Genomic DNA, 72,089 nt, shown 5'->3' on the forward strand with positions numbered 1-72,089 from the left:
CCTGTGTGATACCATCTGCTGAGCAGTGTATCTAAACCTATCCTGTGTGATACCAGCTGCTGAGCTGTGTATCTAATCCTATCCTTTGTGATACTGTCTGCTGAGCTGTGTATCTAATCCTTTCCTGTGTGATACCATCTGCTGAGCTGTGTATCTAATCCTCTCCTGTGTGATAATGTCTGCTGAGCCGTGTATCTAATCCTCTCCTGTGTGATACTGTCTGCTGAGCTGTGTATCTAATCCTGTCCTGTGTGATACAGTCCGCTGAGCTATGAATCTAATCCTCTCCTGTGCGATATTCTCTGCTGAGCTGTGTATCTAATCCTCTCCTGTGTGATACTGTCTGCTGAGCTGTGCATCTAATCCTATCCTGTGTGATACTATCTGCTGAGCAGTGTATCTAATCCTATCCTGTGTGATACTGTCTGCTGAGCCGTGTATCTAATCCCGCCCTGTGCGATACTGTCTGCTGAGCCGTGGATCTAATCCACTCCTGTGTGATACTGTCTGCTGAGCTGTGTATCTAATCCCGCCCTGTGCGATAATGTCTGCTGAGCCGTGTATCTAATCCACTCCTGTGTGATACTGTCTGATGAACTGTGTATCTAATCCTCTCCTGTGTGATACTGTCTGCTGAGCTGTGTATCTAATCCTCTCCTGTGTGATACTGTCTGCTGAGCCGTGTATCTAATCCTACCCTGTGTGATACCGTCTGCTGAGCAGTGTATCTAATCCTCTCCTGTGTGATACCGGCTGCTGAGCCGTGTATCTAATCCTACCCTGTGTGATACCGTCTGCTGAGCAGTGTATCTAATCCTCTCCTGTGCGATACTGTCTGCTGAGCTGTGTATCTAATCCTCTCCTGTGTGATACTGTCAGCTGAGCCGTGTATCTAATCCTGTGCTGTGTGATACTGTCTGCTGAGCTGTGTATCTAATCCTCTCCTGTGTGATACTGTCTGCTGAGCTGTGTATCTAATCCTGTCCTGTGTGATACTGTCTGATGAGCTATGTATCTAATCCTCTCCTGTGCGATACTGTCTGCTGAGCTGTGTATCTAATCCTCTCCTGTGTGATACTGTCAGCTGAGCTGTGTATCTAATCCTCTCCTGTGTGATACTGTCTGCTGAGCCGTGTATCTAATCCTGTCCTGTGTGATACTGTCTGATGAGCTATGTATCTAATCCTCTCCTGTGTGATACTGTCTGCTGAGCTGTGTATCTAATCCTGTCCTGTGTGATACTGTCTGATGAGCTATGTATCTAATCCTCTCCTGTGCGATACTATCTGCTGAGCCGTGTATCTAATCCTCTCCTGTGTGATACTGTCTGCTGAGCCGTGTATCTAATCCTCTGCTGTGTGATACTGTCTGCTGAGCCGTGTATCTAATCCTACCCTGTGTGATACTGTCTGCTGAACCGTGCATCTAATCCTGCCCTGTGTGATACTGTCTGCTGAGCAGTGTATCTAATTCTATCCTGTGTGATACCATCTGCTGAGCTGTGTATCTAATCCTCTCCTGTGTGATACTGTCTGCTGAGCTGTGTATCAAATCCTCTCCTGTGTGATACTGTCTGCTGAGCCGTGTATCTAATCCTACCCTGTGTGATACTGTCTGCTGAACCGTGTATCTAATCCTGCCCTGTGTGATACTGTCTGCTGAGCTGTGTATCTAATCCTATCCTGTGTGATACCATCTGCTGAGCCGTGTAACTAATCCTCTCCTGTGTGATACTGTCTGCTGAGCCCTGTATCTAATCATATCCTGTGTGATACCATCTGCTGAGCAGTGTATCTAAACCTGTCCTGTGTGATACCAGCTGCTGAGCTGTGTATCTAATCCTATCCTTTGTGATACTATCTGCTGAGCAGTGTATCTAATCCTCTCCTGTGTGATACTGTCTGCTGAGCCGTGTATCTAATCCTCTCCTGTGTGATACTGTCTGCTGAGCTGTGTATCTAATCCTGTCTTGTGTGATACAGTCCGCTGAGCTATGTATCTAATCCTCTCCTGAGCGATATTGTCTGCTGAGCTGTGTATCTAATCCTCTCCTGTGTGATACTGTCTGCTGAGCTGTGCATCTAATCCTATCCTGTGTGATACTATCTGCTGAGCAGTGTATCTAATCCTATCCTGTGTGATACTGTCTGCTGAGCCGTGTATCTAATCCCGCCCTGTGCGATACTGTCTGCTGAGCCGTGGATCTAATCCACTCCTGTGTGATACTGTCTGCTGAGCTGTGTATCTAATCCCGCCCTGTGCGATACTGTCTGCTGAGCCGTGTGTCTAATCCACTCCTGTGTGATACTGTCTGATGAACTGTGTATCTAATCCTATCCTGTGTGATACTGTCTGCTGAGCCGTGTATCTAATCCCGCCCTGTGCGATACTGTCTGCTGAGCCGTGTATCTAATCCACTCCTGTGTGATACTATCTGCTGAGCTTTGTATCTAATCCTGTGCTGTGTGATACTGTCAGCTGAGTTGTGTATCTAATCCTATCCTGTGTGATACCATCTGCTGAGCTGTGTATCTAATCCTTTCCTGTGTGATACTGTCTGCTGAGCTGTGTATCTAATCCTCTCCTGTGTGATACCGTCTGCTGAGCCGTGTATCTAATCCTCTCCTGTGTGATACTGTCTGCTGAGCTATGTATCTAATCCTCTCCTGTCTGATACTGTTTGCTGAGCTGTGTATCTAATCCTTTCCTGTGTGATACTGTCTGCTGAGCTGTGTATCAAATCCTCTCCTGTGTGATACTGACTGCTGTGCTGTGTATCTAATCCTATGCTGTGTGATACTGTCTGCTGAGCTGTGTATCTAATCCTATGCTGTGTGATACTGTCTGCTGAGCTGTATCTCTAATCCTACCCTGTGTGATACTGTCTGCTCAACCGTGTATCTAATCCTCTCCTGTGTGATACCGTCTGCTGAGCAGTGTATCTAATCCTCTCCTGTGTGATACCGGCTGCTGAGCTGTGTATCTAATCCTCTCCTGTGCGATACTCTCTGCTGAGCTGTGTATCTAATCCTTTCCTGTGTGATACTGTGTGCTGAGCTGTGTATGTAATCCTCTGTGTGATACTGTCTGATGAGCTGTGTATCTAATCCTCTCCTGTGTGATACTGTCTGCTGAGCTGTGTATCTAATCCTCTCCTGTGTGATACTGTCTGATGAACTGTGTATCTAATCCTATCCTGTGTGATACTGTCTGCTGAGCTGTGTATCTAATCCACCCGTGTGATACAGTCCGCTGAGCTGTGTATCTAATCCTATGCTGTGTGATACTGTCTGCTGAGCTGTGTATCTAATCCTCCTGTGTGATACTGTCTGCTGAGCTGTGTATCTAATCCTCTCCTGTGTAATACTGTCTGCTGAGCTGTGTATCTAATCCTCTCCTGTGTGATACTGTCTGCTGAGCTATGTCTCTAATCCCCTCCTGTGTGATACTGTCTGCTGAGCTGTGTATCTAATCCTCTCCTGTGTGATACTGTCTGATGAACTGTGTATCTAATCCTCTCCTGTGTGATACTGTCTGCTGAGCTGTGTATCTAATCCTCTCCTGTGTGATACTGTCTGCTGAGCTGTGTATCTAATCCTCTCCTGTGTGATACTGTCTGATGAGCTGTGTATCTAATCCTCTCCTGTGTGACTCTGTCTGCTGAGCCGTGTATCTAATCCTCTCCTGTGTGATACTGTGTGCTGAGATGTGTATCTTATCCTATCCTGTGTGATACTGTCTGATGAACTGTGTATCTAATCCTCTCCTGTGTGATACTGTCTGCTGAGTCGTGTATCTAATCCCGCCCTGTGCGATACTGTCTGCTGAGCCGTGTATCTAATCCACTCCTGTGTGATAATGTCTGATGAACTGTGTATCTAATCCTCTCCTGTGTGATACTGTCTGCTGAGCTGTTTATCTAATCCTCTCCTTTGTGATACTGTCTGCTGAGCTGTGTATCTAATCTTGTCCTTTGTGATACCGTCTGCTGAGCTATGCATCTAATCCTGTCCTGTGTGATACCGTCTGCTGAGCAGTGTATCTAATCTTATCCTGTGATACTGTCTGCTGAGCTGTGTATCTAATCCCCTCCTGTGTGATTCTGTCTGCTGAGAAGTGTATCTAATCCTATGCTGTGTGATACTGTCTGCTGAGCTGTGTATCTAATCCTATGCTGTGTATCTAATCATCTCCTGTGTGATAATGTCTGCTGAGCCATGTATCTAATCCTATCCTGTGTGATACTGTCAGCTGAGCTGTGTATCTAATCCTATCCTGTGTGATACTGTCTGCAGAGCTGTGTATCTAATCCTCTCCTGTGTGATACTGTCTGCTGAGCCGTGTATCTAATCCTCTCCTGTGTGATACTGTCTGCTGAGCAGTGAATCTAATACTATCCTGTGTGATACTGTCTGCTCAGCCGTGTATCTAATCCACTCCTGTGTGATACTGTCTGCTGAGCTGTGTATCTAATCCTACGCTGTATGATACTGTCTGCTGAGCTGTGTATCTAATCCTCTCCTGTGTGATACTGTCTGCTGAGCTGTGTATCTAATCCTGTCCTGTGTGATACTGTATGCTGAGCCGTGTATCTAATCCTATGCTGTGTGATACTGTCTGCTGAGCTGTGTATCTAATCCTCTCCTGTGTGATACTGTCTGCTGAGCTGTGTATCTAATCCTGTCCTGTGTGATACTGTCTGCTGAGCCGTGTATCTAATCCTATGCTGTGCGATACTGTCTGCTGAGCTGTGTATCTAATCCTATGCTGTGTGATACTGTCTGCTGAGCTGTGTATCTAATCCTATGCTGTGTGATACTGCCTGCTGAGCTGTGTATCTAATCCTATGCTGTGTGATACTGTCTCCTCAGCTGTGTATCTAATCCCCTCCTGTGTGATACTGTCTGCTGAGCCGTGTATCTAATCCTATGCTGTGTGATACTGTCTGCTGAGCCATGTATCTAATCCTCTCCTGTGAGATACTGTCTGCTGAGCTGCGTATCTAATCCTCTCCTGTGTGATACTGTCTGATGAACTGTGTATCTAATCCCCTCCTGTGTGATACTCTCTGCTGAGCTGTGTATCTAATCCCCTCCTGTGTGATACTGTCTGTTGAGCCGTGTATCTAATCCTATGCTGTGTGATACTGCCTGCTGAGCTGTGTATCTAAACCTATGCTGTGTATCTCATCCTCTCCTGTGTGATACTGTCTGCTGAGCTGTGTATCTAATCCTCTCCTGTGTGATACTGTCTGCTGAGCTATGTATCTAATCCTGTGTGATACTGTCTGCTGAGCTGTGTATCTAATCCTCTCCTGTGTGATACCGGCTGCTGAGCTGTGTATCTAATACTCTCCTGTGTGATACTGTCTGCTGAGCAGTGTATCTAATACTCTCCTGTGTGATACTGTCTGATGAACTGTGTATCTAATCCTATCCTGTGTGATACTGTCTGCTGAGCCGTGTATCTAATCCCGCCCTGTGCGATACTGTCTGCTGAGCCGTGTATCTAATCCACTCCTGTGTGATACTGTCTGCTGAGCTGTGTATCTAATCCTATGCTGTGTGATACTGTCAGCTGATCTGTGTATCTAATCCTCTCCTGTGTGATACTGTCTGCTGAGCCGTGTATCTAATCCTCTGTGTAATACTGTGTGTTGAGCCGTGTATCTAATCCTCTCCTGTGTGATACTGTCTGCTGAGCAGTGTATCTAATCTTATCCTGTGTGATACTGTCTGCTGAGCTGTGTATCTAATCCCCTCCTGTGTGATACTGTCTGCTGAGCTGTGTATCTAATCCTATGATGTGTATCTAATCCTCTCCTGTGTGATACTGTCTACTGAGCTGTGTATCTAATCCCCTCCTGTGATACTGTCTGCTGAGCCGTGTATCTAATCCTCTCCTGTGTGATACCGTCTGCTGAGCTGTGTATCTAATTCTCTCCTGTGTGATACTGTCTGCTGAGCAGTGTATCTAATACTATCCTGTGTGATACTGTCTGCTCAGCCGTGTATCTAATCCACTCCTGTGTGATACTGTCTGCTGAGCTGTGTATCTAATCCTACGCTGTATGATACTGTCTGCTGAGCTGTGTATCTAATCCTCTCCTGTGTGATACTGTCTGCTGAGCTGTGTATCTAATCCTGTCCTATGTGATACTGTATGCTGAGCCGTGTATCTAATCCTATGCTGTGTGATACTGTCTGCTGAGCTGTGTATCTAATCCTCTCCTGTGTGATACTGTCTGCTGAGCTGTGTATCTAATCCTGTCCTGTGTGATACTGTCTGCTGAGCCGTGTATCTAATCCTATGCTGTGCGATACTGTCTGCTGAGCTGTGTATCTAATCCTATGCTGTGTGATACTGTCTGCTGAGCTGTGTATCTAATCCTATGCTGTGTGATACTGCCTGCTGAGCTGTGTATCTAATCCTATGCTGTGTGATACTGTCTCCTCAGCTGTGTATCTAATCCCCTCCTGTGTGATACTGTCTGCTGAGCCGTGTATCTAATCCTCTCCTGTGAGATACTGTCTGCTGAGCTGCGTATCTAATCCTCTCCTGTGTGATACTGTCTGATGAGCTGTGTATCTAATCCCCTCCTGTGTGATACTCTCTGCTGAGCTGTGTATCTAATCCCCTCCTGTGTGATACTGTCTGTTGAGCCGTGTATCTAATCCTATGCTGTGTGATACTGCCTGCTGAGCTGTGTATCAAAACCTATGCTGTGTATCTCATCCTCTCCTGTGTGATACTGTCTGCTGAGCTGTGTATCTAATCCTCTCCTGTGTGATACTGTCTGCTGAGCTATGTATCTAATCCTGTGTGATACTGTCTGCTGAGCTGTGTATCTAATTCTCCCTGTGTGATACCGTCTGCTGAGCTGTGTATCTAATACTCTCCTGTGTGATACTGTCTGCTGAGCAGTGTATCTAATACTCTCCTGTGTGATACTGTCTGATGAACCGTGTATCTAATCCCGCCCTGTGCGATACTGTCTGCTGAGCCGTGTATCTAATCCACTCCTCTGTGATACTGTCTGCTGAGCTGTGTATCTAATCCTATGCTGTGTGATACTGTCTGCTGATCTGTGTATCTAATCCTCTCCTGTGTGATACTGTCTGCTGAGCTGTGTATCTAATCCTACGCTGTGTGATACTGTCTGCTGAGCTGTGTATCTAATCCTCTCCTGTGTGATACTGTCTGCTGAGCTGTGTATCTAATCCCGTCCTGTGTGATACTGTCTGCTGAGCCGTGTATCTAATCCTATGCTGTGTGATACTGTCTGCTGAGCTGTGTATCTAATCTTATACTGTGTGATACTGCCTGCTGAGCTGTGTATCTAATCCTATGCTGTGTGATACTGTATGCTGAGCAGTGTATCTAATCCTCTCCTGTGTGATACTGTCTCCTCAGCTGTGTATCTAATCCCCTCCTGTGTGATACTGTCTGCTGAGCCATGTATCTAATCCTCTCCTGTGAGATACTGTCTGCTGAGCTGCGTATCTAATCCCGCCCTGTGTGATACTGTCTGCTGAGCCGTGGATCTAATCCACTCCTGTGTGATACTGTCTGCTGAGCTGTGTATCTAATCCCGCCCTGTGCGATACTGTCTGCTGAGCCGTGTATCTAATCCACTCCTGTGTGATACTGTCTGATGAACTGTGTATCTAATCCTATCCTGTGTGATACTGTCTGATGAACTGTGTATCTAATCCTCTCCTGTGTGATACTGTCTGCTGAGCTGTGTATCTAATCCTCTCCTGTGTGATACTGTCTGCTGAGCTGTGTATCTAATCCTCTCCTGTGTGATACTGTCTGCTGAGCTGTTTATCTAATCCTCTCCTTTGTGATACTGTCTGCTGAGCTGTGTATCTAATCTTGTCCTTTGTGATACCGTCTGCTGAGCTATGCATCTAATCCTGTCCTGTGTGATACCGTCTGCTGAGCAGTGTATCTAATCTTATCCTGTGATACTGTCTGCTGAGCTGTGTATCTAATCCCCTCCTGTGTGATTCTGTCTGCTGAGAAGTGTATCTAATCCTATGCTGTGTGATACTGTCTGCTGAGCTGTGTATCTAATCCTATGCTGTGTATCTAATCATCTCCTGTGTGATAATGTCTGCTGAGCCGTGTATCTAATCCTATCCTGTGTGATACTGTCAGCTGAGCTGTGTATCTAATCCTATCCTGTGTGATACTGTCTGCTGAGCTGTGTATCTAATCCTCTCCTGTGTGATACTGTCTGCTGAGCCGTGTATCTAATCCTCTCCTGTGTGATACTGTGTGCTGAGCTGTGTATCTAATCCTCTCCTGTGCGTTACTGTCTGCTGAGCTGTGTATCTAATCCTCTCCTGTGTGATACTGTCTGATGAACTGTGTATCTAATCCTGTCCTATGTGATACTGTCAGCTGAGCTGTGTATCTAATCCTCTCCTGTGTGATACTGTCAGCTGAGCTGTGTATCTAATCCTCTCCTGTGCGTTACTGTCTGCTGAGCTGTGTATCTAATCCTATCCTGTGTGATACCATCTGCTGAGCTGTGTATCTAATCCTCTCCTGTGTGATACTGTCTGCTGAGCCGTGTATCTAATCCTCTCCTGTGTGATACTGTCTGCTGAGCTGTGTATCTAATCCTCTCCTGTGTGATACTGTCTGCTGAGCCGTGTATCTAATCCTACCCTGTGTGATACTGTCTGCTGAACCGTGTATCTAATCCTGCCCTGTGTGATACTGTCTGCTGAGCAGTGTATCTAATTCTATCCTGTGTGATACCATCTGCTGAGCTGTGTATCAAATCCTCTCCTGTGTGATACTGTCTGCTGAGCTGTGTATCAAATCCCCTCCTATGTGATACTGTCTGCTGAGCCGTGTATCTAATCCTACCCTGTGTGATACTGTCTGCTGAACCGTGTATCTAATCCTGCCCTGTGTGATACTGTCTGCTGAGCAGTGTATCTAATCCTATCCTGTGTGATACCATCTGCTGAGCTGTGTATCAAATCCTCTCCTGTGTGATACTGTCTGCTGAGCCGTGTATCTAATCCTACCCTGTGTGATACTGTCTGCTGAACCGTGTATCTAATCCTGCCCTGTGTGATACTGTCTGCTGAGCTGTGTATCTAATCCTTTCCTGTGTGATACCATCTGCTGAGCCGTGTAACTAATCCTCTCCTGTGTGATACTGTCTGCTGAGCCCTGTATCTAATCATATCCTGTGTGATACCATCTGCTGAGCAGTGTATCTAAACCTATCCTGTGTGATACCAGCTGCTGAGCTGTGTATCTAATCCTATCCTTTGTGATACTGTCTGCTGAGCTGTGTATCTAATCCTTTCCTGTGTGATACCATCTGCTGAGCTGTGTATCTAATCCTCTCCTGTGTGATAATGTCTGCTGAGCCGTGTATCTAATCCTCTCCTGTGTGATACTGTCTGCTGAGCTGTGTATCTAATCCTGTCCTGTGTGATACAGTCCGCTGAGCTATGAATCTAATCCTCTCCTGTGCGATATTCTCTGCTGAGCTGTGTATCTAATCCTCTCCTGTGTGATACTGTCTGCTGAGCTGTGCATCTAATCCTATCCTGTGTGATACTATCTGCTGAGCAGTGTATCTAATCCTATCCTGTGTGATACTGTCTGCTGAGCCGTGTATCTAATCCCGCCCTGTGCGATACTGTCTGCTGAGCCGTGTATCTAATCCACTCCTCTGTGATACTGTCTGCTGAGCTGTGTATCTAATCCTATGCTGTGTGATACTGTCTGCTGATCTGTGTATCTAATCCTCTCCTGTGTGATACTGTCTGCTGAGCTGTGTATCTAATCCTACGCTGTGTGATACTGTCTGCTGAGCTGTGTATCTAATCCTCTCCTGTGTGATACTGTCTGCTGAGCTGTGTATCTAATCCTGTCCTGTGTGATACTGTCTGCTGAGCCGTGTATCTAATCCTATGCTGTGTGATACTGTCTGCTGAGCTGTGTATCTAATCTTATACTGTGTGATACTGCCTGCTGAGCTGTGTATCTAATCCTATGCTGTGTGATACTGTATGCTGAGCAGTGTATCTAATCCTCTCCTGTGTGATACTGTCTCCTCAGCTGTGTTTCTAATCCCCTCCTGTGTGATACTGTCTGCTGAGCCATGTATCTAATCCTCTCCTGTGAGATACTGTCTGCTGAGCTGCGTATCTAATCCCGCCCTGTGTGATACTGTCTGCTGAGCCGTGGATCTAATCCACTCCTGTGTGATACTGTCTGCTGAGCTGTGTATCTAATCCCGCCCTGTGCGATACTGTCTGCTGAGCCGTGTATCTAATCCACTCCTGTGTGATACTGTCTGATGAACTGTGTATCTAATCCTATCCTGTGTGATACTGTCTGATGAACTGTGTATCTAATCCTCTCCTGTGTGATACTGTCTGCTGAGCTGTGTATCTAATCCTCTCCTGTGTGATACTGTCTGCTGAGCTGTGTATCTAATCCTCTCCTGTGTGATACTGTCTGCTGAGCTGTTTATCTAATCCTCTCCTTTGTGATACTGTCTGCTGAGCTGTGTATCTAATCTTGTCCTTTGTGATACCGTCTGCTGAGCTATGCATCTAATCCTGTCCTGTGTGATACCGTCTGCTGAGCAGTGTATCTAATCTTATCCTGTGATACTGTCTGCTGAGCTGTGTATCTAATCCCCTCCTGTGTGATTCTGTCTGCTGAGAAGTGTATCTAATCCTATGCTGTGTGATACTGTCTGCTGAGCTGTGTATCTAATCCTATGCTGTGTATCTAATCATCTCCTGTGTGATAATGTCTGCTGAGCCGTGTATCTAATCCTATCCTGTGTGATACTGTCAGCTGAGCTGTGTATCTAATCCTATCCTGTGTGATACTGTCTGCTGAGCTGTGTATCTAATCCTCTCCTGTGTGATACTGTCTGCTGAGCCGTGTATCTAATCCTCTCCTGTGTGATACTGTGTGCTGAGCTGTGTATCTAATCCTCTCCTGTGCGTTACTGTCTGCTGAGCTGTGTATCTAATCCTCTCCTGTGTGATACTGTCTGATGAACTGTGTATCTAATCCTGTCCTATGTGATACTGTCAGCTGAGCTGTGTATCTAATCCTCTCCTGTGTGATACTGTCAGCTGAGCTGTGTATCTAATCCTCTCCTGTGCGTTACTGTCTGCTGAGCTGTGTATCTAATCCTATCCTGTGTGATACCATCTGCTGAGCTGTGTATCTAATCCTCTCCTGTGTGATACTGTCTGCTGAGCCGTGTATCTAATCCTCTCCTGTGTGATACTGTCTGCTGAGCTGTGTATCTAATCCTCTCCTGTGTGATACTGTCTGCTGAGCCGTGTATCTAATCCTACCCTGTGTGATACTGTCTGCTGAACCGTGTATCTAATCCTGCCCTGTGTGATACTGTCTGCTGAGCAGTGTATCTAATTCTATCCTGTGTGATACCATCTGCTGAGCTGTGTATCAAATCCTCTCCTGTGTGATACTGTCTGCTGAGCTGTGTATCAAATCCCCTCCTATGTGATACTGTCTGCTGAGCCGTGTATCTAATCCTACCCTGTGTGATACTGTCTGCTGAACCGTGTATCTAATCCTGCCCTGTGTGATACTGTCTGCTGAGCAGTGTATCTAATCCTGCCCTGTGTGATACTGTCTGCTGAGCTGTGTATCTAATCCTATCCTGTGTGATACCATCTGCTGAGCTGTGTATCAAATCCTCTCCTGTGTGATACTGTCTGCTGAGCCGTGTATCTAATCCTACCCTGTGTGATACTGTCTGCTGAACCGTGTATCTAATCCTGCCCTGTGTGATACTGTCTGCTGAGCTGTGTATCTAATCCTTTCCTGTGTGATACCATCTGCTGAGCCGTGTAACTAACCCTCTCCTGTGTGATACTGTCTGCTGAGCCCTGTATCTAATCATATCCTGTGTGATACCATCTGCTGAGCAGTGTATCTAAACCTATCCTGTGTGATACCAGCTGCTGAGCTGTGTATCTAATCCTATCCTTTGTGATACTGTCTGCTGAGCTGTGTATCTAATCCTTTCCTGTGTGATACCATCTGCTGAGCTGTGTATCTAATCCTCTCCTGTGTGATAATGTCTGCTGAGCCGTGTATCTAATCCTCTCCTGTGTGATACTGTCTGCTGAGCTGTGTATCTAATCCTGTCCTGTGTGATACAGTCCGCTGAGCTATGAATCTAATCCTCTCCTGTGCGATATTCTCTGCTGAGCTGTGTATCTAATCCTCTCCTGTGTGATACTGTCTGCTGAGCTGTGCATCTAATCCTATCCTGTGTGATACTATCTGCTGAGCAGTGTATCTAATCCTATCCTGTGTGATACTGTCTGCTGAGCCGTGTATCTAATCCCGCCCTGTGCGATACTGTCTGCTGAGCCGTGGATCTAATCCACTCCTGTGTGATACTGTCTGCTGAGCTGTGTATCTAATCCCGCCCTGTGCGATACTGTCTGCTGAGCCGTGTATCTAATCCACTCCTGTGTGATACTGTCTGATGAACTGTGTATCTAATCCTCTCCTGTGTGATACTGTCTGCTGAGCTGTGTATCTAATCCTCTCCTGTGTGATACTGTCTGCTGAGCCGTGTATCTAATCCTACCCTGTGTGATACCGTCTGCTGAGCAGTGTATCTAATCCTCTCCTGTGTGATACCGGCTGCTGAGCTGTGTATCTAATCCTCTCCTGTGCGATACTGTCTGCTGAGCTGTGTATCTAATCCTCTCCTGTGTGATACTGTCAGCTGAGCTGTGTATCTAATCCTCTCCTGTGTGATACTGTCTGCTGAGCTGTGTATCTAATCCTCTCCTGTGTGATACTGTCGGCTGAGCTGTGTATCTAATCCTCTCCTGTGTGATACTGTCTGCTGAGCCGTGTATCTAATCCTGTCCTGTGTGATACTGTCTGATGAGCTATGTATCTAATCCTCTCCTGTGTGATACTGTCTGCTGAGCTGTGTATCAAATCCTGTCCTGTGTGATACTGTCTGATGAGCTATGTATCTAATCCTCTCCTGTGCGATACTATCTGCTGAGCCGTGTATCTAATCCTCTCCTGTGTGATACTGTCTGCTGAGCCGTGTATCTAATCCTCTCCTGTGTGATACTGTCTGCTGAGCTGTGTATCTAATCCTCTCCTGTGTGATACTGTCTGCTGAGCCGTGTATCTAATCCTACCCTGTGTGATACTGTCTGCTGAACCGTGCATCTAATCCTGCCCTGTGTGATACTGTCTGCTGAGCAGTGTATCTAATTCTATCCTGTGTGATACCATCTGCTGAGCTGTGTATCTAATCCTCTCCTGTGTGATACTGTCTGCTGAGCTGTGTATCAAATCCTCTCCTGTGTGATACTGTCTGCTGAGCCGTGTATCTAATCCTACCCTGTGTGATACTGTCTGCTGAACCGTGTATCTAATCCTGCCCTGTGTGATACTGTCTGCTGAGCTGTGTATCTAATCCTATCCTGTGTGATACCATCTGCTGAGCCGTGTAACTAATCCTCTCCTGTGTGATACTGTCTGCTGAGCCCTGTATCTAATCATATCCTGTGTGATACCATCTGCTGAGCAGTGTATCTAAACCTGTCCTGTGTGATACCAGCTGCTGAGCTGTGTATCTAATCCTATCCTTTGTGATACTGTCTGCTGAGCTGTGTATCTAATCCTCTCCTGTGTGATACTATCTGCTGAGCAGTGTATCTAATCCTCTCCTGTGTGATACTGTCTGCTGAGCCGTGTATCTAATCCTCTACTGTGTGATACTATCTGCTGAGCAGTGTATCTAATCCTATCTTGTGTGATACCATCTGCTGAGCTGTGTATCTAATCCTCTCCTGTGTGATAATGTCTGCTGAGCCGTGTATCTAATCCTCTCCTGTGTGATACTGTCTGCTGAGCTGTGTATCTAATCCTGTCCTGTGTGATACAGTCCGCTGAGCTATGTATCTAATCCTCTCCTGAGCGATATTGTCTGCTGAGCTGTGTATCTAATCCTCTCCTGTGTGATACTGTCTGCTGAGCCGTGTATCTAATCCTATCCTGTGTGATACTGTCTGCTGAGCCGTGTATCTAATCCCGCCCTGTGCGATACTGTCTGCTGAGCCGTGGATCTAATCCACTCCTGTGTGATACTGTCTGCTGAGCTGTGTATCTAATCCCGCCCTGTGCGATACTGTCTGCTGAGCCGTGTATCTAATCCACTCCTGTGTGATACTGTCTGCTCAACCGTGTATCTAATCCTCTCCTGTATGATACCGGCTGCTGAGCTGTGTATCTAATCCTCTCCTGTGCGATACTCTCTGCTGAGCTGTGTATCTAATCCTTTCCTGTGTGATACTGTGTGCTGAGCTGTGTATCTAATCCTCTCCTGTGTGATACTGTCTGATGAACTGTGTATCTAATCCTATCCTGTGTGATACTGTCTGATGAACTGTGTATCTAATCCTCTCCTGTGTGATACTGTCTGCTGAGCTGTGTATCTAATCCTCTCCTGTGTGATACTGTCTGATGAACTGTGTATCTAATCCTATCCTGTGTGATACTGTCTGCTGAGCTGTGTATCTAATCCACCCGTGTGATACAGTCCGCTGAGCTGTGTATCTAATCCTATGCTGTGTGATACTGTCTGCTGAGCTGTGTATCTAATCCTCCTGTGTGATACTGTCTGCTGAGCTGTGTATCTAATCCTCTCTTGTGTAATACTGTCTGCTGAGCTGTGTATCTAATCCTCTCCTGTGTGAAACTGTCTGCTGAGCTATGTCTCTAATCCCCTCCTGTGTGATACTGTCTGCTGAGCTGTGTATCTAATCCTCTCCTGTGTGATACTATCTGATGAACTGTGTATCTAATCCTCTCCTGTGTGATACTGTCTGCTGAGCTGTGTATCTAATCCTCTCCTGTGTGATACTGTCTGCTGAGCTGTGTATCTAATCCTCTCCTGTGTGATACTGTCTGATGAGCTGTGTATCTAATTCTCTCCTGTGTGACTCTGTCTGCTGAGCCGTGTATCTAATCCTCTCCTGTGTGATACTGTGTGCTGAGATGTGTATCTTATCCTATCCTGTGTGATACTGTCTGATGAACTGTGTATCTAATCCTATCTTGTGTGATACCATCTGCTGAGTCGTGTATCTAATCCCGCCCTGTGCGATACTGTCTGCTGAGCCGTGTATCTAATCCACTCCTGTGTGATAATGTCTGATGAACTGTGTATCTAATCCTCTCCTGTGTGATACTGTCTGCTGAGCTGTTTATCTAATCCTCTCCTTTGTGATACTGTCTGCTGAGCTGTGTATCTAATCTTGTCCTTTGTGATACCGTCTGCTGAGCTATGCATCTAATCCTGTCCTGTGTGATACCGTCTGCTGAGCAGTGTATCTAATCTTATCCTGTGATACTGTCTGCTGAGCTGTGTATCTAATCCCCTCCTGTGTGATTCTGTCTACTGAGCCGTGTATCTAATCCTATGCTGTGTGATACTGTCTGCTGAGCTGTGTATCTAATCCTATGCTGTGTATCTAATCATCTCCTGTGTGATAATGTCTGCTGAGCCATGTATCTAATCCTATCCTGTGTGATACTGTCAGCTGAGCTGTGTATCTAATCCTATCCTGTGTGATACTGTCTGCAGAGCTGTGTATCTAATCCTCTCCTGTGTGATACTGTCTGCTGAGCCGTGTATCTAATCCTCTCCTGTGTGATACTGTGTGCTGAGCTGTGTATCTAATCCTCTCCTGTGCGTTACTGTCTGCTGAGCTGTGTATCTAATCCTCTCCTGTGTGATACTGTCTGATGAACTGTGTATCTAATCCTGTCCTATGTGATACTGTCAGCTGAGCTGTGTATCTAATCCTCTCCTGTGTGATACTGTCTGCTGTGTCATATATCTAATCCCGCCCTGTGCGATACTGTCTGCTGAGCTGTGTATCTAATCCACTCCTGTGTGATACTGTCTGATGAACTGTGTATCTAATCCTGTCCTATGTGATACTGTCAGCTGAGCTGTGTATCTAATCCTCTCCTGTGTGATACTGTCTGCTGAGCTGTGCATCTAATCCTGTCCTGTGTGATACCGTCTGCTGAGCTATGTATCTAATCCTTTCCTGTGTGATACTGTCTGCTGAGCTGTGTATCTAATCCTCTCTTGTGTGATACTGTCTGCTGAGCTATGTATCTAATCCTCTCCTGTGTGATACTGTCTGTGGAGCCGTGTATCTAATCCTCTCCTGTGCGATACCGTCTGCTGAGCTGTGTATCTAATCCTCTCCTGTGCGATACTGTCTGCTGAGCTGTGTATCTAATCCTCTCCTGTGTGATACTGTCTGCTGAGCAGTGTATCTAATCTTATACTGTGTGATACTGTCTGCTGAGCTGTGTATCTAATCCTCTCCTGTGTGATACTGTCTGTTGAGCAGTGTATCTAATCTTATACTGTGTGGTACTGTCTGCTGAGCTGTGTATCTAATCCCCTCCTGTGTGATACTGTCTGCTGAGCCGTGTATCTAATCCTCTCCTGTGTGATACTGTCTGCTGAGCTATGTATCTAATCCTGTCCTGTGTGATACTGTCTGCTGAGCTGTGTATGTATCTAATCCCCTCCTGTGTGATAATGTCTGCTGAGCTGTGTATCTAATCCTCTCCTGTGTGATAATGTCTGCTGAGCTGTGTATCTAATCCTGTCCTGTGTGATACCGTCTGCTGAGCTGTGTATCTAATCCTATCCTGTGTGATACTATCTGCTGAGCCGTGTATCTAATCCTCTCCTGTGTGATACTGTCTGCTGAGCTGTGTATCTAATCCTACCCTGTATGATACTGTCTGCTGAGCCGTGTATCTAATCCTCTCCTGTGTGATACTGTCTGCTGAGCCGTGTATCTAATCCTCTCCTGTGTGATACTGTCTGCTGAGCCGTGTATCTAATCCTCTCCTGTGTCATACTGTCTGCTGAGCCGTGTATCTAATCCTCTCCTGTGTGATACTGTCTGCTGAGCTGTATCTCTAATCCTCTCCTGTGTGATACCATCTGCTGAGCCGTGTATCTAATCCTCTCCTGTGTGATACTGTCTGCTGAGCCGTGTATCTAATCCTCTCCTGTGTGATACTGTCTGCTGAGCCGTGTATCTAATCCTCTCCTGTGTGATACTGTCTGCTGAGCTATGTCTCTAATCCCCTCCTGTGTGATACTGTCTGCTGAGCTGTGTATCTAATCCTCTCCTGTGTGATACTGTCTGATGAACTGTGTATCTAATCCTCTCCTGTGTGATACTGTCTGCTGAGCTGTGTATCTAATCCTCTCCTGTGTGATACTGTCTGCTGAGCTGTGTATCTAATCCTCTCCTGTGTGATACTGTCTGATGAGCTGTGTATCTAATCCTCTCCTGTGTGACTCTGTCTGCTGAGCCGTGTATCAAATCCTCTCCTGTGTGATACTGTCTGCTGAGATGTGTATCTTATCCTATCCTGTGTGATACTGTCTGATGAACTGTGTATCTAATCCTATCTTGTGTGATACCATCTGCTGAGTCGTGTATCTAATCCCGCCCTGTGCGATACTGTCTGCTGAGCCGTGTATCTAATCCACTCCTGTGTGATACTGTCTGATGAACTGTGTATCTAATCCTCTCCTGTGTGATACTGTCTGCTGAGCTGTGTATCTAATCCTTTCCTGTGTGATACTGTCTGCTGAGCTGTTTATCTAATCCTCTCCTTTGTGATACTGTCTGCTGAGCTGTGTATCTAATCTTATCCTGTGATACTGTCTGCTGAGCTGTGTATCTAATCCCCTCCTGTGTGATTCTGTCTGCTGAGAAGTGTATCTAATCCTATGCTGTGTGATACTGTCTGCTGAGCTGTGTATCTAATCCTATGCTGTGTATCTAATCATCTACTGTGTGATAATGTCTGCTGAGCCGTGTATCTAATCCTATCCTGTGTGATACTGTCAGCTGAGCTGTGTATCTAATCCTATCCTGTGTGATACTGTCTGCTGAGCTGTGTATCTAATCCTCTCCTGTGTGATACTGTCTGCTGAGCCGTGTATCTAATCCTCTCCTGTGCGTTACTGTCTGCTGAGCTGTGTATCTAATCCTCTCCTGTGTGATACTGTCTGATGAACTGTGTATCTAATCCTCTCCTGTGTGATACTGTCTGATGAACTGTGTATCTAATCCTGTCCTATGTGATACTGTCAGCTGAGCTGTGTATCTAATCCTCTCCTGTGTGATACTGTCTGCTGTGTCATATATCTAATCCCGCCCTGTGCGATACTGTCTGCTGAGCTGTGTATCTAATCCACTCCTGTGTGATACTGTCTGATGAACTGTGTATCTAATCCTGTCCTATGTGATACTGTCAGCTGAGCTGTGTATCTAATCCTCTCCTGTGCGATACTGTCTGCTGAGCCGTGTATCTAATCCTCTCCTGTGCGATACCGTCTGCTGAGCAGTGTGTCTAATCCTTTCCTGTGCGATACTGTCTGCTGAGCTGTGTATCTAATCCTCTCTTGTGTGATACTGTCTGCTGAGCAGTGTATCTAATCTTATACTGTGTGATACTGTCTCCTGAGCTGTGTATCTAATCCCCTCCTGTGTGATACTGTCTGCTGAGCTGTGTATCTAATCCTCTCCTGTGTGATACTGTCTGCTGAGCCGTGTATCTAATCCTATGCTGTGTGATAGTCTGCTGAGCAGTGTATCTAATCTTATACTGTGTGATACTGTCTGCTGAGCCGTGTATCTAATCCTCTCCTGTGTGATACTGTCTGCTGAGCAGTGTATCTAATCTTATACTGTGTGGTACTGTCTGCTGAGCTGTGTATCTAATCCCCTCCTGTGTGATACTGTCTGCTGAGCAGTGTATCTAATCCTCTCCTGTGTGATACTGTCTGCTGAGCAGTGTATCTAATCTTATACTCTGTGGTACTGTCTGCTGAGCTGTGTATCTAATCCCATCCTGTGTGATACTGTCTGCTGAGCTGTGTATCTAATCGTCTCCTGTGTGATACTGTCTGATGAACTGGGTATCTAATCCTATCTTTCGTGATACTGTCTGCTGAGCCGTGTATCTAATCCACTCCTGTGTGATACTGTCTGATGAACTGTGTATCTAATCCTGTCCTATGTGATACTGTCAGCTGAGCTGTGTATCTAATCCTCTCCTGTGTGATACTGTCTGCTGAGCTGTGCATCTAATCCTGTCCTGTGTGATACCGTCTGCTGAGCTATGTATCTAATCCTTTCCTGTGTGATACCATCTGCTGAGCTGTGTATCTAATCCTCTCCTGTGTGATACTGTCTGTGGAGCCGTGTATCTAATCCTCTTCTGTGCGATACCGTCTGCTGAGCTGTGTATCTAATCCTCTCCTGTGCGATACTGTCTGCTGAGCTGTGTATCTAATCCTCTCCTGTGTGATACTGTCTGCTGAGCAGTGTATCTAATCTTATACTGTGTGATACTGTCTGCTGAGCTGTGTATCTAATCCTCTCCTGTGTGATACTGTCTGCTGAGCAGTGTATCTAATCTTATACTGTGTGGTACTGTCTGCTGAGCTGTGTATCTAATCCCCTCCTGTGTGATACTGTCTGCTGAGCCGTGTATCTAATCCTCTCCTGTGTGATACTGTCTGCTGAGCTATGTATCTAATCCTGTCCTGTGTGATACTGTCTGCTGAGCTGTGTATGTATCTAATCCCCTCCTGTGTGATAATGTCTGCTGAGCTGTGTATCTAATCCTCTCCTGTGTGATAATGTCTGCTGAGCTGTGTATCTAATCCTGTCCTGTGTGATACTGTCTGCCGAGCTGTGTATCTAATCCTATCCTGTGTGATACTATCTGCTGAGCCGTGTATCTAATCCTCTCCTGTGTGATACTGTCTGCTGAGCTGTGTATCTAATCCTACCCTGTATGATACTGTCTGCTGAGCCGTGTATCTAATCCTCTCCTGTGTGATACTGTCTGCTGAGCCGTGTATCTAATCCTCTCCTGTGTGATACTGTCTGCTGAGCCGTGTATCTAATCCTCTCCTGTGTCATACTGTCTGCTGAGCCGTGTATCTAATCCTCTCCTGTGTGATACTGTCTGCTGAGCTGTATCTCTAATCCTCTCCTGTGTGATACCATCTGCTGAGCCGTGTATCTAATCCTCTCCTGTGTGATACTGTCTGCTGAGCCGTGTATCTAATCCTCTCCTGTGTGATACTGTCTGCTGAGCCGTGTATCTAATCCTATCCTGTGTGATACTGTTACTGAGCATTGTATCTAATCCTCTCCTGTGTGATACTGTCTGCTGAGCAGTGTTTCTAATCCTCTCCTGTGTGATACTGTGTGCTGAGCCGTGTATCTAATCCTCTCCTGTGTGATACTGTCTGCTGAGCTGTGTATCTAATCTTCTCCTGTGTGATACTGTCTGCTGAGCTGTGTATCTAATCTTCTCCTGTGTGATACTGTCTGCTGAGCTGTGTATCTAATCCTATTCGGTGTGATACTGTCTGCTGAGCTGTGTATCTAATCCTATTCGGTGTGATACTGTCTGCTGAGCTGTGTATCTAATCCTATCCGGTGTGATACTGTCTGCTGAGCTGTGTATCTAATCCTATCCGGTGTGATACTGTCTGCTGAGCTGTGTATCTAATCCTACCCTGTATGATACTGTCTGCTGAGCCGTGTATCTAATCCTCTCCTGTGTCATACTGTCTGCTGAGCCGTGTATCTAATCCTCTCCTGTGTGATACTGTCTGCTGAGCCGTGTATCTAATCTTCTCCTGTGTGATACTGTCTGCTGAGCTGTGTATCTAATCCTATTCGGTGTGATACTGTCTGCTGAGCTGTGTATCTAATCCTATTCGGTGTGATACTGTCTGCTGAGCTGTGTATCTAATCCTATCCGGTGTGATACTGTCTGCTGAGCTGTGTATCTAATCCTATCCAGTGTGATACTGTCTGCTGAGCTGTGTATCTAATCCTACCCTGTATGATACTGTCTGCTGAGCTGTGTATCTAATCCTCTCCTGTGTGATACTGTCTGCTGAGCCGTGTATCTAATCCTCCCCTGTGCGATACTGTCTGCTGAGCCGTTTATCTAATCCTCTCCTGTGTCATACTGTCTGCTGAGCCGTGTATCTAATCCTCTCCTGTGTGATACTGTCTGCTGAGCTGTGTATCTAATCCTCTCCTGTGTGATACTGTCTGCTGAGCCGTGTATCTAATCCTGTCCTGTGTGATACTGTCTGCTGAGCTGTGTATCTAATCCTCTCCTGTGCGACACTGTCTGCTGAGCCGTGTATCTAATCCTCCCCTGTGCGATACTGTCTGCTGAGCCGTGTATCTAATCCTCCCCTGTGTGATACTGTCTGCTGAGCCGTGTATCTAATCCTCTCCTGTGTGATACTGTCTGCTGAGCTGTGTATCTAATCCTCTCCTGTGTGATACTGTCTGCTGAGCCGTGTATCTAATCCTCTCCTGTGTCATACTGTCTGCTGAGCTGTATCTCTAATCCTCTCCTGTGTGATACCATCTGCTGAGCCGTGTATCTAATCCTCTCCTGTGTGATACTGTCTGCTGAGCTGTGTATCTAATCCTCTCCTGTGTGATACTGTCTGCTGAGCTATGTATCTAATCCTCTCCTTTGTGATACTGTCTGCTGAGCTGTGTATCTAATCCTCTCCTGTGTGATACTGTCTGCTGAGCTGTGTATCTAATCCTCTCCTGTGTGATACTGTCTGCTGAGCTGTGTATCTAATCCTCTCCTGTGTGATACTGTCTGCTGAGCTATGTATCTAATCCTCTCCTGTGTGATACTGTCTGCTGAGCTGTGTATCTAATCCTCTCCTGTGTGATACTGTCTGCTGAGCATTGTATCTAATCCTCTCCTGTGTGATACTGTCTGCTGAGCAGTGTTTCTAATCCTCTCCTGTGTGATACTATCTGCTGAGCCGTGTATCTAATCCTATCCTTTGTGATACTGTCTGCTGAGCTGTGTATCTAATCCTCTCCTGTGTGATACTGTCTGCTGAGCTGTGTATCTAATCCTCTCCTGTGTGATACTGTCTGCTGAGCTATGTATCTAATCCTCTCCTGTGTGATACTGTCTGCTGAGCTGTGTATCTAATCCTCTCCTGTGTGATACTGTCTGCTGAGCATTGTATCTACTCCTCTCCTGTGTGATACTGTCTGCTGAGCAGTGTTTCTAATCCTCTCCTGTGTGATACTGTCTGCTGAGCTGTGTATCTAATCCTCTCCTGTGTGATACTGTCTGCTGAGCTGTGTATCTAATCCTATTCGGTGTGATACTGTCTGCTGAGCTGTGTATCTAATCCTATTTGGTGTGATACTGTCTGCTGAGCTGTGTATCTAATCCTATCCGGTGTGATACTGTCTGCTGAGCTGTGTATCTAATCCTATCCGGTGTGATACTGTCTGCTGAGCTGTGTATCTAATCCTATCCGGTGTGATACTGTCTGCTGAGCTGTGTATCTAATCCTATCCGGTGTGATACTGTCTGCTGAGCTGTGTATCTAATCCTATCCTGTGTGATACTGTCTGCTGAGCTGTGTATCTAATCCTGTCCTATGTGATACTGTCAGCTGAGCTGTGTATCTAATCCTCTCCTGTGTGATACTGTCTGCTGAGCTGTGCATCTAATCCTGTCCTGTGTGATACCGTCTGCTGAGCTATGTATCTAATCCTTTCCTGTGTGATACTGTCTGCTGAGCTGTGTATCTAATCCTCTCCTGTGCGATACTGTCTGCTGAGCCGTGTATCTAATCCTCTCCTGTGCGATACCGTCTGCTGAGCAGTGTGTCTAATCCTTTCCTGTGCGATACTGTCTGCTGAGCTGTGTATCTAATCCTCTCTTGTGTGATACTGTCTGCTGAGCAGTGTATCTAATCTTATACTGTGTGATACTGTCTCCTGAGCTGTGTATCTAATCCCCTCCTGTGTGATACTGTCTGCTGAGCTGTGTATCTAATCCTCTACTGTGTGATACTGTCTGCTGAGCCGTGTATCTAATCCTATGCTGTGTGATAGTCTGCTGAGCAGTGTATCTAATCTTATACTGTGTGATACTGTCTGCTGAGCTGTGTATCTAATCCCCTCCTGTGTGATACTGTCTGCTGAGCAGTGTATCTAATCCTCTCCTGTGTGATACTGTCTGCTGAGCAGTGTATCTAATCTTATACTGTGTGGTACTGTCTGCTGAGCTGTGTATCTAATCCCATCCTGTGTGATACTGTCTGCTGAGCTGTGTATCTAATCGTCTCCTGTGTGATACTGTCTGATGAACTGTGTATCTAATCCTATCTTTCGTGATACTGTCTGCTGAGCCGTGTATCTAATCCACTCCTGTGTGATACTGTCTGATGAACTGTGTATCTAATCCTGTCCTATGTGATACTGTCAGCTGAGCTGTGTATCTAATCCTCTCCTGTGTGATACTGTCTGCTGAGCTGTGCATCTAATCCTGTCCTGTGTGATACCGTCTGCTGAGCTATGTATCTAATCCTTTCCTGTGTGATACCATCTGCTGAGCTGTGTATCTAATCCTCTCCTGTGTGATACTGTCTGTGGAGCCGTGTATCTAATCCTCTCCTGTGCGATACTGTCTGCTGAGCTGTGTATCTAATCCTCTCCTGTGTGATACTGTCTGCTGAGCAGTGTATCTAATCTTATACTGTGTGATACTGTCTGCTGAGCTGTGTATCTAATCCTCTCCTGTGTGATACTGTCTGCTGAGCAGTGTATCTAATCTTATACTGTGTGGTACTGTCTGCTGAGCTGTGTATCTAATCCCCTCATGTGTGATACTGTCTGCTGAGCCGTGTATCTAATCCTCTCCTGTGTGATACTGTCTGCTGAGCTATGTATCTAATCCTGTCCTGTGTGATACTGTCTGCTGAGCTGTGTATGTATCTAATCCCCTCCTGTGTGATAATGTCTGCTGAGCTGTGTATCTAATCCTCTCCTGTGTGATAATGTCTGCTGAGCTGTGTATCTAATCCTGTCCTGTGTGATACTGTCTGCCGAGCTGTGTATCTAATCCTATCCTGTGTGATACTATCTGCTGAGCCGTGTATCTAATCCTCTCCTGTGTGATACTGTCTGCTGAGCTGTGTATCTAATCCTACCCTGTATGATACTGTCTGCTGAGCCGTGTATCTAATCCTCTCCTGTGTGATACTGTCTGCTGAGCCGTGTATCTAATCCTCTCCTGTGTGATACTGTCTGCTGAGCCGTGTATCTAATCCTCTCCTGTGTCATACTGTCTGCTGAGCCGTGTATCTAATCCTCTCCTGTGTGATACTGTCTGCTGAGCTGTATCTCTAATCCTCTCCTGTGTGATACCATCTGCTGAGCCGTGTATCTAATCCTCTCCTGTGTGATACTGTCTGCTGAGCCGTGTATCTAATCCTCTCCTGTGTGATACTGTCTGCTGAGCCGTGTATCTAATCCTATCCTGTGTGATACTGTCTACTGAGCATTGTATCTAATCCTCTCCTGTGTGATACTGTCTGCTGAGCAGTGTTTCTAATCCTCTCCTGTGTGATACTGTGTGCTGAGCCGTGTATCTAATCCTCTCCTGTGTGATACTGTCTGCTGAGCTGTGTATCTAATCTTCTCCTGTGTGATACTGTCTGCTGAGCTGTGTATCTAATCTTCTCCTGTGTGATACTGTCTGCTGAGCTGTGTATCTAATCCTATTCGGTGTGATACTGTCTGCTGAGCTGTGTATCTAATCCTATTCGGTGTGATACTGTCTGCTGAGCTGTGTATCTAATCCTATCCGGTGTGATACTGTCTGCTGAGCTGTGTATCTAATCCTATCCGGTGTGATACTGTCTGCTGAGCTGTGTATCTAATCCTACCCTGTATGATACTGTCTGCTGAGCCGTGTATCTAATCCTCTCCTGTGTGATACTGTCTGCTGAGCCGTGTATCTAATCCTCTCCTGTGTGATACTGTCTGCTGAGCTGTGTATCTAATCCTCTCCTGTGTGATACTGTCTGCTGAGCCGTGTATCTAATCTTCTCCTGTGTGATACTGTCTGCTGAGCTGTGTATCTAATCCTATTCGGTGTGATACTGTCTGCTGAGCTGTGTATCTAATCCTATTCGGTGTGATACTGTCTGCTGAGCTGTGTATCTAATCCTATCCGGTGTGATACTGTCTGCTGAGCTGTGTATCTAATCCTACCCTGTATGATACTGTCTGCTGAGCTGTGTATCTAATCCTCTCCTGTGTGATACTGTCTGCTGAGCCGTGTATCTAATCCTCCCCTGTGCGATACTGTCTGCTGAGCCGTTTATCTAATCCTCTCCTGTGTCATACTGTCTGCTGAGCCGTGTATCTAATCCTCTCCTGTGTGATACTGTCTGCTGAGCTGTGTATCTAATCCTCTCCTGTGTGATACTGTCTGCTGAGCCGTGTATCTAATCCTGTCCTGTGTGATACTGTCTGCTGAGCTGTGTATCTAATCCTCTCCTGTGCGATACTGTCTGCTGAGCCGTGTATCTAATCCTCCCCTGTGCGATACTGTCTGCTGAGCCGTGTATCTAATCCTCCCCTGTGTGATACTGTCTGCTGAGCCGTGTATCTAATCCTCTCCTGTGTGATACTGTCTGCTGAGCTGTGTATCTAATCCTCTCCTGTGTGATACTGTCTGCTGAGCCGTGTATCTAATCCTCTCCTGTGTGATACTGTCTGCTGAGCTGTATCTCTAATCCTCTCCTGTGTGATACCATCTGCTGAGCCGTGTATCTAATCCTCTCCTGTGTGATACTGTCTGCTGAGCTGTGTATCTAATCCTCTCCTGTGTGATACTGTCTGCTGAGCATTGTATCTAATCCTCTCCTGTGTGATACTGTCTGCTGAGCAGTGTTTCTAATCCTCTCCTGTGTGATACTGTCTGCTGAGCTGTGTATCTAATCCTCTCCTGTGTGATACTGTCTGCTGAGCTGTGTATCTAATCCTATTCGGTGTGATACTGTCTGCTGAGCTGTGTATCTAATCCTATTCGGTGTGATACTGTCTGCTGAGCTGTGTATCTAATCCTATCCGGTGTGATACTGTCTGCTGAGCTGTGTATCTAATCCTATCCGGTGTGATACTGTCTGCTGAGCTGTGTATCTAATCCTATCCGGTGTGATACTGTCTGCTGAGCTGTGTATCTAATCCTATCCGGTGTGATACTGTCTGCTGAGCTGTGTATCTAATCCTATCCGGTGTGATACTGTCTGCTGAGCTGTGTATCTAATCCTATCCTGTGTGATACTGTCTGCTGAGCTGTGTATCTAATCCTATCCGGTGTGATACTGTCTGCTGAGCTGTGTATCTAATCCTATCCGGTGTGATACTGTCTGCTGAGCTGTGTATCTAATCCTATCCGGTGTGATACTGTCTGCTGAGCCGTGTATCTAATCTTCTCCTGTGTGATACTGTCTGCTGAGCTGTGTATCTAATCTTCTCCTGTGTGATACTGTCTGCTGAGCTGTGTATCTAATCTTCTCCTGTGTGATACTGTCTGCTGAGCTGTGTATCTAATCTTCTGTGTGATACTGTCTGCTGAGCTGTGTATCTAATCTTCTCCTGTGTGATACTGTCTGCTGAGCTGTGTATCTAATCCTATCCGGTGTGATACTGTCTGCTGAGCTGTGTATCTAATCCTATCCTGTGTGATACTGTCTGCTGAGCTGTGTATCTAATCCTATCCGGTGTGATACTGTCTGCTGAGCTGTGTATCTAATCCTATCCGGTGTGATACTGTCTGCTGAGCAGTGTATCTAATCCTCTCCTGTGTGATACTGTTTGCTGAGCTGTGTATCTAATCCTATCCGGTGTGATACTGTCTGCTGAGCCGTGTATCTAATCCTCTCCTGTGTGATACTGTCTGCTGAGCAGTGTATCTAATCCTTTCCTGTGTGATACTGTCTGCTGAGCTGTGTATCTAATCCTATCCGGTGTGATACTGTCTGCTGAGCTGTGTATCTAATCCTATCCGGTGTGATACTGTCTGCTGAGCTGTGTATCTAATCCTCTCCTGTGTGATACTGTCTGCTGAGCCCTGTATCTAATCATATCCTGTGTGATACTGTCTGCTGAGCTGTGTATCTAATCCTCTCTCATGTTATGTCTTCATCTTTTAATATTTCTAACGGCACCAGGCAGGGATGCCCGCTTTCATCTCTCCTTTTTATTCTTACACTAGAACCTTTACTACAAAAGCTCAGAGAGGAGGGGAGGATCGTTGGCATCAAATCAGCTGGTTCTGAACATAAAATCGCAGCATACGCAGACGATCTACTGATCATGACCTCTAACCCGAGAATATCTGTCCCAGTTATCCTGACATTACTCAAGGAATACGGTGCACTATCAAATTTTAAGGTGAATCTTAGCAAATCTCAAGTCTTAAATATAAATATCCCAGAACCACAAAAAACACAAATGGCAATCGGGTCCCCCTTTACCTGGTCCCCCCCATCAATACGTTTCTTGGGAGTTGAGATTTCTCCAAACCTACAAGAACTTTATAAGTTAAACTTCCCACCGCTATTGCAGAAAATCCAGAAACTTACCCCCAACTGGAATATCTCATACATCTCCTGGTTGGGTAGGAAAAATCTCCTTAAATGTATGATATGGCCAAAAATAACTTATCTAGTGCAAGCCCTTCCAATCCACCTACCTAATTCTTTTTTCATTGACATACGAAAACTCCTCAGCCGTTTTCTGTGGCACAACCAAAAACCCAGACTTCCCTTACAAATATTATCCCTCCCACACTCTGAAGGAGGTATAGATCTGCCAGATCTAAAGATACTTCAACAAGCCACTCATCTCCAAAGAGTCGTGGATTGGATCAGGCTCCCACCACAGAAGCAATGGATTAAAGTAGAAGAAACAATCCTTAAATTCCCCCTTAGACAGCTCATCCTCACGCCCTCAAGTAGTACTAGGTATACATCAATTAAAAACCCTTTCACCGCCACTACTTTTAAAATCTGGTCCAATCCCCATATAAGACAAATATGCTCCCCGTTTCCCTCCCCTCTCCTACAAGTTAGAGACCTAGTTCTCTCCTTTCTCCAGCCCATAATGCCACAATACACAACTCAATTCGCAACTTGATAACACCACTCCAAAAAATTACAGATAATGGGGTCATGCCCTGCTTGGCAGAACTCAATCAAATGCTAGATACTATCTCTTTTCACCCCTTTATGTACCAGAAATTTATGTCTAACTTAAAACTAGTCTTTAAAACTCCAAATTATATTAGGGAAATGACTGATTTTGAAAAACTTATAGCTGCAAAAAACCCCTAAAAAAGAACGTTATCAGCTCTACAAAAACAATTATGCCTAGCCAGAACCCCTAAGAAACTGCCATATGTAATGAAGTGGGAACAGGATCTGAATAGGCCTTTCACCCCATCTGAAATTAAAAGATTACTACTAGCACCTAAAGTCTCCTCTAGATGTGTTAGAGTACAAGAGAATGGCTATAAAGTTCTCTCCAGGTGGTATATGACTCCATCAAAACTTCAGAAATGTTACAAAGGACTTGATCCTAACTGCTGGAGATGCTCTTCTGATGTGGGCACTATGCTCCACATGTGGTGGAACTGTACATTGATTAAGCCCTTCTGGACAAAAATAATTCAAACTATTAATACAATTTTAAACTTGCAACTCTTGACCTCGCCGGAGATCTGCCTTCTGTTTCTGTTCCTAGATAACTTCCCTAAAATAAAATTAACCCTTCTTAGACAGCTCCTGGCCTCGGCTAAGTTACTTGTGACATCCTTATGGAAATCTGCGAAGACCCCAAATATCTCACTCTGGGAAATGAAGGTTGAACAAGTATACAGGCTAGAAGAATTGGCTAGTTGGGATGAAAAAAGGCATAAACAATTCTCGTTGATATGGCGTCCCTGGCACAAATATATTACAGACCGCACAATACTAACCTAAAATACTCAGATCGCTAGCCCATTCTAATCCCAACTCCCCCCCCCCTCCCATCATCTATATCTTTGTAGTCCCCCCCCCCTCCCATCATCTATATCTTTGTAGTCCCCCCCCTCCCATCATCTATATCTTTGTAGTCCCCCCCCCCTCCCATCATCTATATCTTTGTAGTCCCCCCCCCTCCCATCATCTATATCTTTGTAGTCCCCCCCCCCCCCCCATCATCTATATCTTTGTAGTCCCCCCCCCCTCCATCTCATCTCCCCGTTCATCCCACTTCCCTTTCAACCTTCCCCCCTTCTCCAGGTTTTTTTTTTTTCTTTTTCTCTTCTGAAGTTTTTATTTCCAGGATATCACAATAAACCTTCTTGAATATGATAACATGTTATGTGACCACAATTTTGTACTACGACATGTTCAAAAGAATTGAACCTCTCTCTTATATTTTTTCTCTCTTCCGAAACGTGTCAATGTTTGGCTGAAATTTATGCAGTCTGGTCAATTTCTGCTCTTATAATCTATGTGATATCGTTATCTTTGATTTGTTTCATTAACAATGTGACTTTTCTTTGTTCAATTGTTAACCTTCTTTAAAAAAAACCTTAATAAAAAGATGTTTAAAAGAAAAGAATAAGCAGGACAAATAAAGGGTTTATCCAACATGTAAAACTAATTTGGAAGCTACAGTTAGGCTTTTAATAGGACTCTTTCAGCATGACTGTGCAAACCAAGCACAGGAGCTGACTGCCAATCATTTAACTACTGTTTTTCCACTATATGATTAGATATTAAGTGCAAATTGCTTGTTTCTTGGTAATGGCCGCATGCTTTTGCAAAAACTGTGCAGCCATTAACAATAAGTGAACCATTTGTAATTAATTTCTACCAGTACAGCTGAAAAAAGCTGTGATCTTTATGAAATGGGTTGTTAGCAGATGTACCTTGGTCGCACACATGCTATACTCATCAGGTGCTACATGAAACTCAAGCCTAAAGATGGCCGCGACACTCATGGGCCGCTGCATTGTGCTTGCCCCCCAGGCTAAAATTTGCCAGCCAATAATATGTGACTGGTATATCAAATACTGTGATACAGACATCAGATGTTTTACAGTAGATACACTGTCATATATATGACTACCAACATAAGGAGCATGAGTAATCCAAGACTTTATCACTACAGGCAACACCAAAACTATAGATACCACCAAAATGAAACAATAGGCGCTTATTGCCGCTAAAATAAATCTCTATTAAATATTGCAAAAATTAAAAGACAATCGTACAGAGTATAGCAATGGAGGATCACAAACACATGAGTATCACATTTATAGAGACATAGTAGTCACATATATATATACAGTACAGACCAAAAGTTTGGACACACCTTCTCATTTAAAGATTTTTCTGTATTTTCAATGACAATGAAAATTGTACATTCACACTGAAGGCATCAAAACTATGAATTAACACATGTGGAATTATATACTTAACAAAAAAGTGTGAAACAACTGAAAATATGTCTTATATTCTAGGTTCTTCAAAGTAGCCACCTTTTGCTTTGATGACTGCTTTGCACACTCTTGGCATTCTCTTGATGAGCTTCAAGAGGTAGTCACCGGAAATGGTTTTCACTTCACAGGTGTTTCCTGTCAGGTTTAATAAGTGGGATTTCTTGCCTTATAAATGGGGTTGGGACCATCAGTTGTGTTGTGCAGAAATCAGCTGGATACACAGCTGATAGTCCTACTGAATAGACTGTTAGCTGCTTTATTCTTACCATAATACAAATTCTAAGTAAAGAAAAACGAGTGGCCATCATTACTTTAAGAAATGAAGGTCTGTCAGTCCGAAAAATTGGGAAAACTTTGAATGTATCCCCAAGTGCAGTTGCAAAACCCATCAAGAAAACAAAGAAACTGGCTCACATGAGGACCGCCCCATGAAAGGAAGACCAAGAGTCACCTCTGCTTCTGAGGATAAGTTTATCTGAGTCACCAGCCTCAGAAATCGCAGGTTAACAGCAGCTCAGATTAGAGACCAGGTCAATGCCACACAGAGTTCTAGCAGCAGACACATCTCTACAACAACTGTTAAGAGGAGACTTTGTGCAGCAGGCCTTCATGGTAAAATAGCTGCTAGGAAACCACTGCTAAGGACAGGCAACAAGCAGAAGAGACTTGTTTGGGATAAGGAACACAAGGAATGGACATTAGACCAGTGGAAATCTGTGCTTTGGTCTGATAAGTCCAAATTTGAGATCTTTGGTTCCAACCACTGTGTCTTTGTGCGACGCAGAAAAGGTGAACGGATGGACTCTACATGCCTGGTTCCCACCGTGAAGCATGGAGGAGGAGGTGTGATGGTGTGGGGGTGCTTTGCTGGTGACACTGTTGGGGATTTATTCTAAATTTAAGGCATACTGAACCAGCATGGATACCACAGCATCTTGCAGCGGCATGCTATTCCATCCGGTTTGCGTTTAGTTGGACCATCATTTATTTTTCAACAGGACAATGACCCCAAACACACCTCCAGGCTGTGTAAGGGCTATTTGACCAAGGAGGAGAGTGATGGGGTGCTACGCCAGATGACCTGGCCTCCACAGTCACCAGACCTGAACCCAATCGAGATGGTTTGGGGTGAGCTGGACCGCAGAGTGAAGGCAAAAAGGCCAACAAGTGCTAAGCATCTCTGGGAACTCCTTCAAGATTGTTGGAAGACCATTTCCGGTGACTCCCTCTTGAAGCTCATCAAGAGAATGCCAAGAGTGTGCAAAGCAGTCATCAAAGCAAAAGGTGGCTACTTTGAAGAACCTAGAATATAAGACATATTTTCAGTTGTTTCACACTTTTTTGTTAAGTATATAATTCCACATGTGTTAATTCATAGTTTTGATGCCTTCAGTGTGAATGTACAATATTCAGAGTCATGAAAATACAGAAAAATCTTTAAATAAACTTTTGGTCTGTACTGTATATATAATATAACACTACAAGCCTCCCTCTGTCTGAAGCCTTTAAAGACTTAGCAAGTGCTACATGCCTGCGCAGTCTGGCTCTAGACAGAAGAACCCATTACGTTACAGGTAAGAGTAGTGTGTATGGCGCCGGAGATTGCGGTATGCGTAGACACTGAACACATACCGCGATCTCCGGCGCCATACTTACCTGACCGGGAGGAGTGTTGCAGCGGTGCTTCTCTTCTCGCCGGAGACCAGGGCAGGAGTGAAGGCGTTGGAATCGGCACATATGCATAGCTCTATCCGGCGCCATTTTACTGAAGACATATTTGCAGTGTGTCTTCAGCAAAATGGCGTTGAACAGCACGGTATGGGCACACGCGTACTCTGGCGCAGCACTGCTCCCCGGCAGAACAGGATACAGAAGCGCTGGAGCACAGGGAAGAAAGGTGAGTATGTGTTTATTTTTTTGTATCTGTACACCGTGAAAGGGATGAGGGGTGCCATACATACCAGCAATGGGGTGTGAAGGGTACCATACATACCAGGAAAGGGGTGTGAGGGGTACAATGCATACCAGGATTTGGGGGCTGACTGAACCATGAAAACCAGGATTGGGGGGTGAGGGGTGCCATACATACCAGGATTGGGGGGTGAGGGGTGCCATACATACCAGGATTTGGGGGGTGACTGAACCATGAAAACCAGGATTGGGGGTGAGGGGTGCCATACATACCAGGATTGGGGGGTGAGTGGTGCCATACATACCAGGAATGGGGGGTGAGGGGTACCATACATACCAGGAAAGGGGTGTGAGGGGACCATGCATACCAGGATTGTGGGATGAGGGGTACAATGCATACCAGGATTTGGGGGGTGACTGAACCATGAAAACCAGGATTGGGGGGTGAGGGATGCCATACATACCAGGATTGGGGGGTGAGGGGTGCCATACATACCAGGATTTGGGGGGTGACTGAACCATGAAAACCAGGATTGGGGGTGAGGGGTGCCATACATACCAGGATTGGGGGGTGAGTGGTGCCATACATACCAGGATTGGGGGGTGAGGGGTACCATGCATACAAGGATAGGAAAGTGGGGTTCTATGCATACCAGAATAGGGATGAGGGGTACCATGCATACCTGGATTGGGGGATGAGGGGACCATGCATACCTGGATTGGGGGATGAGGGGACCATGCATACCAGGATTGGGGGATGAGGGAACCATGCATACCAGGATTGGGTGATGAGGGAACCATGCATACCAGGATTGGGGGATGAGGAGGCCATATGTACCAGGATTGGGGATGAGAGAGTCATGCATACCAGGATTGGGGATGAGAGAGCCATGCATACCAGGATTGGGGGATGAGGGAACCATGCATACCAGGATTGGGTGATGAGGGAACCATGCATAATAGGATTGGGGGATGAGGAGGCCATATGTACCAGGATTGGGGATGAGAGAGTCATGCATACCAGGATTGGGGATGAGAGAGCCATGCATACCAGGATGGGGGATGAGGAGGCCATACATACCAGGGTAACGCTGAGGGGGCCATGTGCAGCATGATGGGGATTAGAGGTGCCATACATACCAGGACAGGGATGAGGGGTGCCATGCATACCACTATACCAGGACAGGGATGAGGGGTGCCATGCATACCACTATACCAGGATAAGGATGAGGGGTGTCATGCATACCGGGACAGGGATGAGGGGTGCCATGCATACCGGGACAGGGATGAGGGGTGCCATGCATACCGGGACAGGGATGAGGGGTGCCATGCATACCGGGACAGGGATGAGGGGTGCCATGCATACTGGGACAGGGATGAGGGGTGCCATGCATACCGGGATAGGGATGAGGGGTGCCATGCATACCGGGATAGGGATGAGGGGTGCCATGCATACCAGGATGGGGATGGGGACCACGTATAAAAGGAAGGGGGGGGGCATATATACCAGGATGGGGGATATTGTCAGAATTGGGGGACATTACCCCTATACCAGTGTCAGCAGAAGACCCCCTCCCCCTTAAAAGTGCATCAGGAACACATTTTTGGCTTAAATTTTTTTATTTTTATTTTCCTCCTCTAAAACCTAGGTGCGTCTTATGGTCCGGTGCATCTTATAGTCCGAAAAATACGGTACTTCTTACATTACATGAGTGATATCTATTGTAAATTCTATAATAGCTCAGAAACCGGCGAATCCTCACAGTGCATGGGGCGTGTCATGGGGGGATTCAAAAGTTTTCATTTTAGACTGTACATTATAGTCCTCCATACAGTAGTATGAGCACCACATAGTCCTCCATACAGTATTGTGGACACCACATAGTCCTCCATACAGTATTATGGGCACTACATAGCACTCCATACAGTATTATGGGCACCACATAGTCCTCTATACAGAATGGGCTCCATACTGAATAATGGACCCCATATAATGTTCCATACAGAATAATAGGCCCCATATAATGCTCTATACAGAATAATGAACCCCATATAATGCTCATTACACCATAATTGACCCCATATATTACTCCATGAAGAATAATGGGCGTCATGTAATATGCCATACAGAATAATGGGCCCCATATAATGCTCCATAGAGAATGGGCCCCATATAATGCTCCATAGAGAATGGGCCCCATATAATGCACCATAGAGAATGGGCCCCATATAATGCTCCATAGAGAATGGGCCCCATATAATGCTCCATAGAGAATGGGCCCCATATAATGCTCCATAGAGAATGGGCTCCATACATAAAAAATAAATAATAAAATACTCACCTCTCCTCATACCCTGCTGGCTACAGGTCCTGTCTCTTCAACACTGAGACGTGACAGAGTCAGAAGACGCAGAGGAGACTGGACCTGCGGCCAGCAGGGTATGACGAGAGGTGAATATTTCAAACACCGTAAAGCACGGGGGGGGGGGAAGTTACACCGGGCCCCCCCAACTCACAGGCCCAATAGCGTTCCAGTGTCCCCAACTGTGAGTGGGGCCCCCCTCTTGCCCAGGGCCCTGGCACTTGTCCTGGTGCAATGGGTGGTTATGCCGGCTCTGGCCCTGTAGCTGGTGCAGGATCAGTCTGGGGCAGGGGTCTGTATAGTAAGGTCTGAAGTGTCTCGATCTCAGGTCCGATGTGATTTGAACATTCATACAGATCGAGAGCCGATGATCTCACACTGACAGCACGACCCCAACCTGCTTGAAGGGTCCATCTGCTACAATAAATCTTTCTGATCCTCAGCAGAGCGACCATAGATAACATTCAGGATCTGGCCCTGGACTTGTCAGGAGGTGAGCAGCATCCTGCCACTTCCACACTCTACAAAAAGTATAAATCTCCTGTCCTGACCACTATCCGGAGCTCAGGCTAAGGCCACGGCCCCACTATCAGTATTTGGTCAGTATATTTTCTCAGGAGTGGGAGCCAAAACCAGGTCAGTAACAATCAGAGAAAAGGTATAATAGAAACAAGTCACCAATTCTGCATTTATCACCAACTCCTGGTTTTGTCTCCCACTCCTGTGAAAAAATACTGATCGAATACTGACCAAATACTGATAGTGGGGTCGTGGCCTTACAAGAATCAAAGATGTCTGCCCTCTCGTACTGCTCAGCGGCTGAAGCTTCTCTCCGGCAGGCATAAGAACGTGGCCTGTGCCGGCTGTTCTGGGCTGCAGATGCCCAGCTGGCACATGTACACAATGAAAGAGACAGGGCCGCCCTGCAGTCTGTAAAGAAGCAGCTGCTTGGCGACCGGCTTGGAGGGCATGTGCCCCTCTGGCCCACCTCGCCCCTGGTCAATATGATACCATCTTTTTCATTAGTTGGTGAGGTTAGAAGAAATTTCACTCCAAGACAGTGGATTTTGTACTTTATTCCAGTATATTTATACATAGAAAACATGGCAATGAAAAACAAGTAGATGCACGTGCATAAAAATGTCCCAACATTAATTAAAAAAACCCTTTAAGATACAGATAATACTTGTATACAAAAATATTAACACATTCTCAAATTGTATATAAAGTGCACAAAAGTCAATAGCCCTGACATATAGTGTACACAGGGTCCCCCACATGGTATACACAAAATACAATGTCATCCAGGAAATAACAAAAAATAACAAATACATTTAATCTATTCTGAAATCCCATGTCTATACAAGATAATAATATGTAAAATTCTACAGTGTCAAAGAAATGAGCTAGAGACTACTACATGGCGATGATGCCTACGAACAAGATAATGCCCAGCTAATGCTGTAAATGATACAAATATTACCAGTCACCCAATTAGACACATGAGGTCCGGGCAAGTGATTTTCTACAGTTCATTGACCTCTATGATGACATCTAATATTTTCAATCATTTATAGAGCGGGGTACATTGGGCCTCATTAATAAATCTGCTCACTAGAAAACTAGTTGCCCATACTAACCAATTAGAGCTCAGCTAAGGTTGTTTTAACTGACCTGGAAAAGTAAAAGCTGTTCTGTGATTGGCTGGGATAAGTAAAAAGGCTGTTTTAATAAATGATTCCCAATGTACCAAGCCCCGCCATAAATGTTATTGATTACAGTAGGGGCCACAATATCCCATGTGTATAGTCATCACATTCATCTTATTGTCTGCGGTTACCTTGGGACATGCTATATTGAAATGTAAGATGATATCAGTGGGGTCCATGAGGCAGAGCAGTGTGTGGTACGTGTGACATTTCCTAATATCGAGCAATCAATACTGTACCTTGGTCTGGAATGCAAAGTCTGCGTGGACAAGGAAGGGGCTCCCAGATGCCAGCTGTAAAACCCGTCGCTCCACCATCACACGCTCATCACCATCAGCAAGCAGGGCTCTTTTGCCGATGATCTTAACAGCAAAATGTTTGCGGGTAGATGAATCTTCCGCCAGCAGGACCGTTCCATAGCATCCCCGGCCAAGCACTTGATGGAATAATAATCTCCTCTTGATGGTATCAGAGACTGTGCTTTTGGAGCCGGTTGGCCGAACACCGCTGCTTCCTTCAGCTTCTTCAGCCTTCTGCTTGAGATCCATGGGTTTCTGTCCTAATGTAATCCTTCTTCTTTTCTTCTCCTTTTTGTCCCCTGATGAGATGAAGATGGCTCCTCTCTTCTTGGCTCCCATCTTCTGACTTTCTACCTTCTCCTTTTCTTCCACTTCTTCTTTCTTCTGGACTGGTTGTTTTGTCCTGTTGACTGAAGACTTCCTCTCATCATCAGATGTGTCATGGGAAGGTCTTAGTCTCTTCGCTCCTTCCCTCCTCACCACGTTCTCCTTTACTTCTTTCTTCTGGACTGGTGGTTTTGTCCTGTTGACTGAAGACTTCCTCTCATCATCAGATGTGTCATGGGAAGGTCTTCGTGTCTTCACTCTTTCTCTGCTCACCACAATCTCCTCCTCTTTTATATCCATATTATTGCTTTGCTTAGAGTTAGCCGACATCTCCTCCACTGTTGTTGGTCAATTCCAACTGTCACTTCCAACTGTCACTCAGTGCATTTCATATGGAATCATCATGCATGCACCACCACTGGTCATGTGATCAGCATCTGACCAATGATATTTAAGAGATAAATGAACATTAGCTGAGATTAAATATTCAGGTAATATTCAGATATTCTGTGGAACACAAGGTGCCACATTTACTAATAGTAATAGAACTGCACTAAGTCGCCAATTTAATTTACATTGTTACTACAGAGCATCAGATGAATGTAATATAATAAATATTAGCAAGATGTATGATTTCCATCCACTCTACGTATCATAGAAATAGATATACTATCTTTTTATATAGAGATGTAGCAGAAGCCATCCTGATTGTTTGCAGCATGCTATGGTGATAGAGAAGCATGCATGACTGTGCCATGCAAATGGTGAGGAGCACCAAAATGGGACATATGATTCACGTAGCCAGGGGCGTAATGTCCGCGGTCACAGTGGCAGTCACTGCGACCGGGCCCAGGGGGGGTTGGGGCTTGTAAACGGCAGCAGAAATTTCAACAGGATGTGTGTATCGCAGGGCACAGTCGCTTCGGGTCCGTGCGTGACAAATCAGGGGCGGACTGGGTCGGGGGCAGAGCCGGACTGGGGTGTCTGGGGCCCACCAGGGACATTGACTCCAGGGGCCCACCCGGGCCCACCCACCCTTCAGCTATTTGCAAATACCTGTTAGCCGTTATACCCATTATACTGGCGGCTCCTGCCCATCACTGTGCGCTCACCAGAACTGCGATGTACAATTACTGTAGTTTGCATTAAAGGGTTTTTATTGGTGAAAACAAGTTCTCAGCGATGCACAGGTTGGGAAGGTGATCACTTATTTATTGGTGGAAGATTGTGGCACTTTGACTATTGGTGAGATTTTTACCTCTGTATTTATAAGACAAAACCAGGAGTGGAGCAATCCGAGGTCATGTTTTATGCATTTCTCACCCACTCCTGGTTTTGTCTTATAAATACAGAGGTGAAAATCTCACCAAATGCCAACTTGCTTTCTCTGGTGAACCTCCGTAACTGCATCTCTGCTGCTGTGTAATAGTCACAGGGCAGGGAGGGGTTAAACATCTAAGTATTTAATATCTATTGGAAATAAAGAGGTTTCCCCTTATTGATATCAGATAAAACAAATGACCAACCACAATCCACTCTACCAAGACCAATATTACCAGATAGAAGGCAGAAATACCACCACACCGTGACCAGATCACATATTACCACCACATAGTGCCCAAATAATGCCACATACAAGGCACAAATACCGCCACACCATGACCAAAGCACATAATATCACCACATAGTGATCAAATGCTACCAGATACAAGGTATAAATACTGACACACCATGAGACCACATATTACCACCACATAGTGACTGAATAATACCACATAGAAGGGACAAATATCGTCATGTCATGACCAAAGCACATAATGCCACCACATATTGACAAATAATGCTAAAATAATAAAAATGTAAAAAAGCTCAGTATATTGGGTCAGTGTACAGGTTATACAGTGATCACCAGTGACATTATGCACAGGAGCTCTGTATATAGTGTACAGGTTATACAGTCATCACCAGTGACATTATACACAGAAGCTCTGTATATAGTGTCAGTGTACAGGTAATGCAATGATCACCATTGATATTATACACAGGAGCTCTGTATATAGTGTACAGGTAATACAGTGATCACCAGTGACATTATACACAGGAGCTCTGTATATAGTGTCAGTGTACAGGTAATACAGTGATCACCAGTGACATTATGCACAGGAGCTCTGTATATAGTGTCAGTGTGTGTGTGTGTATAGGTAATACACATACTCACCAGTGATGTCTCTAGGTGAAGTTCTTTATCTGCAGACCAATATATCACATCTTCTATGCAGGACTTATCTCTGCAGAAAATAACATAGTTAGCTATAACTGATCACTTCCAGAGCACAAGCCACACTTTTCCCAAGATTTCTGCACTGCATGAAATGACAAAATGCAACATAGTGCCGCACTACACAGTAAAAATAAAACACAAAATACATTTAGGGACTCCATCTTTAATAAAAAAAAAAAACATCATGAGAGATCAGAGATTATGGGGCCCAGTCAGGGATCGTACATAGAAATCATGTGGCCCAGTCAGGGGAGTATACAGAAATCATGGGGCCAATCAGGTTAGGGGTGTACATAGAGATCATGGCGCCCAGTCAGCGGCGTACATAGAGATCATGGGGCCAATCAGGTTAGGGGTGTACATAGAGATCATGGGGCCCCCTCAGCGGCGTACATAGAGATCATGGGGCCCAGTCAGCGGAGTACATAGAGATCATGGGGCCCAGTCAGCGGCGTACATAGAGATTATGGGGCCTAGTCAGGGATCGTACATAGAGATCATGGGGCCCAGTCAGCGGCGTACATAGAGATCATGGGGCCAATCAGGTTAGGGGTGTACATAGAGATCATGGGGCCCCCTCAGCGGTGTACATAGAGATCATGGGGCCCAGTCAGCGGAGAACATAGAGATCATGGGGCCCAGTCAGCGGCGTACATTGAGATCATGGGGCCCAGTCAGCGGTGTACATAGAGATCATGGGGCCCAGTCAGCGGCGTACATAGAGATCATGGGGCCGAGTCAGAGGCGTACATAGAGATCATGGGGCCAATCAGGTTAGGGGTGTACATAGAGATCATGGGGCCCCCTCAGCGGCGTACATAGAGATCATGGGGCCCAGTCAGCGGAGTACATAGAGATCATGGGGCCAAGTCAGCGGCGTACATAGAGATCATGGGGCCCAGTCAGCGGTGTACATAGAGATCATGGGGCCCAGTCAGCGGCGTACATAGAGATCATGGGGCCCAGTCAGCGGCGTACATAGAGATCATGGGGCCCAGTCAGGGATCGTACATAGAGATCATGGGGCCCTATGAGGTGAGGCTCTCACCTCCTCAGGGAGCTCTCACAGGGCATCACAGGCCTTAGTATGAAGCAATACTAGAAGACTTGTGGAATTGCTTCATACTAAGGCCTGTGATGCCCTGTGGGAGCTCCTGAGGGCACCATACTGGGGAGGTGAGATCCTCACTTGGCAGTAGTAGGAGCAGCATCTCCATAGTGTGGCATTCACATCACACTACATGCTGCACTGTACAGGACTCCCAGCCGGCAGCAGGACAGATGAGGAGGTAACTGTCTGGGACCAGCGCCGGACTGGAGTACCTGGGGCCCACCAGGAAAAAATCAATCTTGGGGCCCACCAGCACCATGCAGTTACCGTATATAGGAATAACATAAGTCCACAAACTCTTTCAAAATGAATCAACTTTATTAACCAATAAATCTCTGCTGCTGTGTAGTAGTCACAACACAACACATCACCAGTGACATTATACACAGAAGCTCTGTATATAGTGTCAGTGTACAGGTAATGCAATGATCACCATTGATATTATACACAGGAGCTCTGTATATAGTGTACAGGTAATACAGTGATCACCAGTGACATTATACACAGGAGCTCTGTATATAGTGTCAGTGTACAGGTAATACAGTGATCACAAGGGAGATTATGCACAGGAGCTCTGTATATAGTGTCAGTGTGTGTGTGTATAGGTAATACACATACTCACCAGTGATGTCTCTAGGTGAAGTTCTTTAACTGCAGACCGATATATCACATCTTCTATGCAGGACTTATCTCTGCAGAAAATAACATAGTTAGCTATAACTGATCACTTCCAGAGCACAATCCACACTTTTCCCAAGATTTCTACACTGCATGAAATGACAAAAAAAGAAACATAGCACTGCACTACACAGTAACAGTGCTCCAGTGTCATTCTGTGCCGGCTCATCTGTCAGCAGACACATTTGTCTGATGGCAAAGATCTAGCAGAGCTGAAGACAGAAGACCTATGGATTACTTTAGGAGTGAGGATTTTTCTTTATTAAAGATGGAGTCCCTAAATGTGTTTTATTTTTAATAATAAAAAAAAAAAATTCTATCTATTTTTCTCTGTTTACTAGAAATCGATGGTGGCTATGTCTAATTTGGCGTGAAACCATGAATTTCGGGCTTAGTACCAGCTGATAAGGCAAAGATGGCCTGGTACTAACCCTATTATTACCCAGGGTGCCACTCACCACCAGGGCCGCTGGAAGAGCCGGGTAAAGCACCTGGAAATGGTGCCATGATGAATGCGCCATTTTCAGGGGTGGCTGTGGGCTGCGATTTTCAGTGTGGAGGGCCAAGAACGCTTGGGCCTTACCATGCTGCGAATCCCAGCCCCCAGCAGCCTGGTTTTATCTGGCTGGCGATCAACATATGGCGGGAAAAAAAAAAGTTAAGTTTAAAACAAATATTCGGCTTCTCTGTCTTTTGATCGCCAGCCAAGGTAAAGCCAGGCAGCTGGGGGTGGCAGTACGTAGCTGTCTGCTTTATCTGCGGTGAGAATCAAAAATTCGTTTTTAAAATTTTCTATTCACACTTTTATATGTGACAGACCCAACAGTCAATCGCAGATGCTGTCAAAGAGGATGGGCGTCTGTGATTGGCTGTTTGAGTAATGTACAATCAGCCCATACATTCTAGTATGGTACTATGTATGGGCTGCTTTCAGGTTACTCAAGCAGCCAATCACAGACGCCCATTTTCTGTGTCAGCCTCTGTGATTGGCTGTTGGGACTGTCACACATATAGAAGTGTGAAAATAAATAAATAATAAAACAAAAATGACATAGCGCTCTGCAGAAATTTTGATTCTCAGCGCAGATAGAGGTGGCAGCCCGTAGCTGTCTGCTTTATCTGCCTGGTTTTACCTTGACTGGCGATCAAAAGTCAGGAAAGCCCAATGTTTTTTTTAAATTATTTAAAAAAATAATTAAAAAAAAAAAATGCGTGGGCTCCCGCCATATTTTGATCGGGGGGGCTGGGGGCTGGGATTCTCAGCATGGTAAGGCCCAAGCATTCTGGGCCCCCCACGCTGAAAATGGCAGCCTGCAGCCACCCCTGGAATTGGTGCATTCATCGTAGCGCCATTTCCAGGCACTTTATCCGGCTCTTCCAACGGCCCTGGTGGGGGGTGGCACGCTGGGTAATAATGGGGTTAGTACCAGCTTTGTAGTATCAGCTGGCACTAAGCCTGAAATTCATGGCATCACGCCAAACTACACATGGCCACCATGAATTTCCAGTAAACAGAAAAAAACACAACACAGAATTTTTTTTTTAATAAAAATAAAACACAAAACACATGTAGGGACTCCATCTTTAATAAAAAAACAAAACCCTTGCTCTGACGTAATCCACGGATCTTCTGTCTCCAGCTCAGCTACATCTTTGCCATCAGACAAATATGCCTGCTGACAGATGAGCAGGCACAGAATGACACTAGAACCCAGTTGTCAGAGAAGTGCTCAGCTGGCCTCCAGCCGCCGACCATGTTTTGCTGTGCGTTGCAAATAATGCATACTTTCAAACACATGCCTATTTTTGCAATGCAAGTCTACGGTACATTGCGTCTGCACTGATTTACAACGGATGCGTTGTAACGCACAGCATAAACGCAATGTTAACCCAGCCTAACAGCAGCGAGAAGGGGAGACGGAGCCCTGGAGACCGCCTAGTCAGTCTACTGGTGGTACTATCATGCCCATTGCCCAGTATGTACTGCCAGCCTCTGTGGTATTAGCATTCAAGCTCACATGGCATGTCCTGCCAGCCAGCCACTGGTGTTAGTACTAGCATGATAGTACCACACCACCAGTGGCTGGGCAATGGGCATGCATGATGGTACCACCAGTGCCTGGCAGGACATGCTGGGCATGATTCATGCCTAGTATGTCCTGCCAGCCTCAGTGGTACAATCACGCCCACCCACTATGTCCTGCCAGCCCCTGGTGGTAGTACATGCTGCTGGGCATAGTACCAGTAACCAGAGGCTGGCAGCAGGACATGCTGGGCAATGGGCATGATGATAATCATGCCCATTGTCCAGTAGTATTTACTGCCAGCCTTGGCCAGGGGTCCTCCCAGTCACCCCTCCCCCCTATCCCTTCCTCCCCTCCCCCCTGCTTCCTGCTTTTCATACTGACGCGTCGAGATGAGCTGCAGCCGCTGCCTGGAGCGACGCAGGGTCCGTACTCCACAGCGCGCACAGGAAGCAGTCCCAGGGCAATGACGTCATCACCCTGAGACTGACCTCCTGCGCACGCGCCGGCAGTGTCGCGCTGCGCAGAGGAGGCAGAGGGCCCATCACTAATCATATCGGCAGTGCTGGGACCCGGGGGGGGGAAGGGCCCTCTGTTCTCTGTACAGGGCCCAGGGGCGTAGGGGACGGGGCCATCGGGACCCGGGGGTTTTCCCGATCCTCCGGTGGGCCAGTCCCCCCTGCAGAGGGGCATATGTATATATGCAGGTCGGCCACATCCCAGTGGTGCAGACACATCCACACTGCACCCTGTATACTTGTGCACTGCCGTCTGCTGCAGTGGTAGGAGCCGCCTGAATGCATCTTCTTCCTGCCGGAGAGGAGCTTGTGGGCCTGTGCGGTGAGGAGGTGGACGCTGCGCACCTCCTGAGAAGTATATGGCACTCCATGTATCTGTGCACATAGTATACCACTCTAGTATATAGCAGAAAGGAGACATCGACCAGAAGAGTCCAGGCATGTGGGTGATGCTAATAATTATTATATTGATAACCAGGTGGAAGAGGAGGAAATGCAAAAAAAAGGGGGGAAATTAAAAACTATAAGCAAAGGGGACGTCGAGACAGGAATTACAATTAACACCAGTGGGAATGGATCATGATTAGAACAGCAAAGGGATAATACAGAGAATCAAGCCACAAATTAATCCAGTATATAAAAATATATATACATATCATTAGTTAGATATATCTGTACATATGATTGTTTCATTATCATAAACTTTACATAAAGTGCAAGTGTGACGCCTCTACTCAGAGAAGCCCGTGTTTTACCCTGGGTGTTGGGGGACTCGGTGTCAGGCCCTGTGATGGAGAGGTGGGATGCAGCCGTGGCCCGGGCCCGACCCGTGCTCAGGGCTGTCACATTAGAAAGAGATGGTTTGGGCTAGTCCGGCTTGAGTGGCTGATTAACGACTACGCCACCTGTGGTGCCTGGTGAAGGGTCACCAGCGCCGCTACAGTCCGCTGAGGCATGGTGTTATGGCGGCCAAAGTTCTCACTGCTCCCCACAGGCGGAGCAGGGCCTCAGGGCAGGCAGACAGGATGGAAGCGGGGTAGTAGTGCGAGGAGTACGGGCACCGCGTCGCATGGTATGGCGCATAATGAACAGTCTGGAGGCCATAGGGGTGAACTTCCAAGGCTTTACTCACTTAGAGATGACAGCGGGAAGGCGACTCCCTGCTCCCCGCGGAGTCCTGCGGCCACCAGGGACGGGGGTCCGACTACCTCCGAGAAAGTCCAGTGTTCGGTAGCGGCCCTACACCAGAATGTTCCTGCACTACAGACTTCACCCTTTCCCGCCTGTGCGTGTGTAGCTAGGCCGGGCCTCCCTCTGAGCTCCTCTCAGGACTAGGGCACGGGTGGCAATTCCTCTCCATCCGATGCCCGGTGGGATCCTCAGGGCCTAACCGGGCTTTCCCGTCCAGGACATAGACTACAGTGTCGGGGGCCGGTACCCCTCATGCAGCCGGAATCCCTCTGAATAGATCAGGTAGGCGAGGACAGGTGGCGTACTCTGCTCCGTCTGCATCCTCCCTGGGACCCATTTGCTGGGGAGCCACACTCTACAGCTCCCGGGCCTTCTTGGTCCTGGTCCTTGGCCGGGTTGAGACATTCCTTGTCTGCAACCTACCTCTCGTCCCAAGGCCAGGGTACGAGGGCTGTGTCCCATGCCGGTGCAGGCCCACACAGGATCTGCGCTCCCGGAGGGAAGTCACATTAACACGTAGTAGTTTGACAGCACAGTACGACCACTAGGACTTGACTAACTAGGACCAACGAACGACTAGCAGAAAAGGACTAAGATCAAAAATGTCTTTTCATTAAATATTAGATCAAAAGTGTCACTAACTTGTAAGGTCTCCACCCTCACCCACTAACTGGTTCCTACCACTTTGTGTTCCCCAGTCTCCCTGTAACCAGGGGAGCAGCACCTAGTGCATACTAGCTCCCTCTGGTGGAGAAGTGTGGTGTTGGATGCAAAAGGTTAGGTCACAACTATCACACTGGCCTTACCTCGGAGGAGGAACGCTACACTCCACTAAAGAAGTGCAGCATTCCTGTGGCGGTCGAACCCTCAGGGGCGCCACATTCCCCCCTGGTAAAACACAGCACGTCCGTGGGCTGAAAAAGAAGTAACACCCAGGAAATTTTCTTTTTATAATAACAAAACTATCTTCCCTTTATGGGAGGCACATTTCTTAAACGTTGCATAACAGGTATAAAAATACAAAAGTATAAAATTATAAAAGTGCTCGCATTTTTCCAGAGACATTTTGTACAAACAGGTAAAGTGTAAGGTAGCCGAGTCACTTCAGAAGTGCGAGGGACCTGTCCTAAACCCCCAACGTGGGCCCTGGGGTGGCTGCAGGGCATGAAGATCCCGGGTTGGCCCTCCCGGAGAGCCACCCCGACAGGTTTTTCTTCTGAGGCTTTGAGGTAGAGAATATCTGCGGTTTTGTATAAAACCAATATGGAGCACCTAAACAGATGCAAACTATGTACAATTTTAAAGAGTCTGCTGCCAGTCCGCAGGGACACGTGTCTCTAGAAAAACCGGGTAGAAATCAAACAATGATAGAAGAAAGTCAACACACACTAAAACTTGTAAACAAATTGCAACAACAGCCGGGGGCTGCTTTAAACCTCGGGCTGTCTTCTTGGAAAGGGCTCATTCCTCCCGGCGGAGGCTAGCCGGTCCCCTGAGGCTGATCACGGGGTGGCGTCGCTCCCGGACACTTTGTGTACGTCCAGGGCGTACCACCCATGCTCCCCCTGGTGGCGAGAGAAAGTCACTGTGTCGCCCGGGAAGAGGTTCCGACCGGGGTGTCCATTCTTGAGGCGCGGCTCAACGTCTCGCCGGCTGACGAACACATCGTCCTGGAACTGGGGACACCGGATGAACCCCCACCCCGCCTCATGATGAAAACGGACAGGTGGCCTCCTCCTGACGCGCCCGAGATTTGGCAGCTTTGGTCCAGACCTCGAGGCGCTGGCAGCGCTGCTCCCGCCGACGCTGCTCCCATGCAAGCTAGAAAATCTGGTCGCTGCACCACTGGCTCCTCCTCCGCGCTTCAGCCCTGGTCTCCCCGGGGAAGCCCATCAGGTCGCCCCCCTGGTTTTCCCAGGCCCACTCCTCAGCCTCGGGCCAGGTTACTGCTGATGCGGGTAGCGGAGTAAGAACGGGTTGCTGAGAGTCCTCTGTAGGCGCGAACCAGTCCGGGTTGGAGCCGGTAGTTTCCTCCGCAGCTTCAGCACCTCCGTGTCAGGGTTTGGGCGGCATCGCAGGTCCCCACCGATGGCTGCCGATTGCAGCTCTGGAGCCAACGCTTGCTCCCAAGTGACCGCGTGGGGAGTTAGATACTCCGTCATGAGGTCCAGAATATTCACGGTAGGCTCTGCAGCCGGGGCAGGGGTTGCACACTCACCCGCCGCTGGGCCGCCCTCGACCTCTGTCACCGAGTCGACTTGTCCTGGGACCTCAACTCCTTGGCGGCGGTCCCGGATACGCAGCAGCATCTCCTCCCGCCACGCAGCCGTCGCCGCCTCCTGGGCCTCTCTTTGCTTTCTTAAGAGTCCCGGAGCTTCCTGCTGGAGAAATGCGATATCTTCCGGGGTCAACACACTGCCGCCTTGCCCTCTGCCGGGTGAAGGGCCTGAACCGGGTTCAGTAGATGCGTGGTCTTGCTCCCCACAGGCATCCATGTCTGCCTCTGTTGACTGCCAAGCGCCGACTGCAATGGCTGCACCTTGTTGCTTTTCTTCTTCCTCCTCTTTCGGGGCGGTTCCTGGGCGGAATGCTGACAGGCCCGCCTTCGTTCAGCCCATCCAGTTTGACGGGCATTACCCCGCGGACAGACTCTGATGGAAGGGGCAGTCCACATTTTTGGGGCCAAGCGGGAGCCCAGCCCACGATGGGAGGCGTTCAATGGCAGTCTTTTCACAGCATTATGGCGCCTGTTCTTCTTGGGCGGGCGCCATTTTAAGTGTAAACGACAGTTCAAGGTGTAAGGCACACAGTACCCGGTAGCAATGGGTACTTCTTCCTTAGCTGCGGGCACGCGATCCTGCCGACTACGCCAGGTTGTGACGACTCTACTCGTAAAGCCCGTGTTTTACCCTGGGTGTTGGGGGACTCGGTGTCGGGCCCTGTGATGGAGAGGTGGGATGCAGCCGTGGCCCGGGCCCGACCCGTGCTCAGTGCCGTCACATTAGAAAGAGATGGTGTGGGCTTGTCCGGGTTGAGTGGCTGATTAACGACTACGCCACCTGTGGTGCCTGGTGAAGGGTCACCAGCGCCGCTACAGTCCGCTGAGGCCCGGTGTCATGGCGGCCAAAGTTCTCACTGCTCCCCACAGGCGGAGCAGGGCCTCAGGGCAGGCAGACAGGATGGAAGGGGGGTAGTAGTGCGAGGAGTACGGGCACCGCGTCGCATGGTATGGCGCATAATGAACAGTCCGGAGGCCATAGGGGTGAACTTCCAAGGCTTTACTCACTTAGAGATGACAACGGGAAGGCGACTCCCTTCTCCCCGCGGAGTCCTGCGGCCACCAGGGACGGGGGTCCGACTACCTCCGAGAAAGTCCAGTGTTCTGTAGCGACCCTACACCAGAGTGTTCCTGCACTACAGACTTCACCCTTTCCCGTCTGTGCGTGTGTAGCTAGGCCGGGTCTCCCTCTGAGCTCCTCTCAGGACTAAGGCACGGGTGGCAATTCCTCTCCATCCGATGCCCGGTGGGATCCTCAGGGCCTAACCAGGCTTTCCCGTCCAAGACATAAGGTACAAGGTCGGGTGTCGGGGGCCGGTACCCCTCATGCAGCCAGAATCCCTCTGAATAGATCAGGTAGGCGAGGACAGGTGGCGTACTCCGCTCCGGCTGCATCCTCCCCGGGACCCATTTGCTGGGGAGCCACACTCTACAGCTCCCGGGCCTTCTTGATCCTGGTCCTTGGCCGGGTTGAGACATTCCTTGTCTGCAACCTACCTCTCGTCCCAAGGCCAGGGTACGAGGGCTGTGTCCCTTACCGGTGCAGGCCCACACAGGATCTGCGCTCCCGGAGGGAAGTCACATTAACACGTAGTAGTTTGACAGCACAGTACGACCACTAGGACTTGACTAACTAGGTCCAATGATCGACTAGCAGAAAAGGACTAAGATCAAAAATGGCTTTTCATTAAATATTAGATCTAAAGTGTAACTAACTTGTAAGTCCTCCACCCTCACCCACTAACTGGTTCCTACCACTTTGTGTTCCCCAGTCTCCCTGTAACCAGGGGAGCAGCACCTAGTGCATACTAGCTCCCTCTGGTGGAAATGTGGTGTTGGATGCAAAAGGTTAGGTCACAACTATCACACTGGCCTTACCTCGGAGGAGGAACACTACACTCCACTAAAGAAGTGCAGCATTCCTGTGGCGGTCGAACCCTCAGGCGCGCCATACAAGTGCCTCCGAAGTATAAATATACATAAATTATATATCTCATATGTGAACAAATACAGGTGTTTCTCACTAAATTAGAATATCATCAAAAAGTTAATTTATTTCAGTTCTTCAATGCAAAAAGTGAACCTCATATATTATATAGAGTCATTACAGAGTGATCTATTGTTTATTTCTGTTAATGCTGATGATTATGGCTATACGAGTTTCACTTTTTTGTATTGAAGAACTGAAACAAAGTAACTTTTTGATGATATTCTATTTTAGTGAGATGCACCTGTGTATGTATATACACAAGGGCTGGTCCCTTATTATTTGGAGGTCGGTGTGAATCCTGTAGAGAGTAGTGCTGTTGACAGATATGTATTTGTATCCACTTTAAGCGTTTTTAGAAAAGGTGACCACATGTGCATTGTACTCACGCTATAGCAGATGCAGATCCCACTCCTGAATGGCGTCCACCCCGACGTATGTTTCGGCTTCTTGTCTTCGTCAGGGGGTGGCATCATTCGGAAAGAGCTAAGAGTTAAACGGCCAACTATAACCAATCAGGATGGAGGTATGTCTCCACCAACCAATGGGTGCTGAGGAGGCGTGGCGCGATACACAACGTGCACCAACGCTACGAGGAAACTATGTGACCTGTGACGCTGCGATCACGTGATGGAGACACATGATCGGGGGTCACGGGGCACATATAGATACAGTCGGGGAGGATGATGTGGAGACGTTCATGTGTATCGCCTCTTCAGCAGACATCTAATCTACTGATTGAGTGTGGATATATCGGATAAAGTGGAAAATCTTCTTAATTTATAATGATGGATAACGAGTATAGGTTATATATTACAGCAATACACAGGAATAGGGGGTAGTGAGTGTTACATGTATATAAGAATATAAAGAATATCATAAATTATTATGTGTGATCAGGTGATAAATAAATAATATATACTGTATATCATACGGATATTAGTCCCCATATACAATACAAAGATTAATGAATTAGACTAAAAATAACCATTATAATAGATGGAGAAAAAGGGGGAATAAATACTAAGTCATTATTAAAGGGGTTTTCCCACAAACAAAAGTTCATTTGAATCATTGTCTGTGTCTGACCCTGTACGGAACATACCACAGCTCCTGGGCAGGGGGGGAGCAAAAGACAATACAGACATTACAGCCGGGGATCGCAGAGGATTCATTTTCTGAGGTAAAACATTTCACTGCCTGATTTAAACTATATTTTCCCTCACAAAATGAATCCTCTGTTATTCCCTGCTGTAATGTCTGTATACTCCTTTGCTTCCTCCCCTGCCCAGGAGATGTGGTATGATCAGACCATGTTCTGCACACCATCAGACACAGCCATTCATTACAATTACTTCTGTTTGTGGGAAAACCCCTTTAATACATATATCGAAATCGTGAAAATCAATAGTGAATATGTTTATATAAATATATAAAAATGCAGTGACATGTGAACAATAAATAAAGGGTGAAAAATATATAAAATATATATAAAAGAAAAAAAATGTATAAAATAAAATTTCAGTGACATGTGACCAATTAATAAAGGGGAAGGGAAGGAAAAAAAGGAGGGGAGAGGTGTGGACGGGAGGGGGAAAAGGTGAACGTGAGGAAAAACTAAAAAGATAATATTAATACATATATATACTGTAGAGAATTGTACTCACTCAGCCGCGTTAGAGGTAGGCACAGGATACTGTTTCTTTAAAAATGTCCAAGGCAAGTTTATTCAGACCTCATAAACCGCACTTGCAAAGTAAACAAAAGACAGCCTTGTCCGGCACAAAGTAACAAAACAGAAAATAACTAGTCCATACAATACTGCAGGTTCACCTGCTCACGGTCAGTGTCCTGTAGCACAGACACGCTGGAGGTCTCCACACCTCCAGCCACAGACACTGAATGAGAAACTCTGTCTCCATTTTATACACAGGCCCTTGGGTGGGGATATGTGAGCAGCCAATCCTTCCCAACTCTAATGACTGCTCGTAAAAACCAGCCCTGATACGCCCAATTAACTCTCTCTGGGTTTATATCACCGAAGCTACTAACCTTGGTAACGCATATCTCCCCTCAAGGACCTGTCCGGCAGCCATCTTACAATACATAATAACAATTAACGTAATTCTTTTATTAATATCCATATGTGTACTCTCTTAGTGTTTACCCTATAGTATAAAGAATAATACAGACATCAGCTGTTATACATTATACACACTGTCATATATCTGTATATACATACAATGTGTATAATGTATATCAAATCAGTCAGTCATATAAATCATATATTATCCTGTATGTGTGAGGGCCTGTGCAGACGTTGCAGATTTTTCTGCACAGATTTGTCCCAAAACCTGAAGGGTTTCCGGATGTCAGCAGAGTGAAAGAGAATCCTGAAGTCTCATGCACATGTTGCTTATTTTTTCCTTACAGATTTAAATCTGCAGCATGTCAATTCTTTCAGAGTTTTTGCTGCAGATTTCACCCATACTAATGGGTGAGAAGAAGAACAGTGCACAGTGACAGGAATCTACTGAGCATATATCAGAACTGACAACCAACACATGCTCGGTAAAGCAGGGACTAGCCCAGCCCCCGAAACGGAGGCCACTAATGACGCTTCATTTCAGGGAGTGGGCAAAGGCTGTGGCAATGACTGTAGCCTCTGCCCCCTGATGACCATTCGTTTCATCATCAAAGAGAAAGTAATATAAATAAATCAGAGTAGTGAGGGAAGGATAGGGAATTTTAAATTAAAGTATATTAGAAAAAAAGATCAGATTATGACATTAAATAGCTAGAGATTTAGGAGTAAAATAAAATTTGGTTTTGGACCACCCCTTTAATGAATCAGAGCCAATATAGATTGCCAATCATGGGCCAATTCTTTGTGCCAGAGAGCCCCTGGCGACAATACATGCTGATGGCCTATCAGAGGCCAGCGGCTGACGTTGGCATGCATGTGAAGGCGAGCATGGCAGTGACGTCATACACTCCTGTCGCCTGCCAAAGTCAGCTGCTGGCTTTACAAGAGGACGATGCACGGCGGGAGAGCGAGGGGCAGGTGAGTATTTATTTATTTAATGATTTATTTTAAATCAGTGGTCATGTTAGTGACTCGCCCCCAGGGCCGTGGGTTACTCGGCAGTCGGGCCTTATGGCTACTTTCGGGGGAGAGATCACGGTGGCTGGCCCGTTGCCGTGACCCAGGTCGGTCAGTGCAAAAAGGGGATATTTATAGGGGATTTGTCGTGACGCCACTTGTGGTGTCTGGTGAGGATCACCAGCGCTGCGACAGTCCTCTGAGGCAGATGATAGGGCAGCTTGAGATGGAACGGCTCCCCACAGGTGGAGCAGGCCTCAGGGCTGTGTAGAATAAATGGAGGTGCGCTAGGCGTTGTAGTGCAGGGAGGGAAATGGCACCGGCGAAAGAAAGGAGCGGAGGCAGCTCAGTGCAGTCATCCAAGATTTACTCACAGTTCTTAGACAGTCCACAGGTGCACTGTACTGGTGCAAGCCTCCCGCGTCGCGCCGCCTTCACCGGGCAGGGGTTCAGTCCTTCCTCAGGCAGTTCGGGTGTACCTGGCAGAACCCCACTTTCTTATGTACCTCTCTAGACCAACTTCACGCCGGGTCTTACTCCCTCCTGCCCTGCGCTTCCCACTGTGAATCCTGTTCGGGTGGCTGCGAGGTCCCCCCTGTCTGTCGGAGTTGCACAGACCTGCTTGACCTTACTTGGATTGAAGTGGGGGTTTGGCTCCTGGCTATAAAAGTCAGAAGCCTCCAGTTTTTCCAGCCGAGGCCTGAAGCTGCACGACTGGGCCAGGGGCCGGTCCCCTTCTTGCGGCCTAGATCCTCCTGACACTTGGCAGGTTCGGGGTGTACGGGTGCCACCTGCACTCGCCGTACTCCCCTAGGATCCCTTCTGCAGAACAGAGCTTACTCCCTGCTCCCCTCCTGGGCCTCAGTCCTGGGCCCTTGTAGTGGAGCAGAGCTCCTACACAGACTCTGCTCCCAGACTGTTCCTCTGAACCACACTCCTCAACTCCCTGCTCTTTTTAAGATGTCTACCTTTTTATATATCTACTGTATGAGTGCTCCCATAAACTACTTCCTCCACCCACACCCACTACTGGTTCCCCCTAACTTTGGGTTCCCCCCACCCCAGCCAAGGTCAGGGCTCAGCAGAAAACTACATTGCGTCTTGCCCCTCCTGCTGGCCTGGGGTAGTGTAGTGTTGGATGTAGGTGTTGGGGTTCCGTGCAGCACTCCCTCCTTACCTGAGAGAAGGGAGACACCACACCTCTGGGTGAGGTGCAGTACCTCTGTGGCGACCGAACCCTCAGGGGCGCCACACTACTACATGGATGACTATGGAGATGCATTATACTTTATGGATGACTATGGGGCTGCATTATAGTACATGGATGATTATGGGCTGTGCATTATAATTTATGGATGACTATAGGGTGCATTATGTTTTATGGATGACTATGGGGTGCCTTATATTTTATGGATGACTATGGGGGTGCATTATAGTACATGGATGACTATGGGCTGTGCATTATACGTTATGAATGACTATGGATTGTGCATTATAATTTATGGATGACTATGGGGTGCACTATACTACATGGATGACTATGGGCTGTACATTATACTTTATGGAGGACTAATGGCTGTGTATTATATTGTATGAAGGATATGGGCTGTGTATTATGCTAATATGGATGACTATGGGCTGTGCAGTGTATTATATGGAGGACTATGGGATGTATTATACAATATAAAGGACTATGAGATGTCCATTATACTTCATCTATGGAGCCCCGTGACTTTTACGTACGCCCCTGATGAGCATAGTTTATTTTCTTCTATACATTAAAGAACAGTAGCAGAATGGGGAACATATACAAGGATGAGGGATATACTGTATATACCAGAATGGGCCCGGGGTAAGGGACATATACCAGAATGGGCGATATAACTACCAGGATGGGGCCAGGATGAGGGACATATATACCAGGATGAGTGATATACGGTATATACCAGGATGGAGGACGCGCATATATATATAATATAATATAATAATTTATTCAAGATGGAAGGGGGGCCCGGTCCAGATCTTGCACTTGGGCCCATAAGACTCTAGTTACGCCACTGCATGCAGCTATAACCAGTCAGTCAAATGGGTACATACAGTACTGTGCAATATTTTTAAACAGGTATGGAAAAATGCTGCAAAACAACATCAAAGCATCAGGTACACTTGCATACAGTTTTGTGAAGGACCTCAACAAGGAGACTGTTCCCAATATCTTGGCTCACTAAAAAATAACCACAGATCTTCTGTGGATGTAGGCTTGGACAAAAATACTTCTGTCTCTCTATGTAATCCAAGACAGACTTGATGATTTTGAGATCAGTGTTCTGTGGGGGCCATATCATCACTTCCAGGTTCGTTGTTCTTTTTTATACTGTAGTTAGTACTTAGTCACATTGGCTTTATGTTTGGGGTCATTGTCCTACTTGTTAGGTATTGTGGTTCTGTGCTCCCACCTGGGAATGGATCAAGTCCAGTGCTACGCTACTCCGGTCGCAGGGGTCACCATTGTCCTGACTCTGCAGGCGAAGCTACTACGCATGCCGGAAAACCGTCTCAATCTTATGGAGCCATTCGCTCTGGAGTAGTAGGATTTGTGAGGACGCGGGACGCAGTTTCTCCCACTGATATAATGCCCGGTTAACATGGGATGCTGTGTTCCCCCGGTTGCCAGGCAACACACGATACTGCTGTGTCTGGCACTACGCAGTGGTGGGATTGGATCCAAGCTGCTGTGCAAGTTAGCAGGGAGTGGTTGTCTTGGGATGATTGAGAGGTATTCAACACCTGATCATTAGGTGGGCTATTTAACCCTGTTCCCTGCTCAGTCCTTTGCTGTTTATTACAGTTTCAATGTGCTGTGGTGGTGAGGTGTGCTATCATTATTAGTTGTTATCTTTCCAGCGTTTTGTCTTAGGAGTCTTCTCTTTCCCTTTTAATTTTTCCTAGGTGTTCTTACAGAGATACCCACCTGGTTCTTGACTAGGCACCGGCTGTGTCACCAGACGCCAGCTGGCTGGCGACAGTGGGCCTGGGAAGGCTCTGCCAAAGTCCCCCTTCCATCACTGGGAGCTGAGTGAAAAGTGTTCCCGGCCCTAAAGAACTCACCTAGCTGGGCAGCTTGTGCCAAGTGCGTCTGTCCCTGCGGATTTGCTGGTTTGGTGCCAGTCTTCCTGGGTCTTTCTGCGTTAGCGCATAACACTGCTGAATAATAAATTTAGAGCCAGTCAGACGCTTAACTGATGGTATTGCATGATGGATAATTATTAGTGTTGAGCGAGTATGTTCTGTTAACCCTTTCGGCGAGTATGCTTGGGCCGAGCACCGAGTAGTTACAGCTGCTCGGTGTTATGTTTAAATCACTCCCGTGTGCATGATTTGCGACTGTTTGACAGCTTTAGTACATGTAAGGAATGTCTATTTATTACACATTCCTCACATGTATTAAAGTTGTCATACTCGCCAAAAGGGTTAACAGAACATACTCACTCAACACTAATAATTATCTGCTATATTTCTCTGCATTGAAGACACCATTAATGATGACCAAATCCCCAACTCCATTTGTTGAACTGGAGTTCCAAATATGCTAGGTCCCTCTGTAATGGTGTAGAAGACGTCTGAACACCCTCTCTGAAGACTCCTGACTGTATAGTTAGTGTGACCTGTGGTTTTATGTGTTTTATCCTTATGTAGGCTCCAGTTTTCCTCTGTACAGTGGTGGACATGGTTAACTGTAGGGCCAGCCCATAGTTTGGGGAGGATTAAGTGGGCACCAGGAGTTAGTTCCTGTTTTAATAGAGAGTCTGAGTAGAGCTGCAGAGAAGAAAGGACAACTTCAATCGGATCTAGCCATAATTTTGTGTGTGTGAAGAGCAGACATACTAGGGAATACATTTCAGCATTCAAGTAACAGTGGCAGCAGTACTCCATACCAAAGGCAAGTTGGGGCACCCACTGAAAAATAAATCATTTTAAAGCTAGTCTCAGTGTTAGCCAGACCTGGAGGTCTTTGTGAAGAAATATGGGATCAGTCAGGCTGGTACAATGGTCACAGCGCAATACATCGACCCATGTAGCCCTGTACTGGGAATATGAAGGCCCTCGGTGGAGCTTGTTGTTCATTTGCAAAGTTCTACACAAGTATTGCGCCACCGTCCTCAACCATCAAGTGTGAACCTCTGTCATACTATACAGATGAAAGTTTAAAGCATTATTCCTGCTACCCATTGTACATTTTTTCCAGACCTAGTAAATGAGAGTTTATTTTCGTAAACATGTCTGTCTTCTTCTTTGCGGAGTTAAAGAGTCCCAGTGTCTCACCAACTGTGGCAGAACATAGTCTGAAGGTGCCATCAGCTGAATCAGTAATATGTGCACACAACGAGGAACCCCTTGTCTCGTCCCTTACACCTTCACCATACTTCATTGTTGCTTGCAGACCCTCTATATTGTTCCACTCTCCAGCCCTTTGACAAACTAACTGTTTTCTGTGAACGGCAAATATTTCACATTTTTGCTCATTAGTCCATAGCCAAGGCTGACATTTTTCTGCACCCTTGTTTCTATGACTAAGATATTGTTTTTGATTACAATTCTTCCTTGAAGACCACTTCTGGCCAGAACTTTGGATGGGATGGGAGCATTTTTGTGCCAGCTCTGTGCTCAGGCTTGGACTGGCCGACAGGAGAACAGGAGAATCCTCCAGTGGGCCCCTGTGCAGAGTGGCCACCACCCTCTTATATGAGCAGTACTTGGCACAATAAACTTTACTCACTATGTGCAGACAAAGGTAGCATCTTATTCATTTACCAATCTACCCAGTTCATTGTTATATAAATTTGTGATTGAGGATAATGTCACATTTGCATGTAGTTGAGAAGTGGGGCCCTAAAGTTGGACAGTGGGGGTCTCTGGCACCAGTCAGACACTGCTTGTGTCTCTTGTATTCGGTGGCTCTGTATCCCGGTCTTCAGTCTTCAAGCAGGTAGTTTGTTGTGTAGGACATACACTATTTTAGTGCCCTTCCCCCATCACAGAGATTGGTCTCCATAAGGCTGTGTGCCCACGATGCATTTTTAAACTTTTCCGCAGCGGCAAAAACGCTGCAGAAACGCTTAAAAAACGCATGGTAGAAGGCCTGCCATGCTCCCCAATGATAATCTGCATGTGCTATGCACATGCTGCGGAAATTTCCGCTGCGGATTATCATTGTGGAAAAAAACACAGCACTACCAATTATTTTGCGGAAGTGCTGCGTTTTCGCCGCCATTTACTTGCATTAGATCGCATGGATTACGCATCACTGTATATGTAGATGCGCATTCCATGCGTTCTAATGTGTGGATCGTACCCAGGTCTAGAGAAGAGGAGACTCTCCTCCGGACCCTAGTACCATAGAAAACTGTAAAAAAAAATGAATAAAATAAGTATATATTTATTTTTTACCTTCTGGCGGCCCCCGATGCGCTCCTCCTCTCATGCCGGCAGTTCGATGGACTGAAGGACCTGCGCTGACGTCATAGTCATGTGACGGGTCACGCGACACTGACGTCGGCAGGTCCTTCAGTGTAACATGATCTGCCGGCAGCCGGGACGGTGAAGCTAGACACCGGGGGCCATCGGAAGGCAAGTATATATTTATTTTTTATTTTTTGACACTCTCTCTGGTCGCACTATATAAATCCATGCTGTTTGCATGGATTTATATAGTGTGACCAAGTTGTCAAGCACTTTCCAAGTGATGCTAAAATCGCTTGGAAAGCGCTTGTCAACCCGCATGCGGAAATGCATGTGAAGAACGCTTCACATCCGCATGTCCCTGGCAGTAAAAACGCATGTACAATCCGCATGTACAATCCACATGTACAATCCGCATGCGTTTTTTCTGCCAGGGGAGATGCAGAAATGCTCAGGAAAAATCCGGAGCATTTCTGCATCGTGGGCACATTGTTAGAACCCTCCTGTTAGTTTTTGCTATCTTGTGTTTTGCGGTCACGTGACCATCTGCCTATATATTCCAGCTCCGCCCTTCTGGCTTTGCTGGACTTCAGTGTTGTTTGACTGTTTTGCTAGCCTGGTGCTTCGGTGCCTATCTCTGTCATTTTGCTTGGTACTCTTGGACCTCTAGTACTTTTTGTCAGTTTGTCTTTTGTGTTCTACAACAATTTCTGTTTAGGAGGTGTCCCATTTTTGTCCCAGCCCTTAGTGCTTTAGGGACCCCTCCCTTAATTCTATAGGTCTTCGTTCAGACTAGCCGAGGACGAAGGTGGGTCTGTTCACTAGGAACAGGCAGCCCGCTACATCGTAGGGATTCAGCTTAGTCTTACTGTAGGGACAGCTTTCCCCTATCTTTCCTTAGTTCTTGTTGCAGATCACAACAGTAAGTCCAGCCCAAAAAAAAAACTAAAAGGAAAGAAATTCAGGGATCAGTATGGTTTCCGTCCAGGAGTTGGCTCAACGCCTGCAAGGATTGTCTCTGGAGGTGGCCGAGCTTCAGCAACATGTGAGTAGCTGTCCTGGAGCGCATTTTGTGTAACCGAAGGTAGGACTGCCTGATGTTTTTTATGGTAAACAGCAAGATTTTTTTCCTTTAAAAATGCTTATTTGTTATATTTTCGTTTGAGACCAAGATCCTCTGGGAATGAATCACAGCGCATTGGTTTTATTATGTCACTTTTGCGCAAAGAACCACAGGGTTGGGCCTTTTCTCTCCAGCCTAATGATCCGTGTTTAAGTTCTGTTGAAGAATTTTTTTCTGCTATGGGGCTATTATATGACGATCCTGATCGAATCTCATCTGCTGAATCAGAACTTAGACCTTTGAATCAGGGGTCTGATGATGTTGAAAATTATTGCACACACATCAGGAGATGGGCTTCAGAAGTTAAGTGGAATGATTCGGCGCTTAGATGTTTATTTCTTGCTGGTCTGAGTGAAAGGGTTAAGGATTTGCTAATTGCATTCCCTGCACCTGAGACTCTGCAGGAGGCTATGCAGTTAGCTGTTCGTATAGACAGGAGACTGAGGTGCAGGCTCAATGACGTAAAGACTCCTGTAATGTCAGGTCCTAGTCCCCAGAAAATCTGCACTGACGGCGGGGAACCGATGGAGGTTGGGGAGATGTCACTCCACTCTCAGGAAAAAGACCGGAGATTCGCCGAGGGATTGTGTCTTTATTGTGGTAAAGGTGACCATTTGATTAAGTATTGTGAGCGTCGTTTAAGTAAAGAAAAAAAAAGGTCAGTTACGCCCGTATAGCTTGTTTATGCTCTGCAGGAGTATTTCTTTCTGGGAGTACTACTCTGCAGGGAGATTTGATTGAATTTCAGGTATTTGTGGATTGTGGTTCAGCACTTAATGTGATTGATAAAGGTTTTTTGGAAAACCTTAAATTGAAATCCAAACCTTTGTCATCACCTATTTCTGTGGTTGCAATTGATAACACTCCTTTGAAATGTATTACTCACAAGGTTGCTGCATTTTCTCTCATTATCAATGGAGTTCACCAAGAAATTTTGGACTTGGTTGTTTTGGATAATTTACCCTCTCCAGTTGTTCTAGAATTGCCTTGGTTAAACCTGCACAATCCTTTATTGGACTGGTCTACTAATGTGATTAAGTTTTGGAGTCCGAAGTGCTATGATAAAAGTTGTAATGGTCGCTCTGCGGCTGTGGAAAAAGTGGAATTACCTGTACCTATTCAAGATTTTTGGAGGGTTTTTTTGGAGGAGTCGCAAGTTTTACCTCCTCATAGGGATTATGATTGCGCCATTGAGTTTGTTCTGGGTGCTACTCTTCCCAAAAGTCGCTTGTTTAATCTGACTATCCCTGAAAGAAAGGCCTTGGAGGAGTACATAGAGACTAGCCTTGCTGCTGGTCACATTAGACCTTCTAAGTCGCCTGTGGCAGTCGGATTCTTCTTTGTTAAAAAAAAGGACGGCGGTTTATGTCCATGTCTGGATTTTCGTGAAATTAATAAGATTACCGTATGCAATTCCTACCCATTACCGTTAATTCCTGACTTGTTTAACCAGTTAGTGGGAGACAAGTGGTTCTCCAAAATTGATCTCCGGGGGGCATACAATTTGTTACGTGTGAAGGAGGGTGATGAATGGAAAACTGTTTTTAACACTCCGTTAGGTCATTTTGAGAATCTGGTGATGCCTTTTGGTCTTACCAATGCACCTGCATTTTTTCAGAACCCTATTAATGACATCCTGAGACCTCTGATTGGTAAGAATGTGGTTGTGTACTTGGATGACATTTTGATTTATTCACCAGATCTGGAGTCCCATTGGCAGAGTGAAGTTTTGCAGTTATTGGGTGATATTTCACTCTTTGCTAATCTGGAGAAATGTGAGTTCGCTGTGCAGAAAATTAGTTTTTTGGGCTACATTGTCTCCAGCGATGGCTTTGAGATGGACCCTGTGAAGGTTCAGGCTGTGCAGGAATGGCCTAGGCCTATTGGTTTGAAATCTATACAGAGATTTTTGGGTTTTGCCAATTATTACAGGAAATTCATTAAGAATTTTTCTGTAATTGTTAAACCTCTAACCGATCTCACCAGGAAAGGTGTGAATACGGCCCAGTGGACTACTGAGGCCATTGAAGTTTTTGAGTATCTCAAAGAGAGGTTCAGTTCTGCCCCTATCCTTATGCAGCCTGATGAGACCAAGCCTTTTTTGGTCGAGGTCGATGCTTCATCGGTGGGGGTCGGAGCAGTTTTGTCTCAGGAGAACAAGGGTGGAGTACATCCTTGTGCCTTCTTTTCGAAAATTTTTTCGGAAACCGAACTGAATTATGATGTTGGAAATTGGGAGCTGCTGGCTATTAAACTCGCGTTTGAACATTGGCGTCATTTTTTGGAAGGCGCTAGATTTCCTATTCAGGTTTTCACAGATCATAAGAAGTTGATTTATCTGGATGCTGCCAAGCGCTTGAATGCCCGTCAAGCTAGGTGGGCACTTTTTTTTTCTCGGTTTCATTTTTCTGTTACCTATTTCCCTGGTACTAAGAATGTTAAAGCCAATGCTTTATCTCGCAGCTTCTCTCCTACGGTCGGTGCCGAGGAGGAGGAGAGCATTTTACAGAAAGGAGTTGTGGTGGCGGCTTTGGACTCCGTTTTGGAGAATGGGATTCTGAAAGCTCAAGAAGATGCTCCATCTAACACTCCCCATGGGAGGTTGTTCGTGCCTGGAGCCTTTAGGAGAGATTTGTTTGTGGAGTGTCATGAGTCTCTGTTGGCAGGTCATCCAGGAATTTCGGAGACTAAGAGACTGATCAGTCGCAGTTTTTGGTGGCCTGGATGGCAGAAGGAAGTCATCAAGTGGGTGCGTCAGTGTACTGTGTGCGCTAGGTCAAAGGCTTCACATACTCCTGCTGCGGGGTTGCTTTGCCTTCTGGAGGTTCCTAGTGTGCCTTGGACGCATCTCACTATGGATTTTATTACTGATCTTCCTGTGTGCGAGGGTTTTACTGTCATCTGGGTGGTCATGGACCGTTTTAGTAAGATGTGTCATTTGGTTCCATTCATTAAGTTGCCCTGCGCCAAGACACTCGCTAAGGCATTTGTTAAGGAGATTGTCAAGCTCCATGGCATTCCCACAGATATTGTTTCTAATAGAGGACCTCAGTTTGTGGCTCGCTTTTGGCGTGCTTTTTGTGACAGGTTGGGAGTCCATTTGTCATTTTCGTCTGGTTATCATCCTGAGTCTAATGGACAGACTGAAAGAAAGTACCAGGATGTTGAGCAGTTTTTGCATTGCTTTGTGGCGGACAATCAAGAGGTGTGGTCGGAGTTTCTGCCTCTCGCAGAATTTGCTCTTAACAGTCATACATCCTCCTCTGCTGGGTGTTCTCCTTTTTTTTTGTTGTACTGGGAGACATCCGTCTTTTGGTTCTTTCTCCAAATTGGGGTCGGCGGTGCCGGAGGAGGAGAATTTTTCCGGTGATTTAGAGAGAGTTTGGACTAATGTACGTTGTAACCTTCAAGAGGCTAACAAAAAGTCCAAGAAGTATTTTGACAGGAAACGTAAAGAGGTTTTGTTTACTGTGGGTGACATGGTTTGGTTGTCCTTGAAGAACCTGCGTTTGAGGATTCCCTCTAAAAAACTGGGTCCTAAGTTTGTGGGTCCATTTAAAGTGCTTCAGGTTGTTAACTCGTCTGCTGTTAGGTTGGATGTCCCTACTTCCTGGAAGATTAATCCTGTGTTTCATGTTTCCTTCTTGAAAAAGGCTGACGTATCTAATAGGGACGCCACTGTCACAGTTCCTCCTGTGGTGGAAGACGGCGAATATGAAATTTCTCGTATTTTGAATTCTAGATGGCATAGAGGGAAATTACAGTATCTTGTCTCCTGGAAGGGTTTCGGTCCCGAAGACAACTCCTGGGTAAGGACGGATGATGTCTCTGCTCCTAGGCTTGTTAAAGCTTTCCACAGGAGCTTTCCTGATAGGCCTGGGCCTGGAGGATCCGGAGGATCCTCATAGAAGAGGGGGTACTGTTAGAACCCTCCTGTTAGTTTTTGCTATCTTGTGTTTTGCGGTCACATGACCATCTGCCTATATATTCCAGCTCTGCCCTTCTGGCTTTGCTGGACTTCAGTGTAGTTTGACTGTTTTGCTAGCCTGGTGCTTCGGTGCCTAGCTCTGTCAGTTTGCTTGGTCCTCTTGGACCTCTAGTACTTTTTGTCAATTTGTCTTTTGTGTTCTACAACAATTTCTGTTTAGGAAGTGTCCCATTTTTGTCCCAGTCCTTAGTTCTTTAGGAGCCCTTCCTTAATTCTATAGGTCTTCGTTCAGACTAGCCAAAGAAAAAGGTGGGTCTGTTCACTAGGAACAGGCAGCCCGCTACATCGTAGGGATTCAGCTTAGTCTTACTGTAGGGACAGCTTTCCCCTATCTTTCCTTATTTCTTCTTGCAGATCACAACACACATAGCCTTACTTTGTTATTTAGATAGACAGATAGATAGATAGAGGGCTGCCACCAGGAATTTCAGGGACCAATATTGGCAACATTTTCAAGCTCCCTTGAGACTCCGCCCAGGCTCCACCCCAGCTCCACCTCCACCCCTCGAAACTTCCACAGTCCCACCACCCAATCTTGGAAAAACTCCACTTCTGCACCACGCCCTCACCAATCACAGATTTACAGTTTCCACTCAACCATATATCATATACATAGCCAGCAACTTTTGTTTTGGCCAAAAGATTTTTTTAATCAACCACCACGACAAGTTAGACTCTTTTGGCTGGGCCCTACTTTACTCTAACCTATTAAACCTTTCTTAAAGTATCCAATACTCTTTTTAGGTATATTTTTATTTCTTTTTCTTTAAAGGAATGTGTCACATACATTTTTTAAAATGACTAATAATATCACATTCAAGGAACAAAAACCATCACACCATAGCCGGACCACAATTTACCATCACATAGTCACCAAATAGTACCACATACAAGGTATACTGCCACACCATGACCAGACCACATATTACCACCACATAGTGATCAAATAATACCACATACAAGGAAAAAATACCGCCACACCATGGCCAGACCACATATTACCACCACATAGTGACCGAATAATACCACAAGCAAGGAACAAATACCACCACACCATGACCAGACCACATATTACCACCAAATGGTCACCAAATAATACCACATATACACTGTGTGCAGAATTATTAGGCAAATAAGTATTTTGATCACATGATACTTTTTATACATGTTGTCCTATTCCAAGCTGCATAAGTTTGAGAGCCAACTACCAATTAAGTAAATCTGGTGATGTGCATCTCTGTAATGAGGAGAGGTGTTGACTAATGACATCAACACCCTATATAAGGTGTGCTTAATTATTAGGCAACTTCCTTTCCTTTGGCAAAATGGGTCAGAAGAGAGATTTGACGGGCTCTGAAAAGTCCAAAATTGTGAGATGTTTTGCAGAGGGATGCAGCAATCTTGAAATTTCCAAACTTTTGAAGCGTGATCACCGAACAATCAAGCATTTCATGGCAAATAGCCAACAGGGTCGCAAGAAGCGTGTTGGCCAAAAAAGGCGCAAAATAACTGCCCATGAATTGAGGAAAATCAAGCGTGAAGCTGCCAAGATGCCATTCGCCACCAGCTTTGCCATATTTCAGAGCTGCAACGTTACAAGGTGTGCGATACTCAGGGACATGGCCAAGGTAAGGAAGGCTGAAAAACGACCACCTTTGAACAAGAAACATAAGATAAAATGTCAAGAATGGGCCAAGAAATATCTTAAGACTGATTTTTCAAAGGTTTTATGGACTGATGAAATGAGAGTAACTCTTGATGGGCCAGATGGATGGGCCAGAGGCTGGATCAGTAAAGGGCAGAGAGCTCCACTTCGACTCAGACGCCAGCAAGGTGGAGGTGGGGTACTGGTATGGGCTGGTATAATCAAAGATGAACTTATGGGACCTTTTCGGGTTGAGGATGGAGTGAAGCTCAACTCCCAGACCTACTGCCACTTTCTGGAAGACAACTTCTTCAAGCAGTGGTACAGGAAGAAGTCGGTATCGTTCAAAAAAAACATGATTTAAATGCAGGACAATGCTCCATCACATGCATCCAACTACTCCACAGCGTGGCTGGCCAGTAAAGGTCTAAAAGAAGAAAAAATAATGACATGGCCCCCTTGTTCATCTGATCTGAACCCCATAGAGAACCTGTGGTCCATCATAAAATGTGAGATCTACAGGGAGTGAAAACAGTACACCTCTCGGAACAGTGTCTGGGAGGCTGTGGTGGCTGCTGCACGCAATGTTGATCGAAAACAGATCAAGCAACTGACAGAATCTATGGATGGAAGGCTGTTGAGTGTCATCATAAAGAAAGGTGGCTATAATGATCACTAATTTTTTTGGTTTTTGCATGTCAGAAATGTTTATTTCTAAATTTTGTGCACTGATATTGGTTTACCTGGAGAAAATAAACAAGTGAGATAGGATTATATTTGGTTTTTATTAAGTTGCCTAATAATTCTGCACAGTAATAGATACCTGCACACACAGATATCCTCCTAAGATAGCCAAATCTAAAAAAAAAAACACTCCAACTTCCAAAAATATTAAGCTTGGATATTTATGAGTCTTTTGGGTTGATTGAGAACATAGTTGTTTATCAATAATAAAAATAATCCTCTAAAATACAACTTGCCTAATTATTTTGCACACAGTGTAAGGGACAAATACCACCACACCATGACCGGACCACATATTACCACCACATAGTGACCAAATAATACAATACTGATCATTAATAATAAAAAAAAAATACTAATATTACCATAAGTTTCATTATACACAGGAGCTCTCTACATAGTAGACGGTGTACAGTGATCACCAGTGACATTATACACAGGAGCTCTGTATATAGTGTCAGTGTACAGGTAATACAGTGATCACCAGTGACATTATAAATAGAAGCTGTGTATATAGTGTACAGGTAATACAGTGATCACCAGTGACATTATACACAGGAGCTCTGCATATAGTGTATAGTGTACAGGTAATACAGTGATCACCAGTGACATACACAGGAGCTCTGTACATTAGTATATAGTGTCATTGTACAGAGAACACACTGACTCACAAGTGACGTCTCTAGTTGAAGTCCTTCATCTTCGCTTTTTTTCACTTTCATCCAGCACAGATCGACTTCTTCCAGCCAGGACTCGTCTCTGCATAAAATAGCACACAGTTATCTAGAGCACATTCCCCAATTTCTACATTACGCAGCTGAATACAGATGTGCACCCACCATTAATATATAATTAGTTATTATGCAACCCACCATTCCAAATACAAATTGTAATCCACCACGGCCCCCCCACTAACTGTAAATAGCCACTTTCTCCACCCAATAAATATATAAATTAAATAGCACCTGTACTCTTTCCCAATTCATTACCAGTCACACTCCTGCATCCTCAACACCCCCCACTCTGTACCTCCCGCTCCCCCAATTCATTATATTTACATGAACCCCTCCACTCCAATTCATTATGTCATGTTCGTGCTCTCTCCCAACCTGTATTCATAATCATTTATTCTCCCCCACTCCCAATTAATCATTTGCTCTCCCCCACTCCCAATTCATTATTTGCTCTCCCCCACTCCCAATTCACCATTAGCTCTCCCCACCCCCCATTCAACATTTGCTCTCCCCACTCCAAATTCACCATTAGCTCTCCCCACTCCCAATTCACCACTAGCTCTCCCCACCCCCCACTCCCAATTCACCATTTGCTCCCCCCACTCCCAATTCACCATTTGCTCCCCCCATTCCCACTCCCCATTCACCATTTGCTCTCCCCACTTCCAACTCATCATTTGCTCTCCCCACTCCCAATTCACCATTTGTTCTCCCCACCCTCCACTCCCAATTCACCATTTGCTCTCCCCACCCGCACTCCTAATTCACCATCTGCTCTCTACCCCCCACTTCCAATTCAACGTTTGCTCTCACCACCCCCCACTCACTATTTGCTCCATTCACCATTAGTTCTCCCCACCCCCTATTCCCAATTCACCATTTGCTCTTCCCACCCCCAATTCATCATGTGCTCTCCACACTCCTAATTCACCATTAGCTCTCACTATCGCTCCCTCCCAATTGACCATTTGCTCTCCCCACTCCCAATTTACCATTAGCTCTCCCCACCCCCACTCCCAATGCACCATTTGCTCTCCCCACCCCCCACTCCCAATTCACCATTTGCTCTCCCCACCCCAACTTCATCATTTGCTCTCCCCATCCCCAATTCACCATGTGCTCTCCACACTCCCAATTCACAATTTGCTCTCCCCACTCACCTCTCTCAATTAATCATTTGCTCTCCCCACCCACTCCCAATTCATCATTTGCTCTCCCCAACCACTCCCAATTCATCATTTGCTCTCCTCACCCCCCCCATTCAGCATATGCTCTCCCCACCCCCCACTTCCAATTCACCATGTACTCTCCCCACCCCCCAGATCATTATCTGCTCTCCCCACCCCCAATTCACCATGTGCTCTCCCCACCCCCCACTCGCAATTCACCATTTGCTCTCTCCACCCCCACCTTCAATTCATAATTTGCTCTCCCCACCCACCATGTGCTCTCCCCACCCCCAATTAATAATGTGCTCTATCCACTCCTCACTCCCAATTCACCATGTGCTCTCCCCACCCCCCACTCCCAGTTCACCATGCGCTCTCCCCACCCCTTAATTCCAGTTCACCATGTGCTCTCCTCACCCCCCACTTCCAATTCTCCATGTGCTCTCCCCACCCCGACTCTCAGTTCATCATGAGCTCTCCCCACCCCCACTCCAAAATCATCATTTGCTCTCCCCACCCCCAATTCACCATGTGCTCTCTCCCCCCCCACTCCGAATTCATCATGTGCTCTCCCCTTCCCCCACTCCCTATTCTCCAAGTGCTTTCCCCAACCTCCACTCCCAGTTCATCATGTGCTCTCCCCCAAGACCATTTAATTAATTCTATTAAAAATAAATAAATTGATACTAACCTTTCATATAATCCCCTGCTGCTGCACTTCTGTACTGGCATCTTGGCCCTCTATGCAGACGCGTACGCGATGATGTCATTGCGTATGCACCTTCACCAGCACGTCCAATAAGAGGCGGAGGGACTGCACGGCCGTTCAGTTTTTATGGCAGTGAGAGCTCCAAGGGTCCCGGCACACGATACCCCAGTGTCGGCATATAAGTAAGCAAAAAAGATGGTAGCACTTAATAGAAAATTACATAAAAAATGGTGTATTTATTGGCCCGTGTGAACAGGTGCCAATGTTTCGGCTCAAAAGCAAGTGGATTTTTAATGCAACCAAACAAGCCTCATCAGGTCTAAGAAATGTATTTATTTTAAGAAAATAAACAGTTTGTATTGTGGAGTCTGCTCCACTTCAGAATTATTACATATATTGGGAATAACTCTTTAACCCCTTCCCACTTAAGGTACTTTTTACTTTCCTGACCAAGCCAAATTTTTTAAACTAATATGTGCCATTTTATGTGGTAATAATTTTTTTCTTGACACATTGTAGTTTATGTTCGTGGTAAATTTAGGTCAATATGATAGACATTTATATAAAAAATATCGGAAATTTGATAAATATTTAGAAAAAGTCTCATTTTTGAACTTTGAATTTTGTATGCCAATGAAATGTCCCATCCCTCAGTTTTTCAGGACCATCTACACATTTGAAAAGATTTTGAGGGATCTATATGTCATGTATACACCTCAAAATATTCAAAACCGTATTCAGAAATTTTGTATAACCCATAGGGCTTCATGCAAAGTTAAATGAAAAATTACTTTTTATTATTATTAGCATGTGAAGGTATTTGCAAAGGGGGGTAGCAGAGGAATAGTGAGGCAGTCGAGCAGCAGAGTTGAGGATGGACTGGAGGGGTGCGAGAGTGTTAACAGGTAGGCCACAGAGGAGGGTGTTGCAGTAGTCGAGGCGGGAGATGATGAGGGCATGAACAAGAAGTTTAATAGATTGAGGGTTGAGGAAAGGATGGATTCTGGGAATACTTTTGAGCTGGAGGCCACAGGAGGTGGCAAGAGCTTGGATGTGGGGTTTGAAGGACAGGGCAGAGTCAAGGGTTACTCTGGGGACAGGGGAAAGTGTGATGTCATTTATTGTGATAGAAAGATCAGGTGGGGAAGATATGCGAGATGAAGGAAAGATGATGAGTTCAGTGTGCGGAAACAGTTGGCTTATACTCGAGTATATACGGTATATACTTTAAACTGTAAAGTGTTAGTAACAAGGCAAATTAACAGTAGAACTAATAACAGTAAGCTTGGGATAGCAGAGAAAGTCTTTCACTATTTAACGTTAATGTTCTCTTCACAAAGGTGGTGTGCCCAGTCGTGTGAGTTTCCATGTAAGTTCTCTATGAAGCTCTGGCCCTAGCAGGGATCACTGGGTTTTCCGGCTAGGCCGCAAGTCTCTCTCTGATGTTCACTACTAGGACCAACCCTTCTCAATCACTATGTTTCCACAAAGTAAAATAATAGGAGCTATACTCACCTCCGGTGCTGGCACCATTCCAGCTGGATCACTGAGGGGCTCCCGCAGGAACTGAGCAGTCAATGTCTGTGATCCTAGCTGTTATCTTTAATTAACGCCTTTGAGGCCGCAACCTATAGTATCAGTGGCATCTAGGCTGTCAAATAAAGGTAGGGGGCTCTTTTAGTCAACCAACTCTACACAATGGCCCCCACAGCTGCAATTGTAAATCATGCCTCGCAGCATCGTGCAATAAAGCTCAACCAGGTTCACGTTCTGTAAAGGGACTAAAGTAAAAAAAGTAAAAAACAAAACGGTTTATAGAAACAAATAACACAAATCCCAGGTCCCGTTCTTTGATGTGGACTTGGGAACTGAGCCGACAAATGATGGCTGCATTATTCAGCCATCATCTGCCTCTAACAGATGCGAGTGGACGGAAGCGGCCGTTAACCTGTTATATGCCGCTAACTATCTGTGATGGCAGAATTTACAGCGACTGGTCCAGGTGGGGCACACTGTTCTAACTGTCCCTGCATCATGATTGTGGGGTGCCAAAGGGTTGTCATGACAGCTTGAGGTTTTCTGAACACCCCAGTGCTTGTCATGACAATACTCTGTAGTATCGGTGTCTCTGCGCCTTGACAGGCAGAGACGCCGTCCCTCTTACCGCCGCGCTCCTCTCCCGGCGTCCTCCGGCGCTCCTGCTTCTGCCGGCGCGCAACTTCCCGGGCATTGTGCTTAGGGCGCGCGCGCGCTCCCTCCCTCTTAAAGGGGCCGCGCACGCCGTCCTAAAGAGTCCCCGGCCAATGACCGGAGGACCTCTCATATAAAAGGCACCTCCTCCAAGATGGAGGTGCCCATGCAAGGTTGTAGCTTTGCGTGTTAAACTCTGCTTCAGCCCTCAGGTCCCGCTGCCAGCCTGACTACAAGTCCAGCCCACCAGCCTGACTACAAGTCCAGCCCGCCAGCCTGACTACAAGTCCAGCCCGCCAGCCTGACTACAAGTCCAGCCCGCCAGCCTGACTACTAGTCCAGTCTGCCAGCTTGTCTACTCTGCAGCCCGCCAGTCTGTCTACAGTCAAGTCCGCCAGTCTGTCTATGGGCCTTGCCCGCCTGCTTACCTGGAAGCACCTGCCTGTTACCTGCCGTGCCTACCAGCCAGCCTATCTGGAGGCTCCTGCTTGTTACCTGCTGTGTCTGCCAGTCCGCCTACCCGGATCACCCGTCAGCCTGCCTGCCGTGCTCATCTGCTGTACCGGTCAGTCCCTGCCTTCTGACCCGTGGGAGTCACCTGCTCTCATACAAGGTCGGTCCCAGAGTAGCACCTGGTCCCTCTGCTCGGTCCTTCCCTGGTCACGGAGTCGATTGAGCCGCCGTATGACCTTGGTCAGTCCGAGTTGACAGCTACTTACGCCCCTCTGGTCCCTCCTTGCACCGCAGCGCAGAGGTTCCACCACCCGGATCCGTAACATACTCCTTTGAACACATGCCTGTGGAGAGTAGGAGACTGTGATTTTTGCTACATACTGAAGCAGGGCTGCCACCAGGAATTTCAGCACCCCATACTGGCAACATTTCCGGGCACCCTTGAGACTCCACACCAGCCCCGCCTCCACCCCTCAAACTTTCCACCGTCCCACCTCCCACTCTTGGAAAAACTCTGCTTCTGCACCTCGGTTTCACCAATCACACATAAACAGTTCCCATTGAACACCATATCACATACACAGCCATCAGCTTTTGTTTTGGCCAAAAGATTTTTTAAGCCTGCCACCACGACAAGGTAGACTCTTTTGGCAGGGCCCTACTCTACTCTAACCTATTAAACATTTCTTAAACTATCCAATATTCTTTTTAGGTATATTTTGCTTATTTTTCTTTAAGGGAATGAGTGACGTACATTTTTGAAACTAATTGAAACCAGATTGTGATAATTTTTTTATAATCTGTATTTCTGACTTCAGATTATTGTATCCTGTTTTCTGTACATTTATGGAAATCTGCTGTCTTGCCTGTTTGGAGATATGAACAATAGACATATGGATGTATATATATCACAAGACAAAACAGGGGACTCTAATTCCTAGGGAGAGTTTTCTATACATGTTCTCATGTTTAGTGACATGCAGATGTCATTGTGCAGGAAAGGGGAAGAGGTGAGCTGTGACACGACCTAATGTGAATGGTGGATTCTGTTATCTCTCATTGTAATCCTGCTGGCTATGATAATGAGGTGACTGCTGAAAAGGAATCTCTTCTGGACGTGTTATTCTATTAGAAAAGCAATTTCTGTTTATTTATTATTTATGATATAAGGGGTGACAAACTTTAAAGTAAATTCTTCCAAAAAGTTAAACTATGATTAAAAGGATTGGCAATTTTCTGGTTATTCTTTACCAATGTGTTTGAGATGATGATAAGGCACTTAGTATTATGGTCTTTCTTGAACTTCGGCACTAAATACGAAATATGGGAAATAGACTATATTTCTATGTTGAATTTCTGCATTAAGGGCCTTTTATTCATCTCACACACACATTGGTTAAGAATAACCAGAGCATGGTCAATGCCCTTAACATAAAAGTTTTGTAAAACATTCCCACTAAACATTTCACTAATTAAATCTATTTTTCATAAGAGTCATTTAGTTAAATCCTTTGGTCAATTATGTAAAGTGCAAAATTATAATGTAACAAAACAAAGACAAAACGTATAACCAATTAATACAATGAAAAT

Source organism: Phyllobates terribilis, unplaced genomic scaffold, assembly GCF_046119375.1.
Source record: "Phyllobates terribilis strain yellow unplaced genomic scaffold, ASM4611937v1 Scaffold_176__1_contigs__length_3987557, whole genome shotgun sequence".
Classification (NCBI taxonomy): domain Eukaryota; kingdom Metazoa; phylum Chordata; class Amphibia; order Anura; family Dendrobatidae; genus Phyllobates; species Phyllobates terribilis.